This window comes from Fringilla coelebs (assembly GCF_963513975.1).
Source record: "Fringilla coelebs genome assembly, chromosome: 2".
In the NCBI taxonomy this organism is placed as follows: domain Eukaryota; kingdom Metazoa; phylum Chordata; class Aves; order Passeriformes; family Fringillidae; genus Fringilla; species Fringilla coelebs.
In genome coordinates this window covers 76,847,973-76,918,755 of record NC_140029.1, presented here as the reverse complement: position 1 = coordinate 76,918,755, position 70,783 = coordinate 76,847,973, and the positions used below count along the sequence as shown (strand labels likewise).

General features: G+C 41.2%; 4 protein-coding genes across 6 annotated transcripts; 1 reads left to right on the top strand and 3 right to left on the bottom strand.

The window, feature by feature from the left end:
• The first annotated feature begins 9,511 nt into the window (after positions 1-9,511).
• LOC311166799 (inhibitor of apoptosis protein-like) lies at positions 9,512-22,269 on the top strand. Of its 3 annotated transcripts, XM_084226970.1 has the most exons (10): positions 9,512-9,609; positions 11,320-11,374; positions 13,558-15,633; positions 15,744-15,843; positions 17,057-17,135; positions 17,695-17,743; positions 18,690-18,932; positions 20,093-20,347; positions 20,503-20,544; positions 21,369-22,269. In XM_084226970.1, the coding sequence occupies exons 3-10, from the start codon at positions 14,760-14,762 to the stop codon at positions 21,560-21,562; spliced, it is 1,836 nt and encodes a 611-aa protein (XP_084083096.1). In that variant the 5' UTR covers positions 9,512-9,609; positions 11,320-11,374; positions 13,558-14,759; the 3' UTR covers positions 21,563-22,269. The 3 variants fall into 3 exon arrangements, with proteins under 3 accessions (XP_084083096.1, XP_084083095.1, XP_084083097.1); XM_084226969.1 differs by lacking the exons at positions 9,512-9,609; positions 11,320-11,374 and adding an exon at positions 11,994-12,199; XM_084226971.1 differs by lacking the exons at positions 9,512-9,609; positions 11,320-11,374 and adding an exon at positions 12,043-12,093.
• A 3,286-nt stretch (positions 22,270-25,555) lies between these two features.
• Positions 25,556-41,657, bottom strand: TMEM123 (transmembrane protein 123). The gene is made up of 6 exons (XM_084226249.1): positions 41,564-41,657; positions 36,695-36,763; positions 34,579-34,641; positions 30,002-30,205; positions 28,435-28,588; positions 25,556-27,350 (listed from the first exon to the last, which is right to left on the bottom strand). Exons 1-6 carry the CDS (start codon positions 41,625-41,627, stop codon positions 27,326-27,328), a joined length of 579 nt encoding a protein of 192 aa, XP_084082375.1. The 5' UTR covers positions 41,628-41,657; the 3' UTR covers positions 25,556-27,325.
• A 113-nt stretch (positions 41,658-41,770) lies between these two features.
• LOC311150967 (matrilysin-like) lies at positions 41,771-57,910 on the bottom strand (the record flags this gene model as incomplete). Its single annotated transcript, XM_084201025.1, has 7 exons — positions 41,771-41,990; positions 42,443-42,506; positions 54,322-54,483; positions 55,054-55,179; positions 56,801-56,949; positions 57,056-57,279; positions 57,809-57,910. 7 exons carry the CDS (start codon positions 57,908-57,910, stop codon positions 41,771-41,773), a joined length of 1,047 nt encoding a protein of 348 aa, XP_084057151.1.
• Positions 57,911-62,295: 4,385 nt separating this feature from the next.
• Positions 62,296-66,986, bottom strand: LOC311150966 (collagenase 3-like; the record flags this gene model as incomplete). The annotated part of the gene is made up of 6 exons (XM_084201024.1): positions 62,296-62,318; positions 62,856-63,017; positions 63,594-63,719; positions 65,332-65,480; positions 65,587-65,810; positions 66,885-66,986. The coding sequence occupies 6 exons, from the start codon at positions 66,984-66,986 to the stop codon at positions 62,296-62,298; spliced, it is 786 nt and encodes a 261-aa protein (XP_084057150.1).
• Positions 66,987-70,783: the final 3,797 nt, after the last annotated feature.

Below are 70,783 nucleotides of genomic sequence, written 5' to 3'. Positions count from 1 at the left end.
GTAGCTACGGCTGCTACATGTCCCCATGTATCTGCTGTGAACAGCATTCAAAGCTGTCCAAGGCCAGCCACCCACAACAATTACTGTCCAAAAGCCCACAGAACAGTCAAGGTGTAAGAAACACTTTGAAACACTACATTAAGCAGGGTTTTTCTCTGTGATTTAAGGAAACCACTCATTTACCTACCAGGGCACAGATTTCAAGGGAGAAGCAAAACTGGCAGAAAACACTGAGAAGTGCTTGAGCAATATCTGAGCTATTTCTGAGGCAACCGAAATTCTGAATTAAAAATTATAGATCATGTTTGTTTTCTGTTGTGGTCATATTTACAGATTTACATTACAGATATTATGTTTGTAATATGTTTTCTGGGAAGACTTTCCAGACTCTGGGATCGCATGCAGTGTAACAGAAATGCCTAATTTGCTGAAGAGATGTGTGAAAACTTCCTGAGATACTTGTCAATAAGAAGACCAGCACGGGTGAGGTTGGGACACTGCTCAGGGCTCCGAGGTGGGACTATTGCCTGCCAGGACACCCATGCATTCAGCCTCAAAAATGAACTTTTTTCCCTTATTTGTCCACCCGGTGGTGCTAAAACACCACCAGCCCCTTTCGGCATTTCCTGCCCGGCCTGTGGCAGGCAGAGTGTCTGTGCTCTGAGTGATGTTCAAGTCCCTGCTTTAACAAACCTCTGCAAATCCGAGGTCAGGAAACCAAATTATCTCCCTGGGTCTCTGCTTTGCACCCGGTGCTACGTTTGTTCCAATGGAACAGAGGTAAGACGTGTCATGCCTAATTACATAGGATGAATTAGTAAATGCATCATCTTTTTCTCTAATGTTGATCATAATTTAATTAATTTGGGATTCTGTGTTAATTTTTGAGAAAGTGAATGAAGCATGGTCACTACTTTTGTTTTCAAAAAGAGTTGACAGAGAAGAATTGACTCTGCTACGCAAAATGGGGGGGGGGGGAAGTTTTTTCTTTTTCTCTTAACCAACTGATTCAAACAATCAAACAAACAAACAAAAAATTGAAAACTCCCTAAGTTTAGTCTTTGATACCCAGTCCTCTTCAGGTTCAATTTCTTTTAACCTAATGTGTAGTTGAGCTGAATCTCAGCATTCAGCAGAGAGCCCACTGTGTAGAGTGGCACACTATGAGAAGGACTGGCATTTGAACTGCCAGGGATGTTTCCTAGCCCTAATTTTCAGAGTCAACACTCAAAAAATGGCAAGTGGCTGAGGATGACTGAAGGAGAGGGTTCTCTGAAGTTGAAGTTATTGAGGAGAAACCTTTATGGCATGTCATGTGACTATAGAAGGTGGGCTTGGACATTAAGGAGAAATTCTTCCCTGTGAGTGTGGTGAGACACTGAAACAGGTTGCCCAGAAAAGCTGCGGATGATCCATCCCTGGAAGTGTTCAAAGCTGGGTTAGTGGTGGTTTGAGCAACCTGGCGTAGTGGAAGATGTCCTTCCCCATGATAGTGGGGCTGAAACGAAATAATCCTTAAGATTCCTTCCAGCCTAAGCCTTTCTATAATTCTATGAATTCATGAGACAGAACTCTGTATAGAAGAGTGCAATAGTACCTCTAAACTCTGGCATGATGAAAAAATTCCATGTGTCCTCAGCACTTGGCACACAGGTGGTTAAATCCTTGCAGACAATGCTGTACTTTGTTCTTTCTCTTTATATTAATTTTTACCTCATTAACTTACTGTGACCAGAAGCAGCCTTAGAGGTTCACTGCCTAAGTCACAGCCTATGACCTGCTGATCTGCACAGAGCTCTTAACCAAATTCTGTGTGAAGAGCCCAAGAACCACCTCCTGCTCCGGGAATGTGGCCACGTGGCAGGACATGACCTGCTGCGCTTGTCCTTTGAACTGGATACCACACTGATGCATGTGGCTAACCCTGAGTCAGTGTCAGTGTCTGCTCTGCCCACACTGCAGCTTTTCCAGTTCACAGGCTGCCCAGGAAACACAGATTTTACCTGAATCCTGGCTTCTCCTGTGCTGCAAGTCAACAAGGTTCTGTAAGTTCTCTCTGAGGGACAGAGAGAGCTGCTTGCAGCTCCCTTTTGGGGCACAGATGGGGAAAGCACAGCCTTGTGGGCTCAGCAGTGCCTGGGTGCAGGAGGTGACGGGGAATGTCGAGGTGAGATAGCCTGGCTGTGTTGCTTCCCTCTGTTCACAGCAACCTTCCATTGAGGTGTGTGGTCTGCAGCACTTAGGGTGACTGCAGCTAGCCCAAGGAACCCAGGGATGGCCTGTGCCTGCTGCCTACACTTCTGCTGGAGCAGCAGATGTTCACCACAGAAACGCTCCAGCCCTGCAGCAGTGATGTGCATCGCTCCTCTGAGTCCTTGGCTCCACGGACTGGAGAATTCCATATTCAATCCATGAACTCTCACATCCCTTCAGATTCAAAGACAATTCCCACAAATTTTGAGGGTAACGCTGTCAAATATCCTGCCCTCTGGAAAATTTATTTCCCAGAAACCAATCTGAAACCTCACTGAGGATTCCACTGAAGCCTCTTGGGCAATAAAATACCACTGACACACGGCATGATAGATCATACTCTGGAAAGCACAGCTCTTGGTGGGAGCAGCCAGATAATTCTGATTATCTTGACTACTTGTTTGTGCAATTTGGCCCCATGCCACACTTTGTAAGTATGTCAAAAGTTTCTATGTGCCTGAACCCGCCTGTGGACTGCTCAGCTTTCCAAAATTCTGATGTATGAAATGCACTGCTGTGCTCTTTTGCAGGACCGCCCTCCCAATGAACCGTGCTCCTCTCTTCCCTCTGGCTGCCCCAACAGCAGTCACCTCCTGCATTGTATTTTACCTGCTGAACATACAGAATGAGGATGAGATGGCTGAACTGCTGCAATGTGAAATGCTGCTGCCAGGGCTGGTGAGTACCTGGATTTTCGTGTTCGGATGTGGCAGTGGGGGCAATGGGACAGTGCCCTTACTGAAGGCCAACCCAAGAGGAGATGCTTGCTGCTCAGAAAAGGCTTTTTGAGACCAGTGCATGTGGCTACCCAGCCTAGGCCTCCTGGGCTGGTGCTATATGAGCTGAGGCCTGGCAAAGGACACCTACAGATAGTGTCCTCCTAGGAATATATTATTGCCATAGCTCATTATATGTAATTGCATCAGTAAAACAATGACCCTTTCCTGGTTAGCTTCTAAAAAACCCCGCTCCAAAACAGTGCTGTAAAAAAGCAAAAAAAAACCCTAACTCTTGTTCTGATCTCATGCCCCAAAAGGAAGAGTTTTAGTTTTGTTTTTCTGTAGTTTTTAATCAAATTCTGTCAGTTGAAAAAAAGTTTTTGAAAAAGGGAAAAATGGACAGAAACAGAAAGAAAAAGTATCTGAAGAGCTGCTGTGTTTACTCATAATTTCCTGCTATAGAATTTCTTGTATTTTCTATGGTTCCTAGAAATGGCAGCAGATCACAGGTCTGGTTCATGAGAACAGCTGTTGGGTTCCTGCCTTTGCTGCATCAACCATGCACTAAAAGACATATATGGAACAACCATTGACTCGTTTATCATTTTCCCTTGTCCTCTGATTTTAGTTATGTTTGCCTCCTAATGACGTTACAAAAATGCAAGACCTCGGAACAACCTCCCCAGTGCCTTAACACACTCACCTCCTTAGCAATCAACAGAAAGAAAAATGCACTTTGGAGTGATGCATGTAATCCATTTGAAATGTCTATTTTCAGATTTAATACAAAAACACATCCTAAAGGCATGTTCTTTTCGTTCAACTGCAAAGACTGACCAGCTGAGATATAAATATCTCTTCCATTGCCCTTACACATTTTACCAGATGATTCTCTCTTGGCAATTGCATCACTGTAACCTTTGTCCCTCTCTTTCCTGACATTCAGATTATGCACCCTTTTTTGGTGTTTCACAAGAGTTTTGTTGGTCAGCAGCTCTTTTTGTTTTCAGAGCTGCTGTGGCATGCCTGCCTTCTCCAGCTCACTGCAGCGCCTGCCATAGTGTTATGTTACAGAAGGCAAACACACATCGCTTTGCAGACACTTGTCTTTTGTTCAACTATTCACTGAACAGAAGAAATTGGTTTGCAATGAATTTTTTTTTGCTTATTTTTGTCTATGAAAAAGCCATAGTCTTTCTCTCTGAGGCTGGGCAAGTACACTGTAATGTGGGAGGCCTGACAACCTGCGAACAATGCAGCTGACAACTTGTCAGCTCAAGAGTGCTTGTGTGTAATAACTAAAGGGACAAAACAACGTTTGACAAACAGGATATTGTATAAATGCACTCATTTTCTGTGTGCAGGAGATTAGCATTGGGTAGAGAGGAGTTGACTGGAGGGGGAAAGAGATTTGAAAGGACAAGAAACAAAGAATAGCGCTCACAATAACAAAGTACATGGATTCCAGTCTACCAAGTCTTGGCCCACAGGCCTACATGTCTGGATGCAGGATTGAGTAGCTTTGTATGTATAAGCAATGTTTCACTTTAAAACACATACATTTTAAAATTTCTCCACAGGAGCAAGCAGAAGGGAAATCACTGTGGTAACACTGAAGTATGCTGCATCTTTTATAGCGATCGCTGCGTATTGAGAAACACAGCCCCAGAAGCTGTAACCTCATGAACTGCCTAGGCATGAATACCACTATTGTTTCCAAGTAAGAAAAACAGAATCACAAAAACCAGAAACTCCTACAGTCCTGGGCCAATGCCAAACTTTTGTATATAATTTCAAAGGAAGATAACTTGCTTAATTTTGGAAATGTTCTCACAGTAGCTTGTTTTGTGCTTATAACTTTGTGGCCAAGTGAAAGAAACAGTGTTCTGGAGACCTACAGTATGTGCTTGACAAAGTTCAGAGACATGCTCCTAGTTAGATATACATTCAAAACTCTTTCAGGAAGAGCTTTGAGACAGGATAAAAGGTAGTTTTCTTTAAATTCAAACTAAGGAAGTCATAAGGAAGAGGCAAGAGGCCAGTATCAAGCCTCAAGACACTGGTACTTTATTCAGACCCTTGCATTTGTATTTCTCAATGTGCAGGTGCTGCTAGAAATCATGCTGTGTGCCTAAGGCTTCAACACATTTGATATTGAGACTTCTTCTCTGCCAACCCTTAGATGGTAATTTAATCTCCACTATTCCAGAGCCTGAAGGGAGCACAGCACCTTGTGTCTCAGAACTGATGGTCTAGTCTGTTTTAAATATGTACTTTATTCTCAGAGCAGGATAAAATCCATCTGATGTCAACTTAAGACATTAATGATTTCTACAGTAGAGACTTAAAGCCTCAGAGGCTGGAGCTTAATTTTTCAGATGCTGTACAAGCACATTTTATCAGGCTTTTTCTTTTTGTTCAAAACATGTTCTTATTGTCTTGTGTTTTAGGAATGGGGTGCTTTGTTTCTTGAGTCTTGCACAATGGAAGGATGGGAGAATCTTACCTCTGCCCTTTTCACATTCTTTGATCTCAGTGATCTTTAGGACAGCGCTTTGTTAGAGGGAAAAGGTCTTTCTCTGCTGAAATAACTCAGCAAAGAAACAAAGGACCCTTTGCTTCTTCAAGGCTACTGTACCCTGTCTCTCAGCAACACTGGGATAAGGAATACAGCATCTAACTCCTGCTTCTCAAGGCAGCTGTGCTCACTGCCACTCTGAATTGTGACCCAAGAATGTTTCAATTTGCATGCAAACTTCTTTTCCCCCAAAATATCTTCGTTCATAAGGACTGGAGTGACCTTCTGGATTATCACAATTAGTAACACTGACCTTCAGATAAAAGGCCCAGATTATTGTACTAAAGGCTGAGACGGTTTTTATTACAGAAGGAGATTAGCTGATACCAGGGATGTCTGGTACTGGCTGGTACTGGGATAGATGGATTGTAGGTCAGTGCAGCCACTGGTTGATGCTGAATTAAGCTCTGTCAGTATACTCTTTGTTTTCTGAGTCTGAGGTGGTCCTTCTGAATAAGTACACCAGGAACAGAGCAGTTTTTCTAGCTAGTGCACTAAAAAACAAGCGAGTATTCAGCATGACATCTCCTGTCATTTTAGCCTGATTTTGGCATCTCATCTCATTTATGCAATTTTTTTTTTTTTTGTATAAGACCTGGCTGTCCACTCCACCCCAATAACTTCTCAATTCTTTGAACAATTCAACAGCAAATCTGTCAAAATTTGACAGCACATTCCAGCTTCTAGAAACCCAGTCTTCTAGCCTTGTCATAAATAGCCGTTTGTATTCACTCAATTGGCACTTGTTCCTCACCCAAATCCCCTCCCTGTTACACGTATCCATGTAACATGATATGTAAGTTAATAATTAATTTGGAGCAACTAGCCAAAAAATACTAGCTTATAAAACTAGTACGCCTTATCAAAATAAATCAAATATTAAAAATATATAAATATTTTAAAATACCCCTTACGCATTACTCTTTTTCTGCTTTCACTGGTTTTCCTCTAATATATTCTCATGAAAGTATGACAATTTAGTGTCTAAAAGAAACTTTTTCAGTAGTGCATGCTACATTACTTTTAATTTACTTATTCCTGTAAATCCTAAGAAGTGAAAGTGAAAGCACTTTCAGTACAACTATGACTCCTCTTATTTCTCTTACGCTCTTTAGAAACGTAGTACTGTGCAGCAGAATACAAGAATGGAAAGCTCAGCTTCTCTCAGGCTGCAGTTTTAGTACCATTTGGCACCAGGATTAACCTAAGCAGCCCCCACTCCCGTAATTTAAACCTGTATCTGCTACAACTGCTTGTGCCATTGTTGTTCACAGAGAGCTGATTTATGGCTTGTTCCGTTTGCACACAGGGGCTTGGGGTTTTTTGGTTTTGCTGTAAGTCACAAATCAGTTCGCCATGAGCTGCATTGGGATCTCAGGCAGGCACAGAGATCAGATTTCTGGTTTTGCTTACAGAATTAGGGCCCTATTTTGCATGTTGCAACAGAAGGCTTAAGCTCCTCTTTGTATGTGGGTTTGTGGGAGTTAGTGTGTTCCCATGTGCTTATATGCCATTTGAAACGGTGATGTAGACACTTCGGGAAATTTCATCTTGTGTCTGTAGGCTCTGAATGGATGATTTGACTTCTGAGGTATTTGGCCTTTTAAACTCTTTGAACTCTTTGTCAAGGCAATCACCCATTGTCTAGGTAAAGTGTGATGGAATCACATTTAGCATGACTTAGAAATCACTTGTATCTTCCTGAGCCTTGCCCCAGTCCTAGTAGAAAACTTCCAGTATAATCCTCAGGAAATTAAACAGTGCCACATTTAGTTCTCTTTCAGTTGAAGGAATATTTACATTAAAAAATTCCCAAGAACATGAATAACAACAGCTGGTTCAATTAAAGCAAATTAAACACCTTGGGAAGGTTTTAAAATCTGCAGAGAGATAATGAGGAATAAATGAGGGAAATCAGATCTAGAGAAATTTTCCTACTCTGACAACAGGAAATAACTTGGAGTCAAAGCAGACAACCTGCTGTTTAAAAAGACAACTCCTTTGGAAAAAAACCAGGAATGTGGGGCTCTGAATTGACACAATTTGAAGCAGTTGAATAGAAGCCTTTTTATTTCCCTGATATATAAGCAGTCCTCTTTCCACCTAATTGTGGTTTATTTTAGTCAAGTCACCTCTCCTTTGGCATTCTTCGCGTTCCTATCTCCTGCTGAATGTATGTTAGTTATATCACCAGGAGAACAAAATGGTCTTCCTAGAAGCAGACAATAAAACTTTGAAAAGTGAGCAGATTCTCCAATCTAAACAGAGAATTGAACACAGCATCTACCAAGATCTTCTTACAACTCATTCTGATTATTTTTTTATCTTCCAAGTAAATATTAATGAGAGTTTCTGACTGATTTAAAAGCCTCAACTTATTCAGTGTGGCTTCGATATGTTCTTGAGACTACTTATGGCTTAAGGGAGAATTTATCTGAGCACTAAATGTGAGAAAGCACACAACTGATTTAGAGAAACCTAAACTTTTGTACTCGTGATCCTTTGTGTAGGAGGATGTGAAAACAAAAACTCTTGTCTGTGTGCAAAGGGAATGGAAACTTTTCAGGCTTTGAATGTACTGACCTTCAAAAGGGAGGAGCAAGATTTTATTTTTTCCTTGAACATTTAGGGTTATCACAATGAGTCACAGATGCCCTAAATGTCTAGATATTATATTTGGTCCTTGTGACTATTTTTTTTTTTTTTGCCATATGCCCAAATGTAATTTAAAAAGTTTCATTTAAAAAAAGAAAAAAAGTAATCATTATTGCTGCTGTAGATGTAGATGCCCTTGTCTCTGGAACTATGGGAAAAACAGAAACTCTACAACAACGTCTTTTCAGTGTTAGAGAATCAAGGCATTACTTTATTCTGGCCAGGATGTGCAAGAGAAATTATTACATTGACACATGCCCAGGTTGTGCAGTGAAAATCATTCACATGGTTCTTTACCAGACTTTTCACATATTTATATATAAAAACCCCAAAGAAGTTCATGTTCATTGGTCTTAAATGACACAACTCTTAGTATTCGATCTCCTATTGGTTATTGATCCTTTGTCTTTGATGCTAATCGGGTCCTCATTCTTTGGTTCTCTTATCGATCTGTTCCCAGACCAGGTATCTCCGGGGTAATGTTCCTTAATGTTCTCTTATCTCCTGTGCATCTTCTGGCTACTCCCAATCCGTGGATGTTAAGCTCATCCGGCCTCTCACAGAAGAGAGGTTTTGAAGAGAAACTTCAATTCCCCTCCCCCTGGGCAAAGACAAACAAACCTGTGACTAAAATTAAAAAAAAAAAAAAAAGAAAAAAACAAGTTGCTGTGTTTAGTCAAAACGAAGTGGCCAGCTGCACCCACGTTGATTATCATAACATAGTTTATCTGATCTCATGTTTACAGGATGTTGGAGCTACTCTGCTCTTGGGACTTGGCTTCATTTGTAAATTGAATAGATAATGCAACTTTATCTACAGCTGGTATTTTTTGCCTCAAGTCAGCTTTTGCAAAGTTTTCCTTAACATATATTTTTTTCATATTTCTCTCATCATTATCTTCCCCTTATGTCCTGAAGGAGTTGAAAAATTCCTCCTAAAGATTTTTGTGTAAACCTAATCACCATGTTAGGTCAGTTTATAAGAGGAAACCTACTCCTTACTGCTGGAATGAGGGTTAATGCTTACAGTGAAGCCAACACTATGGAGTTAAGAATAAGCAGGTCATGTCCCATGGTGGCATTTGGAAAGCTGAAAAATATGGGCACTACCCAGTGATAACTGGTTTTACTTTTTAATACAGGTTTTACAGGGGGTTTTAGATTTTTGGGAGAGTGGATACAGGAGTCACTAGCAATGGAAAGGCAAATAACAACGTGTGTTTTCTCCACCTCTCCTCTTCATAGATGTTTAGAGGTTTGTTACAGAGGCACCACTAAAGCCTGGCATTTTAATCTTGGGGAAGATGGCAAACTGGAGAATGCATCAGAGAAGGATGACAGCATGGGGAGACTGACATTCAGCAGGACTTTGAGAGAAGCCTTCTGGACTCACAGCAGCATCAGGTACTTCAAGGGCTGGCTGTGCTACTTGGTGTGATAATGCACTCATGCTGCCAGGTCACTCCACCTCCAGAAATTTGCTCTCTCACCTTTGCTACTTCAGTCAACACTACCATGAGGTTTATTTTCATAAACCCTGGTAATGTGGCAGTGGCACTTTTATTAGCACTTTGACCTCTGTGGTTTCCTTTGGTTGGGGACAGCTTTATCTGAACGATGCCTTCTTCCCCTCTCTCCAGAGCTAAGAGTCTGCAAAGCTGAGGGTCTTGTTTCACCCACCCACTCACTGGTTTTCAGGTCAAGACTGTGAACTTGGAAGGGTGCTGCAGCTGGTGAAAGGGCTGGAATAAAGAACAATCCTAGTCATATGCCACAGCATGAGAACCAAAGCCAAAGCCTGAATTTAGCTTGGGTAGGGTTTAAGCACCACTGCTGTCCTCTTACTCTGCCTCTGGGGAGTTACCCTGGCCCCAGGCTGAAGCCAGACACAGAACGCTAATGATAATGCACTGTTCCCAGGACTTTCAGTCCTAAGAAGAACCCTTTAGTTACATTCTTACTTCACGTCCTTTGGTAAAGGACAGTCCATCATTGCAGCTAAGTGGAGGAAGCTCCCTCTTAACTTCTTTCTCTGAAAAGCGAAGGAATTACTGAGAATGGGAGGCTGCTACTATACTGAATGAGGCAAAGCAAGCAGAAAGCACCCGACAGCTCAGGACAGCTGCACCTCTTTTTCTCCTATCACAAGAATTTTAGCCTTTTATTTAGCCTTTAGCTTTTCATTTTATCCCCCTCCCTTCCTCCGTTGTGACATGAGGCTGCCAAGCACAAAGGGAGAACCTGAAACTGCTCCCTCAAGCCTGGGAGGGGAGGAAATAGCAGTTTCTATTGCCAGATTAGCAGGAGGCCAAGGGTACAGAGGGGCAAGGGCAGAGAGTGGCTGGGTGTGGAGCAGCATAAGGGAGGGAGGGAGGGAGGGAGGAGAGTTAAGGAGGAACACTGGGTTAACTACTTTTGGGAGAATGTACAGTAAAACATCAAGAATCTGTTACAATAGATCAGTAAAACTTCATCTGGGGAGTCCTGCTTGAAGCTCTGAAACCGAGGATAATCAGTCAAAGTAAATCTTTAAGCACTTGCAATTAAAGCCCCACATAAACACAGAGCTCAGCTCCTTGTGTGACACTGAACAGTTCCCAATGTCAAACAAAACCACACCTCAGCACTATTCACATAAGCTATTTGATCAGCTGGCTCCATTTTTGAACCTTCTCTTCCCCATCTCAGCAGCTTCTTTAAAACAATGTATCAGGGATCTGACAACCATTTTAATCTTTAAAAATTTTCTTTTTTCTGCAACTCCTGCAAAGCAAATGTTTTTCTGTCTATTGTTATATGATGTTAAGTAGTGTTACAGTAGAAGCTGCGCTGTCCTAGGTGCCACTGCCACCGTTCAAATTTGACAGTAATTGTTATATATGATGTCATCACATATGGCAGGAATTTTGAAAAAGTTTTCGAAAATATATTAATGAGTTTCTTGCAAATTCATCTTACTGGAACTCTGATACAGAGAATTACCCACGAGTGTCATAATGCTGTTACACTTCCTTGTTTTAACTCTTCAGTTCTCAGTTGTGTAAACACCCTGCTACCAATCTGTCATCACAAAACGGGGCTTTTTAAAATCTCTTATCTGCTGTTTGTTCATAGGAAATGCCAGACCATGACTGTGCTGGGACATTTTGAGCTTTTGGTCAGCGTTCTGGTAGGTGCTGTGGAAATTTTTCAGATTTCGATGTGCAGAGATATGGTCTTAAACCCCTCCAGTGGAAATTTATGGTTTTATTTTGTCTTCCTCTTGCTCTTCCCCAGTGCTTTCAAGTGACCAAAGTCTTTCACCGGTCATGTTGTTTCCCCTCTTACAGGCAGCAGAGCTGCCTATATTAGGAAATGCGGCCGAGCCAACTGTGATGTACCGTGGCGTCAGGGAGCACGGGTGAAACCGCGGGGCTTGCGGCGAGCCCGGCCCCGGCCGCCCGCCCGCGGAGCGGCGCTGCGTGTGCGGCCCGGGCCGTGGGAGCGCGCTGCCGGCACCCACGGGCCCGCCTGGCCTGGCACGGCACGGGCTCCGCGGGGACCGGCGCTGCCCCTCCGGCAGCTCCCTTCCCGGCTTCTCGCCAGCCCAAGGCCCCTGGCCTGGAAATCCCCGCTCGGGAAGTGCACTCGGATTTCCCCCGCCCGGGAAGCGAACTCGGGTTTCCCCCGCCTGAGGAAGACGGCCGAGGAAAGTACCCAAGCTCCCGCTGACGAAGGACGCGCCTCCCCCGCAGAGGCGGAGCCCTACTGCCCGGCCCACCGAGCCCGCCCGCCGCCGCACGACTGCGGGCCCGGGGAGAGGGCGGCGCTGTGCCCGCCCCGTCAGGCGTTGCCTGCGCCGGGCGCTCGCTCGCCAGTCCCGGGCGAGCTCCGAGCCGGAGTTTCCCGGTAGGGGCGGTGTCGGCGGGGCTGGCTCCTCTTCCTCCGCGCCCTGCCGGGCGCAGCATATAGGCTGGGCTTTGCTGGGGCCCGCTGCGGGGCCCGTTCGGAGGCCGTGAGTAGGGGGGGCGCTGCGGGTAGGAGCGGGCTGGGGCCCTGCCGGGAGGGCGCGGCTGCCGGGGCGGGGGGGGGGGTGCCTGTGCCCGGTGCCTGTGCCCGGTGCCTGTGCCTGGTCTGGCGTTGTCGGCGGGGGCTGAAGGAGCTGTGGGGCCCCGAGCTGTGGCCCCCGGCGCTGGATGGGAGCGCGGCTGCCCCCTGGAACCCGCTCGGGTAGAGGGGCTGGGGCCCGCGGGAGGAGAGGAGCGGAAAGCGAGGCCCGGGGACCGCGGGGGGACGTGGAGCGTGGGGCTGTCGCTGCCGGGGTTGGGGCCGCGCTCAGGCCCCGCCGTGCGGGTCTGCTGCTCAGGATCTGGTGCCTTAGCGCAGGGGGCTGTGTCTGCAGTGCTGTGTCATCATGACTGAATCTTTCCTGGAAAAACTGTTTGGGAACCGATCGACCAATAGCTACATTAGCTAAATAGCTAATTTTGTATTTATTCATAGCTACATATATACAAACCCTTTGAACTTTGTGTTTGCCCTTCCTTGAATTTTTGGGGAAGTTCAGTTTTGCCGATGTCCTTGCTTCATATGTAATTGCATTTATCTAAATAAGAAAATCTAGTACTCTTTACGTCAGTGTTATAAAACTGTGTCTTCATTGTTTGGGAATCTGCAAGCTTAAAGCAATTTAAATGGATACAACTTCTTTAGTACGGGATCTTACCTTTAGTAATACTGCTTGTGATTAAGTAGCCTGATTTATCCATGTGCCAAAAAATTCTGCTTGTGGGTTAAACAGTTTTGCATATGCGTCAAGAACAGGGAAATGAAGTGTGTGAAATCACTCCGTGTCACAGTGTGTGATGTTGACTCCCTGAAATTTTCTAGCTGACATTAGATAGGCAGAGGAACTTGGGACTGTTCAGCCTGGAGGAAGAGAAGGTTGCATGGAGACCTCATAGCAACCTGCCAGTGTCTGAAGTTCTGCCGGAAAGCCAGAGGGGGACTCTTTGTCAGGAACTGTAGTGAAAGGATAAGCAGTAAGGTACAAACTGAAAGAGAGGAAATTGATGTTAAATATTAGGAAGGAATTCTTTACTGCGAGAATGATGAGACACTGGAACAGGTTGCCCAGAGAGGTTGTGGACACCCTGGCAATGTTCATGGCCAGGTTGGATGTGGCTTTGAGCAGCCTGGTCTACTAGAAGATGTCCGTGCCTGTGGGACTAGATGATCTTTAAGGTCTCTTCCAACCCTTAACATTCTATAATTGCAAAAAGCTTGTGCTGTTTCTGTGTAATTGTTGTTTGCATAGACATTGCATGCACCTCATCATTGTGTATTTTAAAACACTGTTTTTCTTCCTTGCAGGTTTTGCTCTGCCACAAAAATTTGAAGGATTTAAACTAGAGATACTTACCATTTCTTCTTGAGGACAGTCAGTACCGATATGGAGGCGTAGACACCTTCAAAGGGACTTCAGTCTTACCTCTGGGAGGTAGTTCTGTGCAGAAATAAAGAAACTAAGGCATCAAATACTTTTTTTAAATCTGAGAGTTCTGCTTGCTTCTGTATGCCATAAACATGGCATATAGGAAAAACTTAATTCAACAGTATAAAGCATCAGAATGTCTCAACACAAGGCAATTAATTAATGCTAAATTTGATAACTCTGTACTTGTAACTAAGGCACCAGGTTAAAACTGGAGTGCTCTGTTAATTCGGTGCTGACTTGTAGACAAACCTATCCCAGGTTTGTTATTAAAGAGAGTTCATCCTTGTCTGAGACGGTGTCTAGGATTTGTTTCTCTAGTAGCTGAATATTCTATATGTGTAAAGTTGAGTATAAACTAACTTCTTTAGTTTTAAGAACTTGTTAGAACAATATGCAGAACTTGAGAGGTGTTTTTTTTGGAGTTCAGTCGTAGCAAATATACTAAAATCAGTTTAGTACCATCAGTTCAAGGTCTCTATTTTTTGTGTGCCCTTTGAACTTGATAAACCCTTCTTTTCAGCCTCCTAGTGAGATTTTGCAAACTAAAATCTTTGTGTGTTTATAAGCTACATATTTATCAGCTGTCTAGGGTGAAATCTTGTCCTTCAATCACCTAACATATGTTCTGGATAAGAACAATGTTGTTTTAGTTGTCCCCCAGTTTAGTTTCTTTATTACAAAGGATTTTGATAAACCCATTTGTGGTTTTTCCTCTTTTGATCCGACCTCCACGAGCCTGACAAATTGTTAGTGGTCTCCCAGTTATACAGAGCAAGTAAAGCATGTGATGCTTATATGATTCAATGGAAATTGCTTTTCAACATGCTTTCTTTGATTGTTAAAATGGGATGGGGAAGCTTTTGCACTTAAAGCAGTTGCTAAACTAAGGTACAAGAACTTGCCAAATATTTATAGACTGTTAAATCATGAGGTCAGTTCTATTCATATGCACATTTGAAGTTATACTTTAAAGTATTTATTGCTTTTGTACAGGCAGGGGGTTGTTCCAAATTGCCTTTAATGCACACAACTACCTCCCAGAGGAAGACTTGTCCCATTTTTCCCAAAACAGTCCATTATGAACATAGTGGAGGATAGCCCTTTCTTGGCTAGCAGAATGAGGCAGAGTGCTCCGTGTGATGAACTGAAGTATGACCTGTCCTGTGAGCTCTACAGAATGTCAACATTCTCTACTTTCCCCATGAACACACCGGTGTCAGAGCGCAGCCTTGCCCGGGCTGGGTTTTATTACACGGGTGTGCAAGATAAAGTTAAGTGCTTCAGTTGTGGCTTAACACTGGATAACTGGCAGCCAGGAGATAATGCTATGGAAAAACATAAGCAGCTGTATCCTAGCTGCACTTTTGTTCAAAGAATGCTTTCAGTTAACAACGTTGGACTGTCATCTCGTTCTGCCTTTTCACACTCAGCTGCAAACAGTCTCCCACCGTCTCTACATTCCATAGCACTTTCTCCAAGTTTAGAACAGGTTGGATATTTCAGTGGCTCATTCTCCAGTTTTCCTCAAGACCCAGTAACTACTAGGGCAGCTGAAGACCTTCCATTCTTGAGCCCTAAGCTTCATAATCATTCTATGAGGACCGAAGATGCTAGGCTACGCACCTTTCAGTCATGGCCACTGACGTTTCTCTCACCCACTGATCTGGCAAAGGCTGGACTTTATTACCTGGGAACAGCAGACAAAGTTGCTTGTTTTACCTGTGGTGGTCAGCTGTGTAATTGGGAGCCAAAAGATAATGCTGTGTCAGAGCATCGGAGACACTATCCCAACTGCCCTTTTGTGGAAAACCTTATCCGAGACCAGCAAAGTTTCAATGTTTCAAATGTGAGCATGCAAACCCATGAAGCACGTGTTAAAACATTTGTAAATTGGCCGACCAGAATTCCAGTTCAGCCTGAACAGCTTGCAGATGCTGGCTTTTACTATGTAGGTAAGAAACCCAGACTTCTCCAGTTTTATTCATACTGCTATGTCAGCATTTACTTTTAAGTAAGTTGTGTCAAGGTTTGCTTGATATTTTGCCTTATTTTTTTTTTTAAGGTCGCAATGATGATGTGAAGTGTTTTTGCTGTGATGGTGGGTTAAGGTGCTGGGAATCTGGAGATGATCCATGGATTGAGCATGCAAAGTGGTTTCCAAGGTAACTTGCAAAATCTTTATCATAATTTGTTCATACTCCTAAATGTTTAAATTTTGGCAGATATGTGCTGCACTTAATAGTTTTGTTTAACTTTATTTGATGTATAGAATCACTCCTTTCGTTTGGATGTATGTATTGCATGTATGTGTAAAAGCTGTGAAGTGTGTAGGTGGGTGTAATTAAAACATTTCTTCATTAACCATGTCATATAATGCTTTCCCCTTCATTATTAAAAACTGTCTGCATCCCCAGATTACTAACAGAAAGTGAGGCTGCATTGTTAATGAGCACTTTTCTCTGTAAGAGAAGCAGTCAGTAAGCTGATTGAGGGGTGCAAGGGCTGCTGAGAAACAAAGTAGAAGGAGTGTTTAATTCATGGGTTCTGGTTTTGTGCCCATGCTGAATGCTCTTGAACCAGTTTTTCTGCTTGCGTGGTTTCGTTTCCTATGTGTGGAAGGGCTTGTGAAGAAGGTTTCAGTGGCTCTTTAGTATGTCTCTACTGGAAAAAGGACAGAAATAACTTTTCAATGTCACCTATAATTAAATGGCAATTTCATACCTAATTGCTATCTATGCCTGTGGAAATCAGCACCTTCATTACAGAAATAGCTGCACTTAATTTCAGGAAAGCTAATAATAGTTCTTCTCATTGTAGATCTCTAGCTAGGCTTTCATGGGCAATTTATCAGCTACTGCTGGACTATATGATGTATGTAGGGCTTAGTGTCACTTGTTTTTTACTGTGTTAAGCCTGCCAGTAAATGTGCATAAGAGATAAACCTGTGTTAGTGAAGTAGATCTGGCTTTGATAATGGTGTTATATATTGTTAAATTCTTTCTTTTGAATGATTTGAGTAGGAGATAACAATGGTGAGATGCAAGATAGAAACAGTTTATCACTGCACTTTGTAGTGATTCTGGGACAGTATCACTTCTCATGACATGCCATTTTGATCACAAGTGGAAGCAGAATGTAAAGCTGCTGCATTTATTTACATAGGCCTACTGACAGCTGAATGTCATGGAAAAACTTTATCTAAGTGTCACTGGACACTAGGCTGCACCAAGCTTCCAATTAAGAGTATTCTTTCTCTTCTAAAGGAAGAGAAATGTATTTAACTTACACTGGGTTTAAACTTTTTCGTTCTTCTATGGATTTTTTTCCTTTGGCAGGTACAAAGTATGATTTGATACACTTTTGTTAATGTTTCAGGTGTGAGTATCTGCTTCGTGTAAAAGGAAGAGAGTTTGTAGATCAAATTCAGGCCAGATTCCCCCATCTCCTTGAACAGGTAAACTTTTACTGTCCTGTAGCTTTGGTTTTCCTTTGTTGAACAGTGCTATGTTCTTTCCTTGAGTTCATTCTTCTGCCTTATTTCTGTGTATGTTTCTCCTGGGTTTCTAACATCATTAATGCTCTTCATGAGCACATAAAAGAAGCTAGTGCTGAACCATGGCTAGTCTTGGGCTGGTAGAGTTTAACCTCTACAGATTACTTATGGAGAGTCCCATGAGGCAGTGAGCTCTTTTGTGTTAGCAGAGGAAAATTCTGATTATACACTGAATAGTGCAGATCAGTAATTATTATTTCAGAAATCAGGCTTGGACAACGTGAATTGTTTCTATTCGTAATTCTTATGGCAAGAGTAACCAGACTCTTCATAGAAGTGATCAGCACTAGCTTTGTGTTGATTATACAGTTGCACAGAATTTGCAGACTTGTGTAACTGCAGGTGAAATGTTTAATGGGTAGGAAGCTTAGCAGGATTAGTGATGAACAATATGTTAGAAAGGTACATAGTGGGAAGAGCAGTACTTCAATACTAACATAGTTCTCTTGTGTTCTCTCAGCTCCTGTCAACCTCTGATCCGCCTGTAGATGAAAACCTTGATCCTCCAAGTATGTATATTAAAGCATGTTTTTAAACTCCCTCAGCATTTTGCAAACATAATGATTGCTAAGTGAGTTAGCTTTGGATAGGCAATTCTTAGATTTGTTTCCTAAAAGTTTAATAATTTTGATGTGTTGACAAGCTCCAAGGAAACACCTCTAAGAGATCTTGGTTTTCATTTTCCTTATTTTCATACTAGCAGCTCATATTGAAATTTTTGGATTTGCACACTTGGTTGATGTTTTTTCTTCGTTTCAGGGTTGGGTTAAGCAAAGCAAGTGTTGAGCTTGGTGAGACAGTTGCTAGAGAATGTCCTGGCTATGCAGTTATGCAATTCCATCTCTAAGCATGTTACTAGGTAATTGCTCTGAGCTGAGCAGCAGCAGTTAAGGAAGAAGGTCGGACAAGCTGATACAGTGACGTCTTTCTAGGCTGGACTCTAGTTATGGTGGAAAAACCCACTCACCCTCTGGGGGTTTATGCTGTCCTAGTCCCTGCTGACTGAGGACAATGACTCAGAATACCATGTGTCTGGTGTTTACTAAATTGAATGCAAATTACTGATCAAGAGTTGGAATAGAGCAATTGTTTTTACCATAAACTCTGACTTCCCACCCCTGGCACACCCCCAGGCCATTTTTCAAGGCTGAAGTTAGAAATAACTAAGTATAAAAAAAGCTGCTAGGACACAATGGAATTCTCAGTGGTTTCTCTGGATTAACATAGGTTTTAACAAAGGCCTGACATGGATTGATGTTTATCTTGGATTCAATCCATGACTGAGTCACTGGCTCCCATTTTTAAAACTACTTAAAAAAAAAATTGTTCTTAAACACTTGAAACTTTTTACTGCTCAGTGTTCATGTGTGTAGGTAATGTTGATGTGTCTGACTTCTGGGGTTGTATGGTATTTTATTCTTTATATTATACATGAGGATTTTCCTTTTTGATTAGTTATTCGTTTTGAACCTGGAGAGAGCCATTCAGAAGATGCAATCATGATGAACACGCCTGTGGTTAAAGCTGCCTTGGAGATGGGGTTCAGTAGAAGGCTAATTAAGCAAACAGTGCAAAGTAAAATCTTGGCCACTGGAGAAAACTACAAGACTGTTAATGATCTTGTGTCTGATCTGCTCACGGCTGAAGATGAGAAGATTGAAGAAGAGAAAGAAAAGCAGTTGGAGGAAGTGGCATCAGGTGGGCATCAGGCATAAATAAAAGTGAAATCTGAAGCAGTTAGTAATATGCATAGTTTTTATACTTGTTTTTATGCACTAAGTGATTTAATTTAATTGCTGCTAGGATCACCGTCTCTAAAAGCATTGGTCAGGATGTCTGTATGGAACCAGCAGTCTGAGAATTATTTCATTCCCTTTTGGGAGAATGGTTACATAGCAGAGGCCAAGGGTTCAGAATCATCTCTTCTTTCCAAGGCCATTTTTATTTTCATTTGTGTGCCTTTATACTGCTGTTAATGAAACACTTGGTACACTACTACTTTTTATAGAAATTTGCCTGCTCTTTAAGCTGCTTCAATCAGTAAGCCACCATATCCACCTCTTAGAGAAGGCCATAAACTTCTACAAATTCAGTTTCTGTAAGATAGCCAAAGATCTGCTTTTCTGTCTGACTCAGCCCACGTGTGTCAGCGATTTGTTTATTTCATGTGTCTTTAACATTTCCTGTTGCTTCAATGCCATGTAAGTTTTGAAGCCTGAAGAAATCGTTCTGATTTTGAGTCTGTGAAGCATAGTGAAACTTCTCAAATATAAATGTAATTAAGGATGTTTCTTTCCTAGTTGTATTTCTCTCAACAAAACATAGATGGATTCAGCATTATAATCCTACTGGAAATTTTCCTGTTCTTGTTTGTGGTAGAGGATTAAAATAGTCTCCAGAGTCTGGTTGTGCTGTTCTTCTGGTTTTCTTGTATGTAATTGTGTTGGACACTTCATAGAAGAGCTTTCTTCTTTTACAGCCTAGCGCTGGCAAAATTAACCTCTGGCATGTTGATGCATTTAGCATTGGTATTAGTTTTTTCTTTGCAATCGTCCAGAGAGTGTTACTCTCACTAATATGGAGTTAGACAAGATCCTCTCTGATCATTTTACCTAGAGATGGGAGCAGGAGGTTTCCTTGCTGAACAGGCTGTGGCTCAGAAGCTGCTTGTATGTGGTTTCCTTAAGTCTGTTTATTATGTGAATACCACTAAAACTTGGTGAGTGTTTTATTCATGATGTGTAATAAGCAAACATTGCAAATAGAGTTTAAAGAATGTATCAATTACTGTTAAACAGAAGTGCAGCTTGGAGTAGTGTATTCCTAATTCTTTTACCTAATTCCCCCTTATGTTCCAGATGATTTGTACTTGATCCAGAAGAATCGAATGGCTTTATTCCAGCGTTTAACATGTGTACTCCCAATCCTCAGCAGTTTACTATCGGCTAAAGTGATAACAGAACTTGAGCATGATGTTATTAAGCAGAAGACTCAGATACCATTGCAGGCAAGGGAACTGATAGATACGATTTTAGTGAAAGGAAATGAAGCAGCCAGCATCTTCAGGAACTGTCTACGAGATTGTGACCCTGTGCTCTACAAGGATCTATTTGGTATGTCTCTCTGGTCTCCTTTTGTTTTTAAAGGATATCCTTTTATAAAAGTCTTACCAGTGCTCTCATAATAGTCCAAGGAAAAAGAAACAAACAGATGCTGTTTGGACATAGATTAGTTAAATGATAAGGATTTTTTTTTTCTTTTATTCTAGTGGAGAAGACCATCAAGTATGTTCCCACAGAAGATGTTTCAGGTACCTTAAATTCTACCTTCTTACCTTAAAGACTGTTGTAGAACAAACAGCTAACATGAAAAAGAAAATTTCTTTGGTTAAGAAAAAGGTTTGGTGCTTTACCCTCTCTCTTATTCTGCTTTAGTGTTATAGACTGAAAAAGTTAACCAAAAGTTAAGTGCATGTGCATACTTGCAAGTCTATCAGCTCTAAGCTGTATCCTGTGCCTTGCTCATGCTTTTGCACATGACAGGATGTAGAGCTTTCTGGAGCTCAAAAATTCAAGAAGCACATGCTGGACTTGATCCTGGTACAAGCATTCAGGCATTTGGTAAAGACTGGAGAATGAATAGTTGGTCAGCATTTCAGAACAGGTATCATCTCTGCTTTTCCAAAGTGGGTATAGGTGTCCTGAGATCTAGCTTGACCAACAGGTGTGTAGATAAAAACTTGTCAGACATGAGATTGAGTTTGCTTTGGTCCTGCAGTTCAATCTGTTAATAAACTGCAGAAAAGTATACAAGCCTGGATATAGCCCACTTCCACCAGTAAGGCTGTGTTTGTGTTTCTGATATCCAACCAAGAAAAGCAGAACATTTGCTAAAATGCAAACACTGGTTGGCCTCCAACCCCTGGGCTGTTCATCAACTCACAAAACTGGAAAGTACAGACTAGTTCCTTGCATGCCACTTTCTGAGCTCTGAAAAATGCTCACTGCCATCTATATTTAGTCAATACAGGTAGAAAAATAAAAGGTGAAAAGGGGCATGGCTACACTCTAAATAAATTCATTTTGATCTATTCATATATATTCAGGCTGACAAAAATTTAACTATTTTTTCCAGGTTTACCTATGGAAGAACAATTAAGAAGATTGCAAGAGGAAAGAACATGTAAAGTTTGCATGGACAAAGAAGTTTCTATTGTTTTTATTCCATGTGGTCACTTAGTGGTGTGCAAAGAATGTGCTCCATCCCTTAGGAAATGCCCTATTTGCAGGGGGACAATAAAAGGTACAGTCCGGACATTTCTTTCATAAAGAGGGAAATGTGCAAAATGTCTTTGTTCTGCCGTCCTCCAGCTGCTAAAGCTTAACACAGCAGTATCTTAAGAATAGAAGATTGTGGTACAGAAGAGGATTAATCAACTACCTAACAAAGTTTTATGATAGTGAAGTGTATCCTCATTATGATGTGTGTATGATTATGTATAGAAGGCCTTCACTGCCAAAGATTCTCTGTTCATAAAACTAACTCAATATTAGGGTGAGGTTTTTGTGGCATTCCTTTCTGAGTAGGGAAAGTAGGTTCACTAGCGTCACTTTTATTCAAAGAAGTTTTTGGTTAAGTTCCTAAAATGGAGCTTGGCATAACTCTTCTTATGAGTTTCCTCCATGTGTATGTGAGGAAATATACTAAAATTGCTGTTATTAATAGTTAATGTTAATTAACTTCAGCTACTTCTGGTTTAGTTTTCTTCTTGACTTAAGGAGAAAATAGGCTACCTGTTGCAGGAGCAGCAGGACTTCTAAACTTTTTTCATGTCTTGATACTTGTATAGTAATGTATATTACGAATAGTTTTTATGAAGACTGAATTAAAATATTTCTACTTCTCAAACTTGGGCTTGTTTACTCTGTTGCCATTGTTAACTTTTCTCTGTAGACTGCAGTGATCAGAATGCTGTCTTTTCCTGAGAAAAGTTTGGGGTTGTTTGCCTGTAAAAATACAATAAAACTTCATTCTATTTGTCTTTCTTTCATTTTTGAACAGGGAAGTGGACTTCTCTGCTGTTCGGTGATTTCCTCTTTATTTAAATTCAAACAGTTGCCCCCCCCCAAAACCCCAACAGCATGTGATACTTCCTTCTGAACTGATTTTTCAAATGACAGAAATCCTGGTCCTCGTGACCTTAAAGATAAGACAGAGAGTAGCTATAGAGTCTGTGCTAGGGATTAAATGTAAAAGCTACTTTTCTGTATTTGAAACTTTATAGGGATTGTGCAGTTAAATATTAGGATCTCCCAGACACCTCTGAAGTCTTGGATTTTGTTTTGTAAGCTGATATTTTGGGAGCTCATATTCCCTTACTGATTGACTCACCTTTTTCAGCTCTGTATCCCTCGACTTGCATGGTTGATACCTCCAAAGAGAGGTGTTCATAGGTAGTTTGGAAGGATTTCATGTCAGTCACTGGAAGAATACTGCAGTGATGGAGTCACTTTGTCTGGCTCTCATTTAAAGTCAGTCATCTTCAGTCCACAGTTGCCCACACTTAGAGCCTGAGAGTGGATAACAGTCTGGGGATAAGAGTCTTCAGTCCAGACCTCGATTCTTTACCTGTAGGTTGGCTTGCTGTAATTCTTTCAAATGCAGACTTTTGTTCAACTTTAAAAGTAAATGGAAGATAAGTACATGTAATATTACTAAAAAAGTAAATGTTTCAAACCTAGCATGTAGTTTTAAACAGCTTTGATTCATGTGCTTTTCCTTTCTTGGTTTTGAAATGGCTCTAAAAGCTTTTCTGTCTTGTGTAACAATTTAAGAAGTTTTCACAACCTTTGACAATGTTTTAAGTAAGAAAGCTTGAGACCTGAAATTTCATTAATTTGTTCCAGGTGAGAAATTGGTAATATTAGAACCAAGTGTACTTTCTACAGATTAAGATGAACATGCTAGGGGAGCTGGGGAGGTCAGGCTCACCTGAAGAGTGGAGTTGCTAGCTGGTACACCTTGTTTCTGAGCAGGGAAGAGGATAGGAATTAACATACTAGCAAGGCAGACTTTTTAAGTAATGCATTTTTCTTTAGAACTGTGTGGGGTGAAAGTTTTTCAGACACTGCAATTAACTACATATATATCAGATGAGAGGATATTCAGGGCTTTAAGAAGTGTTCAGTGTCATTTGTGATGCCTGTGTGTGTCTCCTTCAGGTCCTGCAACACAGCAGTCAGCCCATCACTGAGTGTTTGAATATCCCTTCAAATAGCAGCTTCAAACAGCACTGGCTCTCTGCACTAGGCATCTGAATTGCTTTGAGTAGTGGAAGAATGTGATCTAGAAACTAGTGGGTAAAACTCTGTGACCTAGTTTTGGGAGGAAGGCTGATGTAGGTTATGACTCTCTGTTACACCCTGCTATAATGACTGGGTGCCCTGATTGATAATGCTGTGCATGTGAGCACTTAGGCTCTCCTTAGGACTAGTCCAAGAAAGCTCTAGTCAGGCTTCTCTGTAGCACATTGCAAACAACCCTGGCAAAAGGTTAAACCATGGGTAACAGTCTAGTGTTTCACTGGGAGAGGGTCAAGTGACTTCTGTCACTTGTGAACCAGCTGACCATGCTCCCACTTCATTCTGCATCAACTTCCTTCTTCAAAAGCTTTTTCCAGAGCTCTGACTGGGTTAAACAATAAATAAGCCCCTACCCCCAGCATCCTGTGCAGCTCTGCTGACCGAGCAGCTCAAGTTCTTGGATATCAGTGTTTCAGCCCCATGCCTTGTCAGGAGGCGACAGCGTGTTTGCAAGGCTTAGAGGGTGTGGAGGATGTGAACTTCAGGATCATAGGAGTTTAGTGGTCAGACCTGCTGTGGGATGCAGATAGAAGGGGTATTGCATAGATCCTGTGTCTGGAGCACAGCAGTATTCCCAGATGGAGCACAAACATTTATTGAAAATAACACAGCAGCTGTGAGGACCACCAATTGGGCCTCCTTCAGAGCTGTCTTGAAAATGCATTTACTTTCTCCACAGGTTCATTCTCATTCCCTCTGCCTCCATATCACAGCTAAATTCTTAACCTCTTGAGTTCTCTAGGCAATTTCCAGTCTCTGATGCCCTTCCACTTAGCTTTTGGTAAGACTGTCACATTGTTGCTTACATCTTTTTCAACATAGCATGTTACTAATGCTATGTAACTTTTTGGGGCAAAAAGGGAGTGGCATGAGTAGGTAAGAGCTCTGAACAAAGAAGAAAGGTATGAAATATTTACAAAAGGATAATGTTCAAGTTACTGAATATTACCACAGCAACATGATCTTGCTTTAACAGTATAGGTTTGTTAAATAAAAACACAAGTATAGGACTGCATTTCCAGACTGCCTTGAAGCCTTTGATGCAAAACCCCATCAAACCAATTAAGCTGGAAGTGCTATGATTTGGTACTGGAATACAGGCTAAAGGAGAGCTGCATGAAAAGGAAAGACCTGTGGGATGAAGGCAGAATGCTGCAGCCCTGAGATGCGACTTTAAGTTTGATATTAATGTGTTTGAAGGGCAAAAGTAACATTTATGAAAGCTAACTTAAGCTGCCCATGTTCTGTAGTCAATGAGTGACTCCCCCAGCCTGTAGTATTAGATAAAAGCACTTTAACATGAAGCACAAACACACGAATATGAAGGGTAAAATGTTTGCATAGGGATTGTGTGAAAGAGCTGCAATAATGAATCGAATGCCGGTGCTGGGCTTAAAACGTGACCCTGCAAATGCAATTCCTTGTTGTGTCAGCAGAGGGGCTCCTAAGGCAGTCGGAATTAGGAACTGCTTTGCTCAGCCACCAGCACTGAAAGAAAACACACACACAGCGGATGGACTAGAAACAATTGAATCATCTTTACAAGTATTAGTAAACTCAGTTAAGGAAGAGCTGAACTACCGTAGCATCAGCTCCCTTTATAAATCAATCAGTAACAAAGCTGGGGTTTCACTTCCTGTTGGAAAGCATAGATAAGGTAAAATCCATCAATTGCACTGCCCTTTGTCTAGATTCCAAACACCTGAAAGGCTGTCTGGTTTTATGTTTGCACTGACACTTGTGAAGTCTTAGGCACATACTTTTGCTTTACTGTAGTAATTAGATTACAGAATAAAAATTATTGAACTAGGCAAAAATGAACTAGGCCTGGTATTCTAGCATTTAAAAGTACATGTAGTGGATGCTTCTTATGAAATCGTTATGACTCTGGAAAGGACTGAGGGAATTACAAAACCAGGTAATAAATTAAAAATTCAACTGAAATTAATGTAGTAACTCCAAAGATTTAATTTTATTTGTCTGTACAGCAGGGGTGAGACAATCCCAGTAACTGAGTTGCACTTAACTATCTTAATTTCCACAAAATAAGGAATTACAGTTCTATGAAAGAATTGTTTCCATAACTCTTCAAGTCAAATCCAGTAATATTCCACCAAACAATACAATTAAGAAAAAATACAAAAGTTGCTTCAAATCACTCTCTCTCCCCTGACCCTCAAACACAGTAAAAAAATGAAACAGCCCTGTTTACCCCCTTTTCAGGTGAGTAGCTAGGTGATGACTCATTAGCCGTGGTTTGCTGGAGTTGCCTATGCCTTGGAAACAGTTTTACTATTCCATATGAAAATGGAAAAACCCCCATATAGCCATTTTAACATTGCATGTCAGAATAAACTACTGCTTAAGAAAATAATCTGTTCCAGAGTAGTTACATTTTCCCTGATGAGTTGTTCCCCAGCCCCCAAGAGACCTGTGTGTAGCTCCCACTGTGACTTTCCTCACCTGTCACCATGTCCCCTGTGCCCAGCATGAGGCACTGGTGCCAGCAGTAACCAGGACAGTCAAACCCCACACACCAACAGTCTTCAATGGGGACGGGTCTACAAGTGAAGCCTGAGCAAGACTGAACAATCATTCAGTGACTTAAAGAGATGCAGGCTGTGTTTCCTGATCCTTGTTCTAGTTTTCCTTACAACAGCGTAAGTCAGGAGCTCATCTGCTGAAGTCAGCAGGTTTACCTGAGTGGACCTGCAGAAGTGACATGGGAACAGCACCAGCCATCCTGCACAGGACCCCCAGAGCATTTGAGCCTTCCACTAAAGGTGTGCTCAGAGATGCCCCAGTGCCTTCAGCTGGGCTTTTGACCAGACCTCTGTTCATCTGTGCAGCAGGACCAAGTTCTGAAAACAGCCTTAAAAATGCTGTCTTATAGGTTTTCCCTTCTTTATATAACTTTGAATTATTATCAAATGCTGCTAAAACACTGCAGACAGCTTCATAATAATAAAAATGAAGAGCCAAGTGATTGCTACCTTCAACTTAAAAGCCAAGTTTAGAACTTTTTAATATTTATAATGGCAAAATTACTTTTCTCCATTTGCATTAAATTTTCAATTGCACAAGCTTCATTACGACATGCTAGAAAAAAAGATGCTTTTAGAGAAAAGGGTTATGAATGGACACTTCCACTCTGTCCATGTTTCCTGCAGCTACTCTCCTTATACAGCCTATTAAGGAAAGTGTCTGCAGGCCACTGGAGAGCTAATGACTGACATTTAGAGTACTCATTATCACCTTCTATACAGTTATCTAACCACCCCTCCTTTGAAGCCTATTAAAAATTAACTGAGTTGTTCAAAACCTGAAATTTCTAAACTAACGTTCAAATCAAACTTCAAAATAAATACAATTTAATACAAAATTTTAGAAAAAAACCCTGAACTTAGAATCACATGGATGCAATTGCCTGTGCTAGTAATTAGCTATTTCAGAGAGCTGTGTGTGTACCTTAAAATGACTCAATATGTGATTTTCTCTAAATCTGGTTACAAGTACTGGAAGAAGAAAATACTGTCTCTACAAAGTGCTGAGTTCGTCTTACAAGAGCCAATGTAAAAATCAGGATGTTTAAAAGCTTCTCAACATTTTGCAGGATAACACCCAAGACAGGTTTAGAGACTGTGATAATCTCTATGAAAGAAACTCTCTCAGTAGTTAGAACAGCTGTGACAGGGTGGGTTTCCAACACTGTCTTCTCTGAAGTCTCCTTTAAATGATGGCATCGTGTTCATCACTGTAACAGAAACACAGTAATTAATGTTCTGCACTACAGGCAACAGTCAACATGAGAAAGAGCCACGCAGACGCTGCTGAGAAGGTTCTTTTGTGAGCAGAGGATGCCTTGCTAGGAAGGAGTAAGGATACACTGATCTTGGAGTTACAGTCCTCTCCAAGCCAAGCCTGAATTTAGTTGAACAGTTTTGTTCTGTCAACACTCCTCCAGCTTCACTGGCCTCATGAATACTTTGCCTTTCACATGTCATTCATGCATTTTTACATCAGCTGTTGCTCAGGCCTGTTTATCCTATCTGTCTTACCTATAACCAGTAGTAAAGTTAATCAAAGCCACTGCACAAGCTCAGCAGAAGGTTCCCTCTGTTTTGAAGATGCTTTTGATGCGAATTTTACAATACCCATTCACAAACACCACTTTGAGTAAAGGTGCAGCAAGAACTGGCTTCATTCCATGACTAGTAAGGAGGAGTCAAGATGGAGAGATAAAAAGGCCTGAACACCAGTATCCCAACACTGTAATGCCATCACCTCACTTAAAACAAGCTTCTTGACTGAGATGGATGACACTGAAGAGGAAAAGTAAAGCAACCTAGTTCTTATACTAAATGTGGGTGAGTCCTGAAGCCTGGAGTAGAGCTGAGGATAAATAGCAAGTGAGATGGTAAGATAAGAAATTGCTAAGGATAAGAAACTTTGATTAGAATTCACTATACATTAATGGCAAGGGGGAGGAAAACACCAAAGAATGAATAGACAGAGTCTAGGAGAAAGAAGAAATCTTGTAAACTGCAGAAAGTTTCAATGAAATGTTAACTATTCATGGACTAGCTAAAAGACAAGGATCCTTTTAAAAAGAATAGAATTATTTTATATAATAGATCAGAGAAAAAAAACACACAGAAGAGAGGCATATGAGGAATGATAGAAGTGGTGAAAGACAAAACATCAGAGTTAAATCTCTTAATGATATTAATATAATGTACATTAAACAAATGTAACAGAGTTCATTCTACCCATTTGGTTTTCCTTTTCCCCCTCAAGAAAGTAATAAATGTCCAAGGGATAAACCCTTGGGAACTTACATGGTTCTGTACTGAATGCCTCTTCTAGAGTGGTAAGTTTTGCATCCAACGTAGAGAATGACTAGGACTCCAAGAGTCAGCACAATGCCACCTACAAAACTGCCCACATCAAATCTGGAGGTTTTGACTATGACAGCCTCTGATTTTGATGTGGCTGAAAAGAAGAAAACAAAAGGCACATTTTACAGAGCCTGCAAAACTGTGTTTTGAGGGACTACTCTACATCCTGCCTTCACCATTGATTTATCACCAAAAGACACACTTAGACAAATTTAACCAAGATCAACTGACAAGACACAAGCCAAGCACAGAAACATAGAGCTCTGGTTTTAAGTGCCATATTCTGGTGATATGGGCACAGCTGATCCAACTGCTTGCTATTTCTGCAAGACTAACTGCTCCTTCTCTCCACCTCCATTTTTCCCCCCGCCTCTTCTCTCCCCTGCTCTCCCCTCTTTCTACACATGGAGCTGCCGCCCTTCTTTGGCCAGTTCTAGTGTTTTTCATACCCTTCAGGAGCCAATTTAACTCACTAAGGTGGCCTGAAATGAACCCAAGCATAAAAGGAAGCTGCTTTCATTTAGATGAGCATACTGAGTCATCCTGCAAGAGGGGGTCCAACAGCCTCCAAGTTCGTCAGTGTAGCGGGAGCAGAATACTTGGTGGCAACGAGCTGCTGGGATTGCTTTACCTTGTCTCATGGAATTGTGCCCTCACAGTCCCAAGTGAGATCAGCTCTGCAGCCCAACACAAACATTGATACAGACAACATGGCCCCAGATAAGCCACAGCTGTTTCACTGCTAGAACTGGTTACATCTGCTACAAACTCCCACCTAGAGACCAGTCTGTGCCCAGTTCTATTTGTACTTGCTACATACAAAGAGTTACATGATCAACTCTAAGGTCTTCTGGTGACACCTTCACCCACCCAATGACACTTCACAGATATGTGAGCACTCCTGATGTGTTCAGAAGTGCAAGCATGAAGTGATGGGAACACAGCCAAGTGCAAGGAAATACTGAATTCTGCGCTAACTGTTTTTGTATTACCAGGTACAGTTAAACTGTATTTGACAACTTTTACATAAGGGGTGACTCATGCACAGTCATGCTCTATTCTCTGTTAGGGTAACATTCATTACATTGCTAACAGAACTCAGTTTTTTTACCAAGCCATATTTTGAGATACAGGCTAGCTGTGAAAAAGGAAGTATTAGAGATGACTTCAAAAAAACTGCAGAAAGGAGAGCTGAACAAACACAGAAGCTGTATTCAAAACCGAGGCTTTCTCCTTTGCATTGCTGATCTCCTTGCTGGTGGCTGCTGGTTAAGACCACTTGCACTTTTTTTCCTTTCCCCTAAATCTTTCAGGTCTCTCAGTAAGCAGAGTACTCAGAGCAACATTATTGTATCCAGCTTAGTAATGAATTCCCACTTTAGTCTTGCTTTTTTAGCATGCAAATACCTTCCTTCTTTTTTTTTTACACTGCTGTAAAACGAACTGTTCTACAACCCATGTGAACGTGCATCCAAGCCTTTATGAGCTTGCTGAACTGCAAACTCACCTGTTACAGAAGTGGAGGAAGTCTTAGAAGTGGTCACCACTGTAATGTTGCCTTGTGGGGATGTGACTGGTGAGGCTGTGGTGGGCGTTACTGTCCGGCTGCTTTTGGTGGGCTGAGTTGTCAAGGTCACAGACATGGTGGTGGTGGTGGTGCTGGTGTTGGGCTGACTGGTACTGGTCACATGAGTAGAACTGTTGGACACTCCTGGAAATTTTTGTGATACCACGCAGAAAAATTCATCAAAATAAACAACTGTACATTCACTGAGTAAGACAACACTTATCATGCCCAAAGAAAATGACAGAGTAACAATGAAAATGCCATTGCATGGTATCCAGGCTTGCATACAGACTTTCCTTTGGGAAGATCTACCTTCTGATTTCTGGGCCTCAAGGTCAAGAATTATTTAAAGGAAAGGCTATAGAGAAAACCTGGATAATATGGACAATATATGATGACTTTTAGGTGAGTCAGCTTTTTTTTTTTTTTTTTTGGTAACAACTGAGTTCCATAGAATCATGCCTAAATTACACAAAGTTAAAATGCAATAAAATTCAAGAGTTACTTTTGATTTGAAGTGTCTACATTTTCAACAAAGCTTTTCTGGTAAGAACAGGGTTTGCACGCAAACACTACCCCCCAATTTCAGTAATGATTTAATCTTTCATTTGTTTTTGAATGAAACACTAGCATTACTAGGATTCCATATACATTAAAATATACCACAGAGAATTCTGAATTTATGTGGTAAGGATAAAACATGATAAAATTTCAAGGAAAATGTACTGCTTAAGTTTTTTATCTAGTCTTGCCAAGGTTAAAACAAAGGCTGGAATGCTTTTTCTCAAGTTTCATTGACGTAGTGTCTTTTACTTTGCTTATACCTTACACTTCCCCTTTCAGAAAACACTAATGAACTGTTCAGAATAAAAATACCATTATACAAAATTCAAGAATAATAGAAATTGCTATTTATAGCAAAATCCTTAGAACTTTCATGGAAGGCAGACAGACAGAATGATTGTAAGACAATTACTTATTTTTCTAAGAAGGAACTAACAAGAAACACGAGTCTGTTATGCAACTAAACATTTCTGTAAGCAGACAGAAGTATGCAAATAGCTTTTATGTATGAAAGAATTCTAGAGAGAAACAGCTCCTTTGCAGCTGTCTACTTCTGTATTATTTCTATAGCTTCACACAAGCTGGACTCATTTTACACCCCTTGAAAGCTTTTCAATATGGAATTTCAAATATCTAATTATATCCATGTTTTCTTGAAATTGACTAAAATTAGACGAATTGCAGGATAGTTTCATCTCAATTTTAGAGTAACCTTGATACTCTATTTCTGCCTTATTTTATACAGCATTTAAAATGCTTCTCTAGAATAAAATTTAAGTTGTGTAAAACATGAGGAACTACATACAAAACTGTGTCTTTGCTAACATTTAAGTATCACAGCTCCCAGTGCTGACATGAGCATCAAAAACTTCAAAACACTCATCAATATAACAATGTAAACATGCAGGAAGTAACTAGCTTACACAACACTTCTGTAACATTTAGCATCAAAACTACTGAAATACCAAAAAAGAGACTCTTTTGCAAATATTATTTGTTTTAATGTTATAACTGTATTGTGCCATAAACCCAGAAAACCCTCTGAAATGAGCATTCATTGAGGTGGAACAATTGGAATACTATATTAATTTGCTTACCTTGTTACAATTATGAAAATTCGGCTCCTCTATGAAGCATGTGTAAAATACACCAGATAAAATTCAGGGCATGTTTTAATACTGACAGGCAAAACTCCCCAAAGGCACAATGATCCATAAATATCAAATGGTTCCTCATTGTAGGAAGTAAGCAAGGAAATGTTTACATGGAAACCATCCACAGTTACATGACATGAAACCACACCTGGTAAGTACGTTCCTAACATAAGTGATACCAAAAAAGGACCAGTCTGGATGCAAGTGTCAAGCAGTTTTCTGTGGGTTGTTTTTGAGCTGAGATTTCTGAGTGTCAAAGAGCATTCTGTTTCTGAGCAATACAATGGCTAACTGTTAGATGTGTAGCATTATAAAGTGATGTTATACAAAGTAGGTACTCATTCCATGGGTATAAAATTACCCTACAGAGCACCTGAGTCATGATGAAAAAAAATCCAAACATCTATGACGAATTTCAGCACATTACTTTTCCCCCCTCTCTTTTCCAGTAGCAATCCTTTTTTTTTCTTAATCAAGATTACAGTCCTTGGTGACATAACTTTAACAGTAAAATCTGTCTAATCTCTAGGCCTATCTTTCATGATGTATTTAGCATCAGTCATTTCAAAACATCACTGGGAGGCTATCTGAGGCAGCTAGAGAATTTGGGAAGCTGACATGAATCAGGCACGAATCTGTTCTTCTCCACCTTTGAAAAATCTTACCTGTACTATTTTACAAGCAGAGTGAAGATGAAAGAATATTTGCTAGCAACATCTGTCCTTTTATTTTTTATTTCCCTAATTACTTTTCCCGCAAAGGACCAGCTGGGCTTCATGGAACACTGCACTAAACAAACCCTGACTGCCTGAGTTATTTTTTATTATTTAAAAAGGATGCATGCCAGTAACATAGTTCAGGTATAGGATGCTTTGTTTATAAGAGACAAGTATTTTACATAGTTTGCTACCTGTGTTTAAATATTAAATAGCTATGCTATAATCATCAATTTTAAAAAAGCATATAGATAAGAATCCTTAGAGCACTAAAAGATAGTGATGTGCTGCAAAATTAAGTAAGTACACATACCCACTAGTCTTTATTCTGAAGAGGTTGAGACAGATAACCAAAATACATGAACACTGTATTAAAATCTATGACATTTCTAATGAGAAAAAAAAAAAAAAAAGATAAAGACAAAAGAATGGGAATTGCCAAACCTTGCAAAGCAAGGCACAGCTATCTTTTAGGTTTCTCCTATTGCTTAGCAGTAAAGGGCTCAGGGCTCTTTTTAGTGTTATTATTCAACACTAGTAAAACTCAGAGCTCTCCAAGAAACCTGCAAGGGCTGAAGCAGAAGTCAGAAGGAGCACAGGCATCCTTCACAGGATGAAACATTGTGGCTTCACACACTTTAGGGATGGCCATAAGGCAACAAGGAGATTACAGAAATCTCTGGACTTTCCTAGTCAGACATGCTTGAACTGCTACACTGCAGGCAATGGAATGAGACACTGCACCACCTGCTTGCTATCAAAAGGAAGGTCTTTGCAAAGACCTTTGGGGGTTTTTTTCTTCTAGTGAGTATTTAATACTTAAATGAAAAAAACAAGCACCTTCTGCTCAGAGCTTATCTGGAAATTACAGAGACAAAATACAAGAGTTGTACTAGAAATGAAATGACATAGCTGGCACTTTGTGATCAGCATAAAACTCCACAAATACACAAAGCATCTTAATTAGACACAACATTTCTGCCCTGCTTTCACATGGCTCTTAGCACAAAGGAGCCCCAGTTTCTAGCTTCTCTCAGATGCAATATTCTATCTGTGCATAACAGCCTGAACAACTGCATGACATTAACTCTTATCCAGTCTTTACTAATACAGTGAAATCTGTCTGTGCAAGTTTTTCTAGGAGATGAATGTTTTAACTCCCTTTTTAAACTTACTTACAGTTGTTTTGGCAGGTTGTGAAGGAAATACAGTAGTGCTAGAACAATGAAAACATACTCATGACAAATTGTTCCACTTGACTGATACTGGCTTAAATAGCAATATTTTGCTATGAGCTCTCTAAGGATTATTTTCTATGGTATTAGGCGCCATGAGGTTGTAGTGAGGTGAGCGTTGGTATCTTCAACCATGTGTCAAATGAAAGGACAGGAGGAAATGGCGCCAAGTTTTGCCAGGGGATAGTAGAAAAAAAATCACTGGCAGAGTGGTGAGGCATTGGAATAAATTGCCCAGAGAGCTGGTGGAGTTACCATCTCTGGAAATGCTCAAGAGAACCTGGATGTGGCACGTGGGGAAATGGTTTAGGGGTGATTATGGTGGCGCTACACTGACGGCTGGACAGATGACCTTTAAGCTCTCCTCCAACCTTGATGATCCTGTGAATTACGTAAAAGGAAATGGAGTCCTACTCTTGAAACTCAAGCTCTCAGGTTTTCATTATACCCTATATCTGTTTATTGTGAAATAACATTAAACAGATATGCACTGTTTGTATAACAACCTCTTCATCTTTACTTCATGAATGAAAGAAGCTTGCTTAAAGATGAAGAATAAACATTAGAAAAACCCAACTTCTTGCAATTCTTCCTCAAAGTTAAATTTTGATTCCTGTGTTTAAATGGCAACACAAATATAATTACTGATGAAGTATGGGACCTAAATTTGAGAAACAATATAGCTTCTTTTCAGAGTTGCTTTACATGCTGCTTCCCACCCTTAAAATGGTAACACCTGTCTCAAATACCCACTTTTGATGGCCTGTTCTTTAAATTTGGTATGATCAGGGTTAGGTTTGGAACTAACTTCTAGGTTCACAGGAATGAACAAATGAATAGATACATACCTCCTGTAGATGTTGTTGTAGATTGTGTGGATGATGCAGTGGCATTGGGTGAACTGCTATTGTCTTCAAGGAAAAAGAGGCAACAAGAAAATCAGTATTATTCATTTTAATTTTAACATACTATAATTAAGGTACCTACAATACTGTCCTCAGGGTATCTGTGCCTGGAGACTACAGTTGGGAATACAGCAGAGTAGCCCATCCCCAAGCAGATGGTTTTTATCCCTCTGCAAAATGCTTCCAGATCTCAGTGCAGCAAGAACAGTTAACACTGTATGCACAGCAGTGCCCAAATGGCTTGCATCTGATTCATTACACATCCTCTGCTTGTTGTTTTCCCCCTTCTATGTCTTGTTTTATTCTGTTTGCTGTAAAATAGCCATACTATTTTCTTAACCTACTTATGCACTACTTATGTCACTAATTTTCTTAACCTACTTATGCACTATAAGGGAAGGCAGCCTTGTATTCCTCTATTTCAGTTCCATTTTCTGTCCCTTGATCTTTTCTTTCATTTTGTTGCATCTTTGTTGCAAACTGGGATGATACTGGGAATATGCTGCAGCCAAGTAGGAGCAGACAGATACTCTGAGAAACATCTTACTGCATACTTAAGTTCTCTACACAAAAAAAGTCCCAAGAATGTACCGGTTTCCAGACATAAAATGCAACCCAGTCTTAGTGATTTTGTCTTTCTCTCCTTTGTTTCACTTCTCCTCTTCCAGTTCTCTTTTTCTTGTCCCTCCTTCCTGCTTCTAGGCTTCTCAGGCACTCTCCCACTCACTTCTCTCGACATCACTGCATCCCTCTTCATAGATTAAGTGTCCCTTCCTCCTGACAAAGATCTACTGGGCTGTTCCTGGGAGTGTCACTGCCCCTACCTTCCTCCCTTCATTCTGCACTGTTGTGAATCCCCATTCTGTGATCATTCTTTTCCCTGAAGTAAGTCATCTTTTACAGCACCATCCCACACACTGGCAGGGTTATGTGCCTTGCAGCAGCTCTGCTGCTTTTCAGCATGGCTGAAGAACAAAGCATATAACCTCAGAGATTAAGAGGAGAGCAACAGAGCTCCTGAAATCAAGAAGCAGACCTACACCTATTTCCTCTGAATGGATCTGCTGTTCTTACCACTGGAAAAGTCTAGTCTACAATTCTTTGCAACTGCATACATTATGAGCAGGGTCAGGTCAAGAACAAATGCACCAAATTTACATCTTCATACCAAAAAATGGTAGGGTGGTGGAAATTACAGAGGGCATTACTTTGCTTTTTGTTTGGTATAATCACAGCCAAGTAGGTCCCCACACTGTGTACTAAACAATCAACCCTTCTACTGACATAACTGGGACATTAGGTTGCAGATTTAATTGTCTTTGAGAAAGGGTCTATGACTGTACAATTACAAACACATTCTTTCTTGCATATGTTGACTTTTATCCCAGCATAAGCCATGGATATGCCTGGGGTTAAATTTTTTCCACACAGGCCTAACTCTGTAACCAGAACACATCTTTCAGTTTTCCCCAGGTTTTAAGTGCTTACTTTGGCAACCCTGGGACAGCTCTGGATGCGGACTGCATGTTCATACAGGTAAAAAGGAGCCACATTTACTGCCTGGAATTTGGGTGTGAGTCAGTATTGCAATTAACATAAGACAGAGTGAGTTAACCAGCAGAGTATTGTTGGCCAACAGTAAATGACTGAAGTAGTACAAGGCAAAAATGACTCAAATGAAAAAATGCCTTGCCTTTATCTGAAGATCACTGAATTCTAATCTATCAGACCTCTTGGTTCTCCTTTTAACTGTAAATTGATGTTGCCAGGTGTTTCTAGCTCTACACACAGTATTGTCCCATTTTACTTATCCTCTCTTTGTTGCTCTGGGGTACCCAAGGATATGAGAATTGAATTGGGTTTTACTGCTCCCTTTAAATATCTTTAGTTGTCCCAGAATAGATGTGGCAGAGTACCTCCCTTCTGCCCTACAGCTGCTCACAATTCAGTAAAATAAAATAAAGAGCAAATTATTACAAGACAGTTTAAGGCACACAATAACACATATTGCTTTTCTTGATCTACCAAGGAACAGCAACAGAAATGTCAAAAGTATTACCTGGCAACCTACTGCCTGGAATCGGAGTAGTGCTGTTCACGTCCTTAGTGCCGTTTGTCTCTTCATTACCTACATTTAAAAACACAGGAATAATAAGATCATTTTAGGTGGAAGACAAAAAAAAGGTATAGCATCTGCCACTTGCTTTGGGCATATAAATGACTAATTTACCATGGATAGGAGTCAGTCATAATGATGATATAAAAGCATGTTAGCACAACAGCCTGCTCTGAGCACATTAAAAGTGACATCATTTATACTACCCAACCACCAAATTAATTGAAACTCCTCCTATCCTTCATCTTCTCCATCATCCCCATTCCAAGTTTTCATCTTCCTTAAGATGAAATGAGACCAAAAGAGGCAAAAAATCAGGCACTTTCCTTCAGTAATAACATCTGACCTGCATCACCTACATCAGAAGAGAAAGAATTTCTCACTCCTATCTCTTCCTGTGAAGTTTGCCAGGCCTTTTCAGGCAGATAGGTGCTTCTCTGGCCCTGGATGGACAACATGATAATACAATGAGCTCCACTAAGAAGCTACATTATTCAGTTTGGGACTAAGGTCACGTTACTGCATTCACTGCGCATTTGGCAGGTGGGGAATGGGACTGAGAAGGATCACACCTCCAAAGAAGTGATAAAATTTAAAGAGAAACCACAGAGAATGAATAGACTGACATTCACACACACACAAGAGGATCAGTCATGGATTCTGCCTTTGACAAGCAGTTTAGTTCTCATCACCTAATACTGTGTAAAAGACGAGCAAATAATCTGAATGGAGTATCACAGAAATAGGGCATTTTCTTCATGCTTACAAAACCTTAGTCAAGGTCTCAAAATGGTGAAGTTTGCAAATACAAATGGCAAAATAACTCATTGTGTCTCATCCCTACAATATCAAGACTGAGGGCAGCACTGCAAAGTATGTTACACTGTTTAATTAGGGAGATTAGGGAAAACAAACAAACAAAGGATGGGACACTGCTAAATGAAGCTTCCCCAGAGAGGACCCAATCCTGCAAAAACTGTTCTATATCACAGCAAGTTCCCCCACATTAAACAATGATCTGATTGGGAAAGCTAAGGCACCACAAAGCTGACATTACATCAGCACACAGTGTTTTTTTCTGCAGAGAAATTTTTTAACCAGTAGAAAGGGCTCGGTATATTATTGGTTGAAAGAGACGGGCAGGCAAAAGAGGTGGAAGTAAAGGCAGGACTGTCCCAGTTTAGTTCAGATCAGCTTGGACTGCACACCTTCAAATATGTCAAGGACCTTATCCAGCTTAAAAGATACTTTTTTTTTTCTGTTTTAAACAAACCCAAACAATGGTCAGTTTCTTAGTTTTAGTAACACCCATTGGCTCCAGAATACAAATACTCCTTAAATGGGGTTTTGCATAAGCATATTCCACATTGGAACACATGGCAGTGAATGGGACAAGGGAGATAAAAGAACATATTAAGATGATACTATTCCCAAAGTGTTCTCTAGCCTGAGACTGTGCCCTTGAATTTGAAGCTGCATGTATCACTGTAGAGGCAAGCAGGAGACTTCAAACGGAGGCAGAAAGGGCTCCTGGGTTAAGCAAAGCAAAAAGCACCACAGCTTTTATGCAGTGTTTGCTCTGACAAGTAGAACCTCTCATCCCAGACTACAGGCTTCACAGTTCAACTGTCCCAAAGCAAAACAGGGAGGGGTTCTGGCCTTCTCCAGGAAGCAGAAGTGCAAGGGTTAGAAATCCACCCTGACCCAGGTGTAGACACACATGGGCTAGCACAGGAAGGAAGGGGGGAGACAGCCAGCAGCCAGCTGCAGCATCCTGTACACGAGCAGAAGCAGAGCTCTTGGGGCCACAGCATCAGCTGCAACATTAGGCCTATGAATCTTAAGCAGAGAAACTCTGGGCTGAGGTTTACTCTCCCTGTGACCCAGAAGAGAGGGGACAGAAAGAAAGGATCTCTTTTTTTCATTTTTCACAATTAAAAACAACCAACACAAGGATATACCCAACTTAAAACTCAATCAGAGCACCACATACTGGAAAAGGACAGAAATGAAGGATCAACATGATTTTTGTCCAACAACCCTGTTTTGCTCCGTTTAAGGTCAGGAACAGACAGAGCTAAAAAAACCACAGAACTGTGGCTGGCTGGGGTGTATCTGAAGGCAAGTGTGCTTCCTGTGAAAGCCCCTGTCAGAGTCTGGCATTTCGAGTGCTTTCAGGGCCTCTTGTGGTTTTGTTGCTCTAGTGCACCAGAAGTCACGAACTGGAGACAATTTGGATATGCAAACTTTCAAAATCAGTCCAGTAATTTGTTTCATAGCTGGAATTGGGATTTCTGAACTGGCAGAGACTGAAGATCTGTGCTTGTGTGTTAAACAAATACATACAAGGTGAGGGATAGGGATAGATCTGATACCTGCTAAAAATGAAAAGGACAGGATGTTACATGGACTTGATTTGCCAAGTCCTGCAAAAATCAACACAGATACTTTAGAATCTGTAGTCTCCAGCTTAGACACATACCAAATTACCATTCTCCATAGCTGAACCTTGGTAGAAGGAACCTGCACAAATGAATGCCAATAGTCAGTCAACTACCTGCATGTGACAAAGGTCAATTTGTTCACTCCAACCGTTACATAAAAGATAAACTCATATCTAAGGACTCACACACTTTATGTCTAGTGTAGCTAAACTTTATGCTGGAGAAAATGTTGGTATATGAACTCTCAATTTTACTAAGCATAGCTTTACATACTCATTTTGGAGACATGTCAAAAGTTGTATTTAAAACTCTCTCACGGCATTTTCTCTTTTCAAGCTTAATGCATAGCAGGCACAGAGGGGAGTTTTGATGCCCAAGTCACTCTGCTGTTGTTGGTTTAAAACCCAAAAAGTACAGAAGCACTGACAATGTGCAGTCCATCAGAAAATCATCCACTTGCTCAGTAATCTCTAAGAAATCCAGATGAGGAAGAGCTGCGGTGCTGGAATGGTTAAAAGCAGAGATCTTAGAACAATATGAATATAACCTCTCCTAAAAGACAATGATACACTAAAATCAAAATATCAGAACTGGAGGCTGCTGCTGCTGATTTTTTACTGTGAGTAGTTTTGTGTACAATAAGCTCTTGGAAGATGTCACTAGCTATCTTTTCTCAACACAACAGGAAGGGGGTGGGGGGCCGCTTCCTTACAGGGAGAGGGGATTCTCCTTACTCAGGTACCAGGAAGTCAGATGGATTTTATATAATAGTGGGAAGGATTTTTTCTAAACCAATTATTTTGGTTAAATAACATTTCTTCCACTGGCTTGACTGACTGAACATAGAAATAAACTGTCCAGCAGAGTAGAACAGCAGCATTGTATTGAAATAACCAGTCTGCACAAAAATATTAACCGTAGTGAGTGAACCACATCTGCCACTTTCACTTTTTGCATATTGGAGTATTTGATGGGGTTCACACTTCCTCCTGTAGTGTTGATTAGATAATCACAAATGTCTGCTGAGATCAACACAAATTTCAGCAGTATTTTCTGGAAGTTTCTAAGTGGACAAAGGGGGGGGGGGGAAAAGCTATTTCAACATAAAACTGAGATACATTAAACTGAGCCTTAAAAGGGCACAACTTCTTTCAACATATCATAATTGAGCTCTGGAGGAAGCTCATATACAGAGGAAGGACTACAATTTAGTTTGAGGAGTTACACAAGAGCACCCCTGCCCCAGGAGACAGCAGTGACTGTATTTTGAGTTAAATCACCACATGCACTCAGGAAGCAGCATGACAGAAGACAGATCAGTGCAATCTTGTATCACATGAAATGACAGGCTATTGTTGTTAAATGGAGGCCATAAGATCTTAGCAAAGCAAGAAACAGGTTACCTGTTAACTCCTTTTAAAAAGGACTTGCCCTTATTTTTGGAAGGGTAATTATAAAGCTGTTTACATTGCTCATTCTATTCTTTAAAAATAATTTTGTATTACAACTTCACCAGATTAAACAACAGCATATTAACACTGCTGGACTGAGATTTCTCGGCAGTATTTACAGCAGGTTAATTCCAGTACCCATCATCTTTTGGCTTCTTTACTTTGGAAAATTGTGTGGCACTGTATGGGACACTTCAGTCTTCCGAAAAGCAGCTCAGACCTGTATGTTTCTCGGTATATTTCATGCCTGTCAAGGCTGATCCCCTGTCTGTGGTGCTCTGAGCCCGGGCACAAGGCTGTGCATTTGCTAGAACCGGCCACTACAAAGGGGCACTGCTGCGAGCGCCTGCCAGAAGCGCGACAAAGCCCAGCGGCTGTGCCATCCGCACCGCCACCATGAGCCCGAAGCCCCTCACCCCAAGCACGGCCCAGAAGGGGCAGGAGCGGCCCTTCCCAGCCCTACCGGGGGCTGCCCCGGCCGGACACTCCCGGGACGCTCCGGCTCCCGGGGGCGGAGCCGCGGCTGGGCCGCGCCCGCGCATCCCTGCGGGCTGCGTGCGCTCCCCCGACCCAAACGCCGCCCGGGGGTTCTTCTGTCGTTGTTGTTTCTACTTAACAAACACCCCGAACGTTTCCCCCTCCTCCCCGTTTCTGTCACAGCTCCCGGACACGCCGGCCGGGCAACCTCGGCTCCCGCTCGGGGGCAGAGCGCCAGTGCCCGCCGTCCCGTCCCGTCCCGCTGCCGCGCCCCGGGCCGCTCGGGGACAGCCAGGGCGCGGTCCCGGCCCCGCTCCGGCCACCAGCGGCGGGACGAGGCCTGGGTCGGCCCAGCGGAGTTGTGGCGGCAGCCGCCAGCAGAGGGGCGCAGGGCCAGCCCTCCGCCCGGCCCGACCCGTCCCCCCGCGGGCGCTACTCACGGGAGCCGCGGGCGAGCAGCAGCAGCGCCCACAGAGCGCAGGAGCCGCCGCCGAGGAGCCGCATGGCCGCGGAGGGGCCGCCGGAGCTCGCCGGGCGCCGTCTGCGCCGTGCCGGGTGAGGGGCGGGCCGGGGCGGGGCCGCGGGCGGGAGCCGGGCCGGGCATGGGCGCGGCGAGGTGGGCGCTCTCTCTCCCTTCTCCCAGCATTTTACAGCGGGTTGGGCAGCAAAATGCTGCGGTGCTTGTAAGGGGAGGCCGGCAAGCGGAGAGATGTGCGTGCTTCACCAGGTGCTGCAGAGGTGACAGCCGAGCGGCGCTCTGGCGCTCTGTGAGCACCTGTGGAAACAGGGCCGGGCTCCAGGAGCGCCGCCTGCGAACAGCGCTCACGGCTGGTGATGTCGGGCCCTTTTCCAAATACCATCCGACATCTGCCAGCAGAGCGTCAACTCCGTGGATTTATCTTCCTTATTAATCATATCCATGTAACCAACACCTGGATTCACTAGGCACGCCTTTCCGAGATGCCTAAAATTTCCCGATATACTTGGAAAATTGTGAAACCGACTACAAAGACGATAGGGAAAAGTGAAAGGGAATAACCGTCTTCAGTTCTTTCAAATTTTTCCTGAGAACTTCTAACATAAACGTGGTGTTGGGAATTTATTTTTCAAAGGAAATTTGTCACTATGTTCTTAAGAGTGAAAACAACTTGAAAAATATGTATCAGAGAAAAGAACTATTTTTAATGTGAATAAGTAATGGCCAGCAGCAAAGCCACAGTAGAATATTTGCATGTACTAATACATTTATGTTCACTGCAGCACAACGGTGTTCCCATGTTAAGCCACTTATCTGAGCCAGAGAGGGTGAAGTGCCTCACCTGAGAGCTCGCAGGCAGCTTGTGAAGCTGTACTTGGGTCCTCTGTGAAACCTAGCTCGCTTCCCTGCAGGCAGACATGTATTTACTCTATAAGTCTCAGCAAGAAAGTGGTGAATAGATATTTTATTCCTTTTTACTAACCTAATTAGGGGGCTCAGTCTGCATTCAGAGAAAATAGTTGCATGCATTATACTTCCAGCATTCTCTTATGCTTTTGTTCTGCAGAACTTCCTGTGTGGTTTTCATGACTAAGGTACCCAAGGATCAATAAGCACCTTTTTACTGTGGATTTTCTGAGCTGATCCTCCAAAGTTTTTCTTTATGATGGCTGTACAACTAGTATCTCCAGCTAGCCTAATTCCAGAAAAGCTTAGAAATACTAGTAATCCATAAGTTACTAAGTATAAGGGCCTCTGGTTACAGAGGGAAAACTTACAGTGAGAAAAATAATAGTAATTTATTAAAATAACATACATCTAGAGGATATATTTCTCTATATAAGGTATATCCATATCTTTAACATATCTAAGTCTTTCAGCTCTTGCACAACTCCAGTGAACATCAGACTTAACCAGACTGGAAACAATTTATTTGGGAACATCCTAATTAACATTGCTTAACTTGTGTATCTGCAGGAAAAGAGCGGTTAAGATAGATGGAACAAAGAGCAGTCATGGGACTGTGGGAGACAGGAGTGTAGCTAACCTAGAAGTGATGAGTTAGCAGGCACTGAGGCACGGTTGCACAATTGCACAGAATCTTCGCTGTGTAAAGGCAGAGGTGCTGGAAGTTCTTGTGTTGATTGCTTTGTGCAGTCTTGTTTCATTTTGGTGTTTGTTGTTCTGTGGGAGGTGAATTTCAAAGTGTTGGGGTAGCTGGAAGTTGTTCCTACACTGTGAAAGAAACATTCTGGGAAAACTTAGTAGGAATAATCATACACTTTTTGTACATGGTGTAAATAATCATTTCCCATACAGAGTCCCACATGAAGATAAAATTGGGGAGAGGAGTCTTTTACCCCCCAGTTTTATATGATATCCAATGGCAGGGAGCAGGGAGAATGGGTGCTGAGGGTAACCACAGGAGCTCATCTGGTGCACTTCCACAGGAACTGAGCAGGGCAGGATGGTGATAGTGACAGGGTCCAACAGCAGCTCCAGTCAAGGTGATGAGCCTGATCCTGGGAGTCCAGTTGGGAAGGAGCAGCAGGAGAGGGCTTAGAAACAAGGCTATGTCATAAATCTAATGTCATTCCAAAGGACATGATATAGGGCTACTACTTTTTGTCAGTCTGGAGTCCCTTTAGCAAAACCAGTCTCTCAATCAGCACAGCTGGCGACAGGCACAGCTGTGCTGCAGCTCAGGCAGGGACTGAAGGCTCGGGCAAGAGCTGAAATAGAGCTGCTGGGAGAATGAGCAAAGACATGTTCATGGAGGTCACAGGTGAGGTTGATTAGGGCTGGTTATGACCAGTTTAGGCTTGCCAGAGCACTCAGAGCCCTGACAGGAACTGCCTGAAGGCAGTTCTTTCAGAGGTAGATCTGACCTCTTAGAGGAAATGTCCTTGATGGGTGAAAGTTGTTCTTGTGTTGTTGAGGTAGATGTGTAACTCTTAGGACGTTCACACAAGGATTATAAATTAAAGCCTCACAATAGAATTATCAAAAACCTGAACACCCTAAATATAAATGTCTCAGATCCATTTTATTCATGAGATGATAAAATGGCTTTGGGAAAATGGCGAAGGTGAAAGAAAACAGGCCCAGCATAGGGTTAGCTCACAAGGATGATCAGTGAAAAACCAGAAACACCCAGCTTGAAGAAGGACAACTATTTCTTTTCACATGGTGAAACCTGGTCCTCGGGAAAGACCTACAAAAGCAAACCTGGGAACCCAAAATACCAGTTTCAGTCAGTATTCAAAACTGTGGACTCAGTATTTGATCAGTAAAAGTTTCATGAGCACTGTAGTTTTCTGTACATCCCATCAGCTGGTAACCCATTGTTGTGCCATGGAAATTCACTTCTGTAATCTTTCATCTCTCCTAGCTGACATACTTGATGAGCTGTCTTGTTCTCTTAAGGAATGTTAATTTAAGTTACAACCAGAACAGTCACTCCCAGGCTGTATTTGGCTTGGTGTCTGCTCTGTACAGATCCCACTTTTAAATTAGTTTTTATTTTCCACCCCTAAATGCCTTGTTCTAAACATAATAGATGGCACCTTGCTTCACATCTCATGTAATTTTTATTTTCTTAGATGATGGAGTTAGAGCAATACTGCTAGTTTACAACAAAGAATTTCAATCAGGAAAAGACAGGAACATGCAATATGTTTTTCTGAAATACTAGCAAGGGCAGCTTTAATCCTTGCTTCTTTGCAATGCAAAGTTAACACTTGAGCTTTGTAGAAGGTTGATCAAAGTGTCAATCTTCTTAATCAGGACTGTTAGCAAATCTGGGTTTCTTCATGCAATTGTTTTTTTTTTTTAAGTAAGGAATTAAGTTCTAAATTATGTTGACATTACCATGATTAGCCATATTTTTTTTAAGAAGCAGTGGCCACATGAATCATCAGCACTTTGCAGTGTTCATTGCTAAAACTATCAGGATTTTCTTATCAATCTGCTTGTTTGCCTTTGCATTATTACATTTTCATCAACTCAAAAGAGCCTGAGCCCTTATTCTGGCCTTTGCAGGTCATGCATGACTGCTGCTGTTGCAAGGAATATCAAGCTCTCTTGTAGTTGAACTGGAGCTGAGACTCTCTTTTGCTCGCTGACTTTTTAAAATTTTTCATTTCTTCTTCCCTTGTGTTGGGGAAGGAGAAGCATCCTAGTGCTCTCCTGGTTTCCATTACTCATTCATCCATGCCTTTTATAAACATATTGCTGTGTTAATTTCTGTGAAATAATGTTCCACAAACTGATCTGACCTCATTGCAAACCTTCTAGAAAATTAATGACATCAAGGCCATTTACTGAGGAAAAAAAAAAATTAGATAGATAGTCGTTTCAAATAGGGACTAGAAGGGTATGCAGAAGACAATTCAATAAGAATTGTGCTTCCTTTATATTTCTGTTTCTAGTATAATCTGGAAAATAATACTTGTTCTTTTTTCCCCAGCTGAATATTGTGTTGATATTGGGGAGGATTCCTACTTTTCATTTCTTGAGCAAACACACAGGTTGAGGAAACAGTACATATAATAAGAAAACTTATTAGTTATTATTATAAGAACTAATAACAAAGTAATATTAAATTATGATTATGTTATTTAAAAAGAAGTGGGGCAAGCAGCTTTTGCTGATCTTGTCAGAGTCCAGAGGAGCTGGATAATACAAATACAAACTGCACTGACAGGGTGGACAGGTAAACTCTTTGCTTTGGGATGGATGCTCTTAGTGGAATATGATGAAGTCTTGCTACTTCTGCTTCTGGCCTCTATTTGCACTGATCTTGATAACAAAAATCCTGAGCCCAGTCTGATTAGATCTGGTGCAGTTGTTAAGCTTAGGAGCTGTAGTATGTGTCATCTCAAAGGTTGGCATGTCCTTGCAACTAAAAAGGTAAAAAGCTACTTCAGAGTGTGGTTTGGAAGCATGACTAATATTTATCTGACAGAGCTTTTTGCAACAGTCCTTCTGTGTTTTATCTCTTTTCTCAACACTTTGAGTGACATGAGGGTGTCACACTCAGCTTTGAAGAACATGATTTTTATGCACTTTTTTTTCTATGCAGTGACATTTCTGGGAGACGTGTGCCTTGAAAAATCATAGCAGAGGGCAAGGAAAGAAAACAACAGATGGTTACATTCCCAATGTAAGACTCTGAGTCTCCTTTAGACTGTATTCTCTTTCTTTGCATTAGTTGCATTGTATTATCTGATTAGCAGTCTCTTTTATTCAAATATTTGTTGTTTTTTTTTCAAATAAAAATTAAAATTATCATAGAAAGATGGCAAATAAGATTCAACTAAGCAGGAATTAAAAGTGTGCTGTGCCAGCTCTCATGACATAATCTGCTGCAGAGACACCTGAGTCATAAAAAATTGTCTTACATGCCATGTCAAAACTTAGATTGTACCATGACTTTGGGAAGTTACCGATATATTTTTATAAAATACCAAAGTCTTGTTGACACTGACTTAGATTTATGAGTTTCTGAGAATTCAAAGAGGGTTAAAATCGATATGATGAAATATTAGAGGAAAACTATTTAACTGTTCAATAAAGTCTGCCCTGGATTTCATGCACTATACGGTAATGTTGCAATTAATAAATCCAGAATAGCAGCAATTTGTGTCTTCAGATTAATCTATAGGGAATTCCGTACCCAGTGGGTGTGTTCTAGGAGAAAAAATATAAGTCAGTGAAATGTTTTCCTTTAACAGCCTTAGGTGAAAACCTACAGAGACAGAGAAGAAAACATCCCAGCTGTGGGCTTGAAATGAAATGACCCTGTACTGAGGTCTGCATGGAGCCCATATGCCACAGGTTGAAGTCTGCCTCCTGCCTCATCCCACTGACCTAAAGACCTGGCTCATGGCCTTTGCCACAGCCATTACCAATATTCTGCTCACTGTGACCCAGCCACCTCAGCACTGGGGGAGCCAGGGCTGATGGAAGGCCCAGAAAATTAAAAAAACATATTTTAAAAAACAGCTACATTAAAACTCCACAGTTAAAGCTCTCAAAAATTCCCAAGATGAGGTTTTCTCTGCAAGCCTGGCTTATTCTATCTGATCTTCACTACCACCCCAGTCCCTAATGTTCAGACTTCTCTTTTTCTATTTGAAAAAAATCATTATATAATTTTACAACCAATACATTGTTCACAGTCTTATCTAATAAGCTTCCTTTGCAGTCCTTTTGCTTCCTTTAAAAGTGTCTACTGATTATTAAAAGATATAATTGGTTTTATTTTTAAATGGCTAAGCTTTCTAAATCAGCTTCAAAGAATTCTCAACTTCAGAGTGTATTAATTCAGAGCCTAGCACTCTGTGACAGTGCATTGCAAGGAAAGCAGCATTGAGCAGTCTACTTCAACTACAGGGTTGCCAAGTTTTTCCTTTTTTTCCTAATTTTTTAATTTTAATGTTATTGAGTATCCTGAAATAAGATTAAATTTCTAGTAGGTTTCAAATATATTGAGGAAAAACAGTTGAGAAAATGAATATATAAAGCACAGACCAAACTCTTTCTGAAAGCAAGAAATTCAGTTTGTCATTTAGCAGCTGAAAAAATCTGTAAATTATGTCTATCATAGAATTCCTTGCTTTCATAGTGGCAACTATGGTATTCTCAGAATGGATGAGTAGATTGCACTGCAGTATATTTTATTCAAATAGAGGTAGTGGCAACATTTTACATGTCAAGTGCAGAAGCTACAGGTGCCTGGAGAAATGTCAGTCAAGTTGACAAAAATACTCTAGACATGGGATCCTTTTTACAAGCAAATTCCTTGCTTTCAGTATTGATGGTCTTAAAATGCTTTCATCCACTTTAACTGATCCTTTTTTCCAGATAGTAATTATGACTGATGTCTTTTAAGCAAGGACTGCAGATATGTCTGTTGTTGCTATGAAAATGCAAGTGAACTGGGTCACTGCTGCAATATGCTGCAATATGAGTCTTCATTTTGTAAATGTTTTAGATTCCAGAGGATTTACTTCTGTTTCTGCTGAAATTTATCATAATAGTAAGACACAATATTTATACTGGAATTAGTTTGGTCAGACCATCATTTTGTTTGGCAGATTGGGTCACCTTTAGGGACATTAACAGTTTATGAGCTGCAAACTCTTTTGGGTTTTGATACACTGCTCATTGTGAGCACCATGATATTGGCACACATGAGCCAATACTGTAGCAATGGCACAAAGCAGATGGAAAGCACATTCTCCTCAACCAGCCAGGGTGAAATATCAGACTTTGGTCCTGAACTGAAAAAATGTGCTGCAGGACTCAAGAAGGCAAAAACCAGTATCACAAGAAACTGTTTTCCATCAGTAACTCTTGGTCCTTTGAGACGGCTCTTCTAAATATCTGAACTGTGCTTGCCTGTACATCCATCTGTTAATCTCACTTTTTTCATTTAAGTCTTTTGCTGACACAAATTCCTGGAAATCCTCTGAGGTTAAATGACAGCAGTCCTTTTTGACATCTAATGGGGGGCTCAAAGGGTTTGAGATAGCAACTGATTTCATTGGAATATGCGAGATTGAATTAATAGCTCTTCTTGCTATTTAGCTATTGATTGACAGACCCCTGTGCTTGCTTGCCTGACTGTATATTAGGGCCCAGTGCTCATTAATGACTGCTTTTTACTATGCTGCTTGCTGTAGTGTTTTGCTGGCTATCATCTGGCTCTGCTGTGCCTGGGAACAGTTTGATAACAGCAATGGAAACGTGTCTGGGTTGGCAGATGGCCCAGGCATTACTGCTGACTGTATGGCTGTGCTGGACAGGCTGGAACTCCAGTGGGAACTCGAATTGAAGGGACTGTGACCTGTGGATGAATCCATTCAAGAGCAGGGCACCCCAAAACACCTGTGGCCATGGCCAAATCCCCAGCAGAACATATCTCAAAGCATCTATGGCAGTGATTATGGAAGGGATTGTGGCCAATGCTGAAGCAGGTACATTTTGAAGCATCTGTGGCTGTGGATGGTGCACATCACATTGTGAATGCACACTTTATATCATCTGATACCTGAAATTAAATTTGAAGTAATTACAAAGATGGTACTTTTTCCTGTGCTTTATAGACATAACCTAGAAATGAAGTGCCAACAGGGAATAGTATAACTCTCACAGTCTGTACTTCTCTGATAGCACAAATTACCAGCTGATGGTTTTTTTTCAACTCTTTAAATTACTGCTTGAAATAATAAATGCATGTAGGCACTTAAGGCTTGATTTATAAAACGTCTGATTACTATCATGCAGGTTCCGTGCATTATGTCCTTTGTGTGCTTTGATCTCAGGAGTAATAAAAGGGATTAAAGATGTGAAAAAACTGTGGTATTCTCAGAATGGATGAGTAAATTGCCCAGCAATATATTTTATTCAAATAGATATAGTGGTAACATTTTACATGTGAAGTGCAGAAACTGCAGGTGCCTGGAGGAATGTCAATCAGGTTGACAAAAAAGGATCCTCTGGACACAGGATCCTTTTAAAATCCATGTGTTTGGTCTGATCAGGCACTTCCAGGGTATTCACAGTGAAGTTCTTGCTAGGTGATTTTTTAGGTTGTTAAATAAACTAGTGCCAAGGTACTGCTTCTAGCATGTAATTAATTTTTGGGAAAGAGGTGAATATTATTTTTTACTGCTTCCTCTTCTGTAATAACAAGGAGGCCAAACAAACAGAACAGAGGGGAAATCATTTTAGGTACCATATAAACATTACAAAAGCACAGCTAACAACTGAAAGATTTACAACAGAAATTAGAGCTAAGAGATAGCAGGGTATTAAAAATTTCAGGATGACAGTGTGCAAAGGTTAGGATTAGTGCATTAAGTGATAGGTATGCTGGATTCCTAAGCACCTTCGTGTTGAAACCCAGTGTTAAACCAGAATATAAAGATGGGCACTGTAATGGGGGGTGGAATTTGCATGGGCTTTTCTAAAGGTTGTATGAGAGAACATGGTGAAATTATTGAGCTGACCTGGCAAGCAGCTTGCATCTGCACAGCTGGCAGACACTTCCAAATAGCATGGTCTCATTCTTCATTTTGCATACAGGGAGTGTGTACAGAGCATCCCACATCCACATTTCTGTGCTGTAGACATCATATTGTGGGAGCAAATGCCTCAGTGGAAAATACTGACCATTAATTATCCATCCTCTTTTGATGGTGATTTGCAATATGTATGAACTCTGAGCTGTTTGAACTATGGAAGCAGCCTGATAGTGATCTGATACAAACATTCTGCTTCATAGCCATAGCAAACATGAATAAGTAAAGTGATTTTTTCCTTGATCATATTTCTTATTATCAGAAAGTATTCTACTCACTGCTAAATTAAAATTATATATTTTTGAATCAGGACCTAATGGTTTGGAAAATTATCTCAAGGAGAACTCTTAGTGGTTTTGTTTTATTTGCGAAGTTAAGGTGCACTTAAAAGAATATTGTGCCAATATTAGAGTAGTGCCAGCATTTTGACTTCTTCTCAAATTATTACTTAATTTTTTGCTCCCAGGAGGTAAAAGCCTTAATATTTTTATGCAAAGAATCAATCCTCATTCCTATTTCTGGCAATGAAGGTAGGAATGAAGAAAATAACATAACCAGAGAGAAAAAGTTAAATTCAGCTCATTATGATGCTTTTCCACCTCTTCTACTGTTCTTTCTATCCATATTTGGGACCCCTAGAAAATATTACAAGAATTTTGAGGCAAAAATGTCTCTGCTAAGCCAAGTTACCAACAACAGCACCATTATTATATACTTTTCTACTTCAAAGCAATGTCAGTTCACACTGTGTATTCCCCCAAATATTCAAAAATAGAGCAGCATTGGAAGCATTAAAGTAACGCTAGGAAATCTTTTAGTGTATTTTGCAATACTTTTCCCTTTCATCCTTATCTGCTGTGAGTTGTTGGACCATCCTGAGAAAGAAAGGCTCTGTTAGGCATAAATACTATGATTATAATGAGGGTGATTCCCTTTAAGGAAAGATGAGACAGTACTGATTCAGGCTGTTCTTGATCCTATGTCCAGTCACAAATGACAAGAACATTGTTCTTGATCTTTTACAAATCTCATTTTTGTAATGCACAAATTGATTTTTAATTGGGGAGTCACTCATTTCAGAGTACTGGTTGAACTTGGAGGGAATTAATTGTCTAAAGTAGTATGCATTTAGGAGCACTACCATGCTGTCCTGTAATTGAAAATAAAAGATATTTAGCATTACAGATTCAGTTTTACTTTCAGGATTTTTGCACAAACAGCAGTTAATGGAAAGGCATTCCCATGCTCTTGGCATTCCTGTGAGTATGTTTACTCATACTGTGTTCTGTAACTCATGCCTGAGCTGTGTCCATTGGTGTTGGATGCAAACTGCTTTTTTGGCACCACCTTTCTTTGCTCCTAGATATCTCTGCTTAGAGGCAAGAATTCATCTAGACAAAGTCCACAGTAGTACCACAGATCTCTTTCAGCCTCATCATGGACTTCAGAACAGGGTGTTGTGTCTTGCTGTTGGGACAGTGATTCTGTCCCAAGTGATTTCCAAGCAAAGAACTTGAAATCCTGGTAGATAAATAGATCCACGTGATCTTCTAATGCGAAGCAGTCACAGAAATGTTAGATGCACTCCTTAACCAGCCTTTTTGGACAAGGTGCTTCCTTTTCCCTATAGAAAGTCTTGCAATGTTAGCACAAGTGGGTCAATTTAGATGGATCCTACCTTTGTTATTCTGCAAAACAGTGAGACTCTACTTCCCACCATACCCTCGTGCTTAGTAGCTGTTATGCTATAAAAATATATCTAAACCTTCCAAACTCCATTAGGAATTTGGGTCACCACTGTCATTGAATACTCCGTGTTAATGAATACCATGAATTCCATAGCTCTCTGGCTTGTGGTGGCTTCTGCTGTAAAAATAGCTAAACCAGATAATATTTTCTCTAGTCCTTTGCTAACATTTTTACTCTACTAAATGAATCCCAAATAATTCCATTGATGCCAATGGTGCTACTTCATGGAGGCATTTTTGAGACAGAAAACAGCATAATGGTGCCATTAAGAGCATCCTGTTTGAGGCAGGTTTTGTTGAAGATATAATTTTATAAAAAACAAAAAAGAAAATTATATATTCATATGCTTTTAATTTGAGGATTAAGATTTGGGATTACATTTTCAGTTAGCACTGTGAAGAAAAATTCAAGAGGATGTCATTAGGCCAGGGCATACTTGTACTTTTTTTGGCTCCTCAGCTCTTTCCCATCACATATCTGGAAACATTTATATGTAACAGCTTTAATAAGCAGTGCTAAGGATGCTGATATCATTAATTATATTTTTCTGAGCTCTTATTCCCTTCTTATTATTTTTTTTTGTTTCTTCTTCTTGTGTTTGTTATTTCTTGTTACTTCCTCTTCCTTTTCTGCCTTATTGAATTTCTTTGTTTCCACCCATGTATTTTGCCTTTTTTTCTACATTTATCTCCCCATCCCACTGAGGGGTCGAGAGTGAATGTGGTGCTTGGTTACCTGTGGGATTGAACAGTGTCAGTCCTTTTTGGCAACTACAAGAGACGGGAAGCGTTCAGATAGCAGCAGATCTGACAAGAGCGTGTTAAACCAAATTTGTTATAAGTATCCACAGTATTATTTAAATAATCACTGGTCAGAGTGTTGATCTATTTGCTGTCAGAGATGTTGTGTGTTCTCCGGGTTGCGTTGCGTTCCCTGCTGTGCTGTGTCACCTCTGGGGGCTGGCTTAAGGTTGTTCCTTGTACTGGGTAACACTGGTTTAGGAGACAGTGAAGATGCTGGCAGTGACACTGAGCTGGTGTTTGTGCTCCTCATCTCTGTGCACAGGCAGCCATCTGTCGGAAACTGTTAATAAATACACCTTCTACCTTGCAAAATTGGAAGATTTTGAATGTTCTTGGGAGAATCCCTGTGGGTTTTTTTGCTTGTTTCTTTCTTTTTTTCTTTTTTAAAATAATTTAAAAATACCCACAGGATCTTGCCTCTCATGGAGGACAGTGGGAATCCCAGTCCACTGCTTCCCAAACCTGCTTCTCTGAAAAGCCAGGGAGGACATGATGAGGAAAAGCTTTTCCCTTTGGGAAAACGTCCCAGCCCATACTGAAGGAAGCGCTGTGGAGACCTCCTCTATGTGTGAGCCATATGGGAAGCACAGTGATTCTGAGAAGCCAATACTGTGAAGTGGCAGGACATGCACGGGAATTGAAAGCAAGGCACTGATGTAAGAAGAAGCCCTGTTCTGTTCTGTTCTGTTCTGGCATCAGTCAATTGCCACAGACACTTTAGGTGCCTATAACCCAATTCACAAAGATACTTGTGTGACTGTCTATCATGCATGCAGGAGTAACTTAATCCCTCAATGAAATGCCAGAATGAAAAAGAAAAGCATAGAAAATGGATATACATTTTTTAAATTATTTTTTTGTTCGGTGGAATAGTGTAAAGTGCAAATAAATCAACATAAAAAATGAGGGAGAGAAAGTGCAGCCCAGGAGTTTACCATCTTTATTAGCTGGAGGATTAAAATTGTTTTGGACGACCAAAACAATGAGATGTGACTTCTTTGATCTTCATTAATCCATTTCTTCAAGAGTTTGATGGATTTTTCCCTGTGGAAGAGAAGCAGAAAACATAGAGACCCTACTGAAAGCTGTCAATGCAGACAACTGTGTTTTATTCTGAGTGTTTCTCTAGCCTGCCCTGAGTCAGGCAGTGCCTAAAGGAAAGCAAGCCTGACAAATTCTGTCCTGTGGGGTCAATTCTAGTTATGTTCCCCATTGCTGAGGAGTTTCTGCCTTTACTGAACTTGGTGAGTGGCACGGTCCCTCTCCTTTCCTGCCAGGAGCACCACTCAGTGGAAGAGCTCATTTGCAGAGCAAAGGCCACAGGAATGCTTGGCAGAATGCAGGTGTGTGGGAGGACAGAGCAGCAGGCCATGCACTGGTGCTTTGTCACCTCTTGGCTGCAGTGGGAACGGGCTACAGAGGCAACATAATGAGTGGACAGAGTAAGCAGGAGTTGGTTTTCCCAAGTTTGTTCACTTTCTTTCTTTTTGGTAACATGATGAGGACCTTGCAATCAGGGAAAATGAAAGCTGTACCCGAGTAGATTTTGTTTTGAAAATTCAAATTAATCATGAGTTTACCATATAATTTCTGAATTCCTCTCCTGTCATCTGCCGGAAGTCTGAATGTGTGTGGGTTCTGATATGAGTAGTGAGGATACATCAGAGCTCCAGGAACATTGGAGTGAGCAAGTCCCAAAGAATGGCCAAATTCATGAGCAGCAACGAGGAACAAATTGATATCTGCAAAATAGAAGTACATAAATGGATGCTAGCATTATGAAATACAATTAATTTACAATTGACTTTTTACAATTGATCTTCAATTGACTTTTTGGAATTCAATTAATTGAAAGTGGAGGGGAATATGTATATTTCAATCCATCTTGGAATGAAAACCCAGGCTTTTGATCCATTTTTGTTGAGCTTTCTTATATTTCTGCAATATTTTTTTTTAAAATCTACTGATTCCTTACATATGCATCTAGAGACCCTGAGTCTCTTTTGGGCTCTGCTTTTGGTCAACATAGAAGCAAGTCAATTTACCTGTTCACAATTTATGTAGGAGCCCAGGGCTCCCAGTCCTTGTTTAGCCTGCAAAAAGTGCTTTAAATGGTGTACAGAAGACGCATTGTGTAGGTGTTCAAGGTAATGAAGCCCAAGTAGTTAAAAAGGTAGTTGAAAAGGACAGAAATGTTAGTACTGAAGTAGCACTGAAGGGTGAATAGTAATGGAAAGCATTGCTGTGGCTGTGTTCTTCCAACATGTACAATATTTGCGTCTCCCTTTCATCTACATGTGTAGATGATTTACCTTGATTGTATTCTGACCATTTTTCGTCATCATCAAAATGAGCATCTCCACCAATCCCTTCTCCAGGTGGGTGCGCGTGAGCCAGTACTTGACCTCTTCCATCGAAAGGAGATCCATCACCATGCTCTGCATTTGAAATAAATGAATGTCATCAGATGAGATCAGTTGTCATATTTAACTTCAGCAAGTGCAAGCATGCTGATGGTTTGTGCTCATTTTGCTGCCAATCCTTAAAAAAATCTTACAATGGCAGGAAGGATGTGAAAATGAGAAATGAGGCTTAGGGAAACACTCTCCAAATTCATGACTTAAGTTCAAATCTTGTCTTTGCTAGTTTGGTCTGCTGCATGTTTCATGAAGAGCTGAATATTTTTTCCCTGCGCTTTTGTCAGAAGTGTGATCCTGAGGCTGCAATCAGGGATGATTTCAGAATAGATACTTAATGCTTGACAACGCTGTTGTTAATGTCTGAATGTGTGTGATGTTGAAAAGTGCTGGGCAATATTAGTTGCAGACATTCTCCATTGCTCTGATTTTAGTGTGGATGGTGATTTTGGATAGATAACCATGTTTCTGTAGAGATAAATTCATTTATTCCCAGCCTTGAGGTATGGTCTAGTATGTACTTCCATCATAGTGCAGGTAGAATATTACTGTTTCCTACCTCGAGTGAAAGAGCTGGATCAGAGTGGAAACAGCTTGGAAAATTTTCCTCTCCTTCATAGTGAGTCTCTGACTTTACTGAGGAGTAGTTTGGAAATGAGAGGCCATCCTGTGTCCTTTCTCCCAGACCGTATGGATGGCCCTTAAGGCATGACTAACACAGGCAGAAGAGAATTAATCCTAGTGTATGACATGGAATTAAATCCCATTCCGGCTTGCGGGATCATTTCTGCCTTTGACCAGGACATGAGGTCACCCCTTAATGGCACCCTAATGTTCTTGCCATCAGTGGCACACAGGCTGTGGACATTTTGGTGCTCATCTGCTTGCAGGCCAGGTGTCTGATCTGCGCTACCAGTCAATGGAGCTCTAGTGATTATTCTCCATGGGTCTAGAGAACAAGCCAGACAAGCTTAAAGTAGGCATTTAGTTAGTCTAAGCTGTCAGTTTACATGCCAGCCACACGTTCAAGGTATGTCCATAGACTAGTCCAGATCACAGATGGATTTCTGAAGTGACTTCTGCTCAGCCCACTTACCACACTTTGGCTGCTGCACCTTGGTGCCATCTTGGGGTGCAACTTGCCATTCTTTCTGGAAGCAAATCTACCAGAAGACACTTTCCATGGCCAAAGATAATGCACCCAGGTGCCAAAGGGTATTTATTCTGTGAAGCAGATTAGATCTGAGCCTAAGTAAACCTGCCTTCAGCTGCTTGAATGTAGTCTGTGAAGGCTGGATTTTCAGAAAGTGTTGCTTTGCTGTACAGAGCTCTTCTTAGTAGTTTGCACATTTTATCCAGGCAAAAAAAGCCTTGAGCATTTAAATTTAAGTGTCTCATTCTGGGGCCGAATTCTCCCTTCATTTCACTGCTGTGACTCTAAATGGATTTTTGTAACTCTTTTATATGAGTAAAACTGAACAATGACATAAAAAGTTGGTGGCATGATATAAAGTAGATATAATTAATGAAGACTTTGGTTTAATTCCCAACTCTTTGTTTTTTCTTAAAGCTATGGCTATAAAAATGCATTCTTTGACTAAAATATGGACCATTGGATGTTAAAAGAGACAGGTATTCTCACCACGACGTGCAAATCTAATCTCAATGTCTGCATGGCGCCTGTAGACTCTGTGGAAGCGCAGTGGAGTCACATCACTCCATACCATGAAGGCCCTCCTGATTGCATCATCCACTTTCCATCTGGGCAGGTCATGTGTATAACTGAGAATCCTGTCAGCAAAGAAAAACAGGTAAATTTCATGTAGGCTGCAAAGGAAACCCCCCTAGTCAAATACAGAGCAATCCCCTACCCCAGAAAACCTGAAACATCACTTACCTGTAAGTTAAATGTCTCTTTTTCCATCTTGGAGTTCCAGGAAATGTTTGGTATTCTCCTATATCTCGGAAACCACATCTGGGCATTTTCATTATTTCCTCAGTTTCTTTGTCTAGTTTTCCAGTTACAGTCAGGTTGTAAAACTTCTGCATTTCTTTAATCCTTTCTTCTATGTTTAGGCTTTGTGTTTCTGACAAAACTGGAAAGTATGTATCAAGATATCCCTGAAAGAAGAGAGGGAAAATAAAGTTTAATACATATATCTGTGAGGTTTTGGTAATTGCATTTTACATTTGTTTGAATTATTTAATCATCCTGCATCATCCATGTCTTGTTTTAGTTGTATCTTTCCATTTCAATTTACCAAATTCTGCTCTCTCAGTAGAAGAGATCAGCATATATAAAAGGAATTGTAGCAGAAATGAAACACTGTAAGTAAGAAATCCTTTTAAGTTACTACAATTTACTGAGCATTCAAATCTGCAGACTTCTAAAACAGTACACATTAAAATTTTGACTCCTTTTAAAAATTACTTCCTCACTTTATTTACTGGATGGATCTAGGTCTCTTTTTAAAGTTAGCCTTAAGAGGTTTAAGCTAGTCAGCAAGTTTAAACTGTTTTATATCACATTGGCAAAAACTGTTCTTGTAATATCACAAAGGACAATATGAACAGGTAAGAAAGGAATGTAGAAATTGAATCAAAATCAGATTATTCATAATGTAGTATTGTTTCCCTCCATGTAACATACCTTTACTTTCTCAAGGTCTATGCTGCTCCATGATTCTGGTTGTAGTGGAAAAGCAGGAGTCTCAGGCAGGAAGATGAGAGCACAAAGCAGGAGGTAGTGCATGGTGCCCATCTTGATGAGGAGCCTTGCTGCAGCAGAAAGAGTTTGACTTTCTGTCTCCCAAGACCAGAGCTAAATCCCTTATATAGATCCTGATAGCTCCAAGCAGCAACTGCACATGTGACTCACTTTTAAAATTCTATTTATGAATTTGTGTCACCAGTTCCACTGAATTCGCTTTCAATGTGTTTCACAACTGAATGGCTTGCTATGCAAAAATATACATCCTTTTTCTATGAAAATCTTCCACAACATTTTATTGGGAGTGTGTTGCTTTTTCAGTTGCAAGAAATAGTTATTCTCTCACTGCTTACTGTACAACAGCTCTGTCAGATAATTTCTTGTGGCCAAGTAGGAGACCTGTAATGTTTTCTGTTGTCCTGATGTGGATAGACTTCCATATTTTTCTATATACCTGAGCAGCCTGCTGCTTCTCTCTATGATTTTTGTTTTATTGTCTGTAAACTTTATGGCAGATAGAAAACAGTAACAATTTTCACCCCTTAATAATTTTCCTCAGCCTTTGTCCAACACACAGTGATAGCTCTTTGTAGCTACTTCATGGCTACTTAGGCCTGTAGCTCTCTGACTTGTGGTTGCTCCTGCTGTAAAAATAGCTAAACCAGATAATATTTTCTCTAGTCCTTTGCTAACATTTTTACTCTAACAGATGAATCCCAAACAATTCCATTGATGTCAGTGGAGCCACATAATGGAGGCATTTTTGAGACTGAAAACAGAATAATGATGCCATTAAGAGCGTCCTGTTTGAGGCAAATTTGGTTGGAGACATAATTTTATAAAAAGCAAAAAAGAAAAATATATATTCATATGCTTTTAATTTGAAGATTAAAGATTTGGGATCACATTTTCAGTCAGCACTGTGAAGAAAAATTCAAGAGGACATCATTGGGGCAGGGCATACTTGCATTTTTTGTGGCTCCTCAGGTCTTTCCCATCACATATCTGTGACCTTTTCATGTGTGACAGCTTTAATAAGCATTGCTAAGGTTGCTGATATGATTAATTTTACTTTTCTGAGATCTTATTCCCTTGTTAATAGCAGGTATAGCAGGTATTGATTTTACCCTCTCGCAGTATCAGTCTGTGTTGATGGAGTGGGCTCAGGGTACCTAAGTGACTGGGCAAGTCCCCATACTAGCTTTTCTAGATAGTGCAGGAGTAGAGCTTATCCTTTAAACGTGCATGGTCAAAGGAACCATGAGAAATGTTAACACGTTTGAGGATTCCTTTGCTGCTTGTTGTACTCTCTGGAACAGCAGGGATGCATTTAAAGATCGTTTTATTTAAAAGAACAGTAGTAAAAGCAAGTAGAAATTCAAATCCCCAACAAACGAAATATGTTGTGGTTCACCATTTCTTCTTTGGTATGGAAAAGGAGAGAAAGTTGAGTTGAGAAGTTATGCTATTTGAGTAGCATAAGGTGCCTCGATGTGTATTAGAGAGAGCGTGTAAAAACTGACACAGAATGCAGTGGGGTAAAGGGAAGAAGGAAGAGGCAGGAGCAAACTGGCCAAATTTGCTGTTGTCTCTGATTTCCCCCAACGACGGTATGTGTGGTAGTACCTGCCCAGCCGTGTGCTTGCAGACAAGGCACACTTTACAAGAGGGCGCAAAGCCAGTGCAGTTTGCCGAGCTGTGCCACTAGGCGGAGGCAAATGCTGCACAGTTCCCACCTGCTCAGCGGGGCGAGGCGTGCCGGTGGCAGCGCTTTTCCCCAAAGGAGAGGTCCCTTATGGGGATGGAAAGGCACTAGGAGCTCAACAGGAAGTAAAATGCTGCTGGCAGCCTCACCAGTGGCTGTCTCCGAGGACAAAATTCCTGGCTTCTATTTTATTTCACTTGCTGTGGTGATGCTAACTTGGTGCTGCTGCCTCTCTAGAGATGGATCCTTCAAGGCACAAGGGTGCGTCACTGCCACCTGTGCTGGCCCTACTGCAGGCCAGTCACCTCATGTGGTCTCAGGAAGCTGTCTCCCAGATGTGTCCCGTTGTCAGGACGGTATTCCTAGGACTACACTTCTGGGTTCTATCGCATTTGTCTCAGTTCATAAGGATGTTAATTGTACTCTAGAAAACAAACCTGCTACTTTCAGTCAAGTATTTCTTCTCCTGGCTTCATTTGATAGAGTGCCTCCTCCAGCACTGTCCATGAATTGTTCTGTGTGGCCTTAGGAGTGGCTTTTTTCCGCACAGTTTTTGATAAAGCCTGCCTTCTATGGCTGTTTTCTCTTTATGAAAATTTAGCAAGTGACTGGAGCTTGATAAAGAGCATGGTGTGTTTGATGTTTCGTGCTTTGCTCCCTGTGGGGACTTTGGCCAAGGGAACAGAGGGTATTTTCTGTCAACATGGCATCTTTCCAGGATCCCCCAGACCAACCCATTTGGAATGAGCATCCACATAGCCCATAGAGCCCTTCTCCATAGCCTCAAATACAGATTGGATCTGATCCTCCATTCTGGGGCTTCAAGTTTTTTCTCATTCCTGAAGACAGCTGTGCCCTCAGAATAATAACCACACTTAGCACCAGCTACTTTGTCTTTGAGCTTTGTGTGGAAGAAATGGCTGGTAACTGATGGGAGTGTTTTCAAACTAACGTTGATATCGCACAGATGCTTTGGTTGTTGCTCAGCAGCCTTTACATTAAGTGAGGACTCTCCAGCTTCTCACAGCAGCCCAGCAGTGAGCAGGCTAGCGGGTATAAGGAGCTGGAAGGGGACACAGCTGGGATCCAAACTGGCCAGAGGGATATTCCATACCACAGGATGTCATATTCAGTGTATAAACTAGAGGGAAAGCTGGCAAGAGGTTTCTGCTTTGGCACTGCCTGGGCGTTGGTCTGTGGGTGGTGAACAACTGCTTTGTGCATCATTGGCTTTGTATATTCCTATTTCTCTTCCTCTACTTCTTCTTCTTCTTCTTCTTCTTCTTCTTCTTCTTCTTCTTCTTCTTCTTCTTCTTCTTCTTCTTCTTCTTCTTCTTCTTCTTCATCATCTTCATCTTCATCTTCATCTTCATCTTCATCTTCATCTTCATCTTCATCTTCTGCTTCCTTTCTCTTCCTCCTATTCTTCCTTGTCTTTTCCTCTACTTTTTGGGTTTTTTTTTTCTTTTTGTGTTTTTATTTATTGTCATTTCTCCTTCCTTTTCTGTCTTATTGAATTGTCTTTCTGTCCACCCATTTTACCTTTTTTTGCATTTCTGTTCCCATCCCACTGAGCGGTGCATAGTGAGTGTGGTGTATGGTTACCTTTTGGGTTGGACAGTGTCAGTCCTTTTTGGACCCCTCAACATGAGGCAGGAAGTATTGACATAAAAATAGATCTTACAAGAGCGTGTTAAACCAAATTTGTTATAAGTATCGACTGCTTTAGTTAAGTAGTCACTGGTCAGAGTGTTGATCTATTTACTCTCAGAGGTGCTGTGTGTTCTCCGGGTTGCGTTGTGTAAGCACCACGTTCCCTGCTGTGCTGTGTCACCTCTGGGGGCTGGCTTAAGGTCGTTCCTTGTACTGGGTAACACTGGTTTAGGAGACAGTGAAGATGCTGGCAGTGACACTGAGCTGGTGATTGTGCTCCTCATCTCTGTGCACAGGCAGCCATCTCTCAGAAACTGTTAATAAATACACCTTCTACCTTGCAAAATTGGAAGATTTTGAATGTTCATGGGAGAATCCCTGTGGGTTTTTTTTCTTCTTTCTTTCTTTTTTTCTTTTTTAAAATAAATTTAAAAATACCCACAGGATCTTGCCTCTCACGGAGGACAATGGGAATCCCAGTCCACTGCTTCCCAAACCTGCTTCTCTGAAAAGCCAAGGAGGACATGATGATGAAAAGCTTTTCCCTTTGGGAAAACGTCCCAGCCCATACTGAAGGAAGCGCTGTGGAGACCTCCCTCCTCTATGTGTGAGCCATATGGGAAGCACAGTGATTCTGAGGAGCCAATACTGTGAAGTGGCAGGACATGCACGGGAATTGAAAGCAAGGCACTGATGTAAGAAGAAGCCCTGTTCTGTTCTGTTCTGTTCTGTTCTGTTCTGGCATCAGTCAATTGCCACAGACTTTAGGTGCCTATAACCCAATTCACAAAGATACTTGTGTGACTGTCTATCATGCATGCAGGAGTAACTTAATCCCTCAGTGAAATGCCAGAATGAAAAAGAAAACCTTAGAAGATGGAGTATACATTTTTTAAATTATTTTTTTGTTCGGTGGAATAGTGTAAAGTGCAAATAAATCAACATAAAAAATGAGGGAGAGAAAGTGCAGCCCAGGAGTTTACCATCTTTATTAGCTGGAGGATTAAAATTGTTTTGGACGACCAAAACAATGAGATGTGACTTCTTTGATCTTCATTAATCCATTTCTTCAAGAGTTTGATGGATTTTTCCCTGTGGAAGAGAAGCAGAAAACATAGAGACCCTACTGAAAGCTGTCAATGCAGACAACTGTGTTTTATTCTGAGTGTTTCTCTAGCCTGCCCTGAGTCAGGCAGTGCCTAAAGGAAAGCAAGCCTGACAAATTCTGTCCTGTGGGGTCAATTCTAGTTATGTTCCCCATTGCTGAGGAGTTTCTGCCTTTACTGAACTTGGTGAGTGGCACGGTCCCTCTCCTTTCCTGCCAGGAGCACCACTCAGTGGAAGAGCTCATTTGCAGAGCAAAGGCCACAGGAATGCTTGGCAGAATGCAGGTGTGTGGGAGGACAGAGCAGCAGGCCATGCACTGGTGCTTTGTCACCTCTTGGCTGCAGTGGGAACGGGCTACAGAGGCAACATAATGAGTGGACAGAGTAAGCAGGAGTTGGGTTTTCCCAAGTTTGTTCACTTTCTTTCTTTTTGGTAACATGATGAGGACCTTGCAATCAGGGAAAATGAAAGCTGTACCCGAGTAGATTTTGTTTTGAAAAATCAAATTATTCATGTGTTTACCATATAATTTCTGAATTCCTCTCCTGTCATCTTCTGGAAGTCTGAATGTGTGTGGGTTCTGATATGAGTAGAGAGGATACATCAGAGCTCCAGGAACATTGGAGTGAGCAAGTCCCAAAGAATGGCCAAATTCATGAGCAGCAACGAGGAACAAATTGACATCTGCAAAATAGAAGTACGTAAATGGATGCTAGCGTTATGAAATACAATTAATTTACAATTGACTTTTTACAATTGAACTACAATTGACTTTTTGGAATTCAATTAATTGAAAGTGGCGGGGAATTTGTATATTTCAATCCATCTTGGAATGAAAACCCAGGCTTTTGATCCATTTTTGTTGAGCTTTCTTATATTTCTGCAATATTTTATAAAAAATCTACTGATTCCTTACATATGCATCTAGAGACCCTGAGTCTCTTTTGGGCTCTGCTTTTGGTCAACCTCATTCCTAGAAGCAAGTCAATTTACCTGTTCATAATTTATGTAGGAGCCTAGGGCTCCCAGTACTTGTTTAGACTGCAAAAAGTGCTTTAAATGGTGTACAGAAGAGGCATTGTGTAGGTGTTCATGGTAATGAAGCCCAAGTAGTTAAAAAGGTAGTTGAAAAGGACAGAAATGTTAGTACTGAAGTAGCACTGAAGGGTGAATAGTAATGGAAAGCATTGCTGTGGCTGTGTTCTTCCAACATGTACAATATTTGCCTTTCCCTTTCATCTACATGTGTAGATGATTTACCTTGATTGTATTCTGACCATTTTTCGTCATCATCAAAATGAGCATCTCCACCAATCCTTCTTCCAGGTGGGTACGCATGAGCCAGTACTTGACCTCTTCCATCGAAAGGAGATCCATCACCATGCGCTGCATTTGAAATAAATGAATGTCATCAGATGAGATCAGTTGTCATATTTAACTTCAGCAAGTGCAAGCATGCTGATGGTTTGTGCTTGTTTTGCTGCCAATCCTTAAAAAAATCTTACAATGGCAGGAAGGATGTGAAAATGAGAAATGAGGCTTAGGGAAACACTCTCCAAATTCATGACTTAAGTTCAAATCTTGTCTTTGCTAGTTTGGTCTGCTGCATGTTTCATGAAGTGCTGAATATTTTTTCCCTGACCTTTTGTCAGAAGTGTGATCCTGAGGCTGTAATCAGGGATGATTTCAGAATAGATACTTAATGCTTGACAACGCTGTTGTTAATCTCTGAATGTGTTTGATGTTGAAAAGTGCTGGGCAATATTAGTTGCAGACATTCTCCATTGCTCTGATTTTAGTGTGGATGGTGATTTTGGATAGATAACCATGTTTCTGTAGAGATAAATTCATTTATTCCCAGCCTTGAGGTATGGTCTACTATGTACTTCCATCATAGTGCAGGTAGAATATTACTGTTTCCTACCTCGAGTGAAAGAGCTGGATCAGAGTGGAAACAGCTTGGAAAATTTTCCTCTCCTTCATAGTGAGTCTCTGACTTTACTGAGGAGTAGTTTGGAAATGAGAGGCCATCCTGTGTCCTTTCTCCCAGACCGTATGGATGGCCCTTAAGGCATGACTAACACAGGCAGAAGGGAATTATTCCTAGTGTATGACATGGAATTAAATCCCATTCCGGCTTGCGGGATCATTTCTGCCTTTGACCAGGACATGAGGTCACCCCTTAATGGCACCCTAATGTTCTTGCCATCAGTGGCACACAGGCTGTGGACATTTTGGTGCTCATCTGCTTGCAGGCCAGGTGTCTGATCTGCGCTACCAGTCAATGGAGCTCTAGTGATTATTCTCAATGGGTCTAGAGAACAAGCCAGACAAGCTTAAAGTAGGCATTTAGTTAGTCTAAGCTGTCAGTTTACATGCCAGCCACACGTTCAAGGTATGTCCATAGACTAGTCCAGATCACAGATGGATTTTTGAAGTGACTTCTGCTCAGCCCACTTACCACACTTTGGCTGCTGCACCTTTGTGCCATCTTGGGGTGCAACTTGCCATTCCTTCTGGAAGCAAATCTACCAGAAGACACTTTCCATGGCCAAAGATAATGCACCCAGCTGTCAAAGGGTATTTATTCTGTGAAGCAGATTAGATCTGAGCCTAAGTAAACCTGCCTTCAACTGCTTGAATGTAGCCTATGGAGGCTGGATTTTCAGAACCTGCTGGTTTGTTGTACAGAGCTCTTCTTAGTAGTTTGCACATTTTATCAAGGCAAAAAGAGCCCTGAACATGTAAATTTAAGTGTCTCATTCTGGGGCCGAATTCTCCCTTCATTTCACGGCTGTGACTCTAAATGGATTTTTGTAACTCTTTTATATGAGTAAAACTGAAGAATGACATAGAAAGTTGTTGGCATGATATAAAGTAGATACAATTTATGCTGACTTTGGTTTAATTCCCAACTCTTTGTTCTTTCTTAAAGCTATGGCTATAAAAATGAGTAAAATATGGACCATTGGATGTTAAAAGAGATAGGTATTCTCACCACGACGTGCAAATATAATCTTAATGTCTGCATGGCGCCTGTAGACTCTGTGGAAGCGCAGTGGAGTCACATCACTCCATACCATGAAGGCCCTTCTGATTGCATCATCCACTTTCCATCTGGGCAGGTCATGTGTATAACTGAGAATCCTGTCAGCAAAGTAAAACAGGTTAATTTCATTTAGACTGTGAAGGAAACCCCCCTAGTCAAATACAGAGCAATTCTCTACCCCAGAAAATCTGAAACATCACTTACTTGTAAGTTAAATGTCTCTTTTTCCATCTTGGAGTTCCAGGAAATGTTCGGTATTCTGCTACATCAGGCATACCACATCGGGGTTTTCCCATCATTTCCTCAGTTTCTTTGTCTAGTTTTCCAGTTACAGTCAGGTGGAAAAACTTCTGCATTTCTTTTATCCTTTCTTCTATGCTTAGTTTTTGTGTTTTTGACAAAACTGGAAAGAATATGTCAAGATATCCCTGAAAGAAGAGAGGGAAAATAAAGTGTAATATGTATACCTGTAGCAGGCACAGGCCCTGCGAGCCTGCCTTGGCGTTCAGAAACAGGATGCTGAGTCAGGATGACTGAACAAAAGGAGCCCCTCTCTCCCGCTCTCGGACCCTGGCTTATCTCTCTGTAAAGCTATAGGTCACTTTCCTTTAACCCTTACCATTGGACAATTCTCAATCCTCCCTAACCCTATATAAACCCCTGTTTCTGCCCGGCTCGTTGGAGCCGCTGTCCCTGAGACCCTTCGAGACACTCCGTGGAAGAGCTACGAAGAAGACCAATAAAGACATCTTGGAACCTCATACAGCGCTCTCCTCTCTTTCCCGGTCTCCCGAGTGCCTGCTGGGTGCCCCAGCCAAGCCTAGCTAGCCTAAAGAGCTGAAATCACTCATGAGCTGATAATCACTGAGCTGTATATCACTAAAAGCTAGCTAAGGCATAGGCTGGGTGCACTGCCAGAGCTTGGGCTGATAAGCCCCCCTCAGAGCTGAGCTATCCGGCTTTAGTGCAGCTCCTGGGTACACCCCGTAGCCCAGCCAGCGGCATTATATACCTGTGATGTTTTGGCAACTGCATTTTACATTTGTTTGAATTGTTTCATCATCCTGCATCATCCATGTCTTGTTTTAGTTGTATCTTTCCATTTCAATTTACCAAATTCTGCTCTCTCAGTAGAAGAGATCAGCATATATAAAAGGAATTGTAGCAGAAATGAAACACTGTAAGTAAGAAATCCTTTTAAGTTACTACAATTTACTGAGCATTCAAATCTGCAGCCTTCTAAAACAGTACACATTAAAATTTTGACTCCTTTTAAAAATTACTTCCTCACCTTTATTCACCGGATGGATCTTGGTCTCTTTTTAAAATTAGCTTTAAGAGGTTTAAGCTAGTCAGCAAGTTTAAACTGTTTTATATCACATTGGCAAAAACTGTTGTTGTAATATTACAAGGACAATATGAACAGGTAGGAAAGGAATGTAGAAATTGAATCAAAATCAGATTATTTATAATGTAATATTGTTTCCCTCCATGTAACATACCTTTACTTTCTCAAGGTCTATGCTGCTCCATGATTCTGGTTGTAGTGGAAAAGCAGGAGTCTCAGGCAGAAAGATGAGAGCACAAAGCAGGAGGTAGTGCATGGTGCCCATCTTGATGAGGAGCCTTGCTGCAGCAGAAAGAGTTTGACTTTCTGTCTCCCAAGACCAGAGCTAAATCCCTTATATAGATCCTGATAGCTCCAAGCAGCAACTGCACATGTGACTCACTTTTAAAATTCTATTTATGAATTTGTGTCACCAGTTCCACTGAATATGCTTTCAGTGAATTTCAGAGTTTTCTTAGTTACTAGGTAAAAATACATCCTTCTTCTTTGAAAAACTTCCGCAATGTTTTATTGGGATTGTGGGTTTTTTTGCGTTGCAAGAAATAGTTATTCTCTCACTGCTTACTGTACAACAGCTCTGTCAGATAATTTCTTGTGGCCAAGTAGGAGACCTGTAATGTTTTTTGTTGTCCTTATGTGGATAGACTTCCATATTTTTCTATATACCTGAGCAGCCTGCTGCTTCTCTCTATGATTTTTGTTTTATTGTCTGTAAACTTTATGGCAGATAGAAAACAGTAACAATTTTCACCCCTTAATAATTTTCCTCAGCCTTGTCCAACACACAGTGATAGCTCTTTGTAGCTACTTCATGGCTACTTAGGCCTGTAGCTCTCTGACTTGTGGTTGCTCCTGCTGTAAAAATAGCTAAACCAGATAATATTTTCTCTAGTCCTTTGCTAACATTTTTACTCTAACAGATGAATCCCAAACAATTCCATTGATGTCAATGGAGGCACTTAATGGAGGCATTTTTGAGACTGAAAAGAGCATAATGATGCCATTAAGAGCATCCTGTTTGAGGCAAGTTTGGTTGGAGACATAATTTTATAAAAAGCAAAAAAGAAAAATATATATTCATATGCTTTTAATTTGAAGATTAAAGATTTGGGATCACATTTTCAGTCAGCACTGTGAAGAAAAATTCAAGAGGACATCATTGGGGCAGGGCATACTTGCATTTTTTGTGGCTCCTCAGGTCTTTCCCATCACATATCTGTGACCTTTTCATGTGTGACAGCTTTAATAAGCATTGCTAAGGTTGCTGATATGATTAATTTTACTTTTCTGAGATCTTATTCCCTTGTTAATAGCAGGTATAGCAGGTATTGATTTTACCCTCTCGCAGTATCAGTCTGTGTTGATGGAGTGGGCTCAGGGTACCTAAGTGACTGGGCAAGTCCCCATACTAGCTTTTCTAGATAGTGCAGGAGTAGAGCTTATCCTTTAAACGTGCATGGTCAAAGGAACCATGAGAAATGTTAACACGTTTGAGGATTCCTTTGCTGCTTGTTGTACTCTCTGGAACAGCAGGGATGCATTTAAAGATCGTTTTATTTAAAAGAACAGTAGTAAAAGCAAGTAGAAATTCAAATCCCCAACAAACGAAATATGTTGTGGTTCACCATTTCTTCTTTGGTATGGAAAAGGAGAGAAAGTTGAGTTGAGAAGTTATGCTATTTGAGTAGCATAAGGTGCCTCGATGTGTATTAGAGAGAGCGTGTAAAAACTGACACAGAATGCAGTGGGGTAAAGGGAAGAAGGAAGAGGCAGGAGCAAACTGGCCAAATTTGCTGTTGTCTCTGATTTCCCCCAACGACGGTATGTGTGGTAGTACCTGCCCAGCCGTGTGCTTGCAGACAAGGCACACTTTACAAGAGGGCGCAAAGCCAGTGCAGTTTGCCGAGCTGTGCCACTAGGCGGAGGCAAATGCTGCACAGTTCCCACCTGCTCAGCGGGGTGAGGCGTGCCGGTGGCAGCGCTTTTCCCCAAAGGAGAGGTCCCTTATGGGGATGGAAAGGCACTAGGAGCTCAACAGGAAGTAAAATGCTGCTGGCAGCCTCACCAGTGGCTGTCTCCGAGGACAAAATTCCTGGCTTCTATTTTATTTCACTTGCTGTGGTGATGCTAACTTGGTGCTGCTGCCTCTCTAGAGATGGATCCTTCAAGGCACAAGGGTGCGTCACTGCCACCTGTGCTGGCCCTACTGCAGGCCAGTCACCTCATGTGGTCTCAGGAAGCTGTCTCCCAGATGTGTCCCGTTGTCAGGACCGTATTCCTAGGACTACACTTCTGGGTTCTATCGCATTTGTCTCAGTTCATAAGGATGTTAATTGTACTCTAGAAAACAAACCTGCTACTTTCAGTCAAGTATTTCTTCTCCTGGCTTCATTTGATAGAGTGCCTCCTCCAGCACTGTCCATGAATTGTTCTGTGTGGCCTTAGGAGTGTTTTTTTTCCGCACAGTTTTTGATAAAGCCTGCCTTCTATGGCTGTTTTCTCTTTATGAAAATTTAGCAAGTGACTGGAGCTTGATAAAGAGCATGGTGTGTCTGTGTTTCGTGCTTTGCTCCCTGTGGGGACTTTGGCCAAGGGAACAGAGGGTATTTTCTGTCAACATGGCATCTTTCCAGGATCCCCCAGACCAACCCATTTGGAGTGAGCATCCACATAGCCCATAGAGCCCTTCTCCATAGCCTCAAATACAGATTGGATCTGATCCTCCATTCTGGGGCTTCAAGTTTTTTTCTCATTCCTGAAGACAGCTGTGCCCTCAGAATAATATCCACACTTAGCACCAGCTACTTTGTCTTTGATCTTTGTGTGGAAGAAATGGCTGGTAACTGATGGGAGTGTTTTCAAACTAACGTTGATATCGCACAGATGCTTTGGTTGTTGCTCAGCAGCCTTTACATTAAGTGAGGACTCTCCAGCTTCTCACAGCAGCCCAGCAGTGAGCAGGCTAGCGGGTATAAGGAGCTGGAAGGGGACACAGCTGGGATCCAAACTGGCCAGAGGGATATTCCATACCACAGGATGTCATATTCAGTGTATAAACTAGAGGGAAAGCTGGCAAGAGGTTTCTGCTTTGGCACTGCCTGGGCGTTAGTCTGTGGGTGGTGAACAACTGCTTTGTGCATCATTGGCTTTGTATATTCCTATTTCTCTTCTTCTTCTTCTTCTTCTTCTTCTTCTTCTTCTTCTTCTTCTTCTTCTTCTTCTTCTTCCTTTCTCTTCCTCCTCTTCTTCTATCTATTCTTTTTTGTCTTTTCCTCTACTTTTTGGGTTTTTTTTTCTTTTTGTGTTTTTATTTATTGTCATTTCTCCTTCCTTTTCTGTCTTATTGAATTGTCTTTCTCTCCTCCCATTTTACCTTTTTCTGCATTTCTGTTCCCATCCCACTGAGCGGTGCATAGTGAGTGTGGTGTATGGTTACCTTTTGGGTTGGACAGTGTCAGTCCTTTTTGGACCCCTCAACATGAGGCAGGAAGCATTGACATAAAAATAGATCTTACAAGAGCGTGTTAAACCAAATTTGTTATAAGTATCGACTGCTTTAGTTAAGTAGTCACTGGTCAGAGTGTTGATCTATTTACTCTCAGAGGTGCTGTGTGTTCTCCGGGTTGCGTTGTGTAAGCACCACGTTCCCTGCTGTGCTGTGTCACCTCTGGGGGCTGGCTTAAGGTCATTCCTTGTACTGGGTAACACTGGTTTAGGAGACAGTGAAGATGCTGGCAGTGACACTGAGCTGGTGTTTGTGCTCCTCATCTCTGTGCACAGGCAGCCATCTGTCAGAAACTGTTAATAAATACACCTTCTACCTTGCAAAATTGGAAGATTTTGAATGTTCTTGGGAGAATCCCTGTGGGTTTTTTTTCTTCTTTCTTTCTTTTTTTCTTTTTTAAAATAATTTAAAAATACCCACAGGATCTTGCCTCTCACAGAGAACAATGGGAATCCCAGTCCACTGCTTCTCAAACCTGCTTCTCTGAAAAGCCAGGGAGGACATGATGATGAAAAGCTTTTCCCTTTGGGAAAACGTCCCAGCCCATA

Bases quoted from the DNA above. Each gene is read 5' to 3' on its own strand.
- LOC311166799 (XM_084226970.1), top strand. From the start codon at position 14,760: ATGAACATAGTGGAGGATAGCCCTTTCTTGGCTAGCAGAATGAGGCAG. The intron at 15,634-15,743 runs GTAAGAAACCCA...TTTTTTTTTAAG, and splicing joins TGCTGGCTTTTACTATGTAG to GTCGCAATGATGATGTGAAG. The intron at 20,348-20,502 runs GTATGTCTCTCT...CTTTTATTCTAG, and splicing joins GCTCTACAAGGATCTATTTG to TGGAGAAGACCATCAAGTAT.
- TMEM123 (XM_084226249.1), bottom strand. From the start codon at position 41,627: ATGCGGCTCCTCGGCGGCGGCTCCTGCGCTCTGTGGGCGCTGCTGCTG. The intron at 36,764-41,563 runs GTGAGTAGCGCC...TTTTAAATGTAG, and splicing joins GCTGCTCGCCCGCGGCTCCC to GTAATGAAGAGACAAACGGC. The intron at 28,589-30,001 runs GTGAGTTTGCAG...TCTTCTTTTCAG, and splicing joins TTCCTCCACTTCTGTAACAG to CCACATCAAAATCAGAGGCT.